The following is a 72089-nucleotide window of genomic DNA, read 5'->3' as shown; positions in this document are numbered from 1 at the left end:
CTAAAATGTAGTGGCTCGGTTTAATAGCCCACACATGCTGGGGTTGCTAGCACTGTCTGAGATGTAGAGTTGCAGCTGGAGTCCAGGTGGAATACTTCAGGTATTCCAAATGGCACTAAATACTTGTCTTTAGCCAGCTGACTACTGCATGTCTACTTCATATTAATTACCTAGGATATGATTCAGTTCAAGATTAACACACTTAAATTTAGGTGTTTGCAATGTAGGTTCTTGCATAGGTACTGCATGTCTGAGCTCCCATTGTTCATAACTTAGTCAATATAGTTCATCTGCCTAAAAATGTTCTTCTAGTGCCATTTGGGATGACGGAGTTTATCCCCCACGATCTTGTTTTTCCAGATCATGGCTTGCCTGTAGGTCCTGTACTACACCCATCATGAGCATGCAGATGGCTCAGATATCCTAGGGCAACTCTGATGTGGTTATGCTTCACCCTGAAGTGGAGAAATCTTCAAGAGGTTCTTGGGAGCTTTTCTGCTGGTTAAATGGAGATGGTTACTGACTAAAAGGGGAGCTTAGTCATGTAGGGAGTAATTCATGTCACTAGCGTCATTTGATATAACACAGAATTTATGGGACTTGTAATTTTCTAATGCTAGACCTCAATTTCTTCATACGTGATGATTTCCTGGCCTCTGTTTATCCCTGCCTCAGTTCCCATGACCAGGATTATTAAAAAAGAGTATAATTGTATTTTTTCTTCTTTTTTTTTTTCCAGAGAATTCCAAACGTATGTTTTCATCAATGTTTGCAGACAACAACATGTGCTCTTCTTTCGCTAAGTGTGTCATAAATAATCAGGTCCTAAAAGCTGTTTAGTAGCATTCCCATGTCACTGCTTTTGAGTGAGAAAACCTCAGGAATCTGTTTAGCCATCCCTCAAACTTAAACAGGACGATTCAATCAAGATATGTGTTTTATTAATATTCCTTGTAAACTCATCTACTGCAGATCCTCCTTCAATATCTAGTCTAAAAATGTCAGGAAAAAAAATCTGTAAGATAGCGTTCTGAGTAGAACCATGCAAGAAAGGAAAAGGAAAATTGCAAACAGAGGTAAGATGGCTGAAATGGGGATAGGAAGAAGCTCAAGTATTCAGGAGGGAAAAAGACAGCATAGAACAGCATAAAATGATAAAAGAAAAGATGGAAAACCTCTCAGGAACATCAAGAAGGCTAACTGACACCCTCTGACTGATCAGATTGGGTGTCTTACTGGTGATGGTGAGCATACCAATGCTTAGAAGAGCAACTAATTCATCTCAGCTATCTTCTGTGCTTATTTACGCAATGGATAACTGCTTTTTACTTTTGAGCTGTGTATCTTCTGTGTATTTACACACTTTACACACAGGTAAAAGTGGCAAAAAAAGTGGCCAACAAAAGGAGGGTTACAACAGAGACAAAATTAATGCTTCACTAAGAAGTTGCATAGGCTGTCACCTTCTCTTCCTTCCTCTCCTTGTTTTGCTCATGTATCTGTGTTTAAGTACTGGCATGGGTCCAAACACCTATGGTGCTTGGTGAATTGGGGCCCAAATAGTTACAACCAATTGAACCGCTAAAGGGGAAAGAAGCAAATCAATAAATGCAGTCTTCTAACCCTCTGGCTGTCAGTACAATTCCAGTGCATTTAAGGCAGATATTCAAAGAAAGGATTTCAACTGTGGTCTGTGCTGCTCCCTACATTTTTCAATCAGAGTCACTCTGCTCTTTCAAGAAGCTCATTTTCAAAGTTTGGGATCTTCCTAGGGAAGGCAGTATGCAGGAGAAGTTGTTTTCTAGAGGCAGCAGACAGGAAACGCTAAAGGGAAGGATATGTTACAATTCCAACCCTCACAGACAAATACTGAAACTTTTAACATATGTTTTGGTATTTTATGAGATGTTTCTTTGGACTGTCTTCAATTCTCTCTACTGAAGACTGGATCCAAGATATTTCTTTTATAATGTGTATTCAAAACACAGCTGAAAGAAGTTACATCACTGCTTTATTAGGTATTTACATCTACCTAGAAGGTGAAATATTGTGTCCAAAAAATAAGAGATCCATTTTTGTTTCCTCTTTGCCCATTTTTCTCACTTTGTCTAAGTAAGTAATGACTAATAGCTTCTTTTGGAGGTGATTCCTCAGCTTTCCTGGTAAAGCCATTCTCCCTGTCACTAAAGAATTAAAGAATAACTGAGACAAAGAGAAGGCTTAAGAAAGATGCTAGCTTTCTATATTTGTTCAGGCACTTGGCTGGAATGGGGAGAGGAAAAAGTGTTTAAATTAACCCCTCTCATTTTGCTTGAAGTTCATTAGAGAGTTTTGAGATGATTGCACAAAAAGTCTGAACTCCTGCAAGTGGTTAGGGACAGTAAATTTGCATTTGTTATACTGTAAGAGAGTACATTTGCTGCTGTGTTTTACCAAAAGCCTGATCCAATAAACATTCTTGGATTTCCTCGTTGGCTTTAAGTTTCTTGATAGCAATGAATGAACACCATTTTGTGATCCCGGAGGATGCTGGGTGCCCAAGGAGATCTGGTGTGTTGAGACTGAAGCCCTTCAGAGCAGTTGCATATCCTAAGTGCCAAGCACCAGAGAAACTTCAATAAATGGAGAGAGGATCTGATAATGACAGATTTAGATTTAGGTGCACAAATTTTGTCAGTATCCTGCCATAGGCATCTGTGGTTTACTCGCAGACCAGGTCATTGTCTGTGCCTATCTACTGTGGAAGTGGAGTAAAATAATAGAACAATCAGAGAAAAAAAAAGGACCGGATAAGCAATTCAGAGTAAAAAGTGTATTCAGCATAATAATCTGTGTGTGGGTATGTGTGCATGCTCATAGGTTATTCACTAACAAACTTAAATTTTCAGGAAATCTTTGTGCTTTGTTATTTGTGTGGTATGGTGGATCAGCTAAGTCATGAGATACTTACTGAGATTAATTGATGTTTGTAGAATGTTTCTGTTTCATCCAAGCATTTTGCTTTTTAGTGTCATGATTAAACACCCCCAGGTTCAAAATTGACATTTTAGCATGTTCTCAGTCCAGAGGATAATCTGTGTTGAGAGAAAGGATCTGTGCCTTCTTATGGACTACGCAGAAGGGGTCTGAATATCTTATTGATTTGGATAACCGTGATCACGTTTTCCAGACCAAGAAGTAAACAAGAGTTTTTTTAACTCAGGAACTGCTAAATTCATTTTTCATAGGTAATTCTAAGAAGGGCTAACTACAGATACTTAACCATAGATGGTCAATCATAGATTGACCAACTGCAAATCATAAATGTTTCTCTTGCTCATTGGATCAGCTCTCCCAAGAACAAGACATTGATGATCAAGTCCAGCTCCTTGCTATCACAGTCCATCATTGTCATACTTGGCCACGGTTCCACCTAGAAAGCAGCAGTAATTTTGTTATCATTTAATCTCATTTTTTCTCTCTTTTCAAATGCTTTTCCTGAATCTCCTTGGCATATTAATTATTAGAACCTGCCAATAAGTTCAGATCTTGGTCAGCTTCCACATTTGGGGTTTAAATCTGGTTCAGTCCTAGAAGAATCAATTCACTGAAGTGCAAGGGTACAAGTACTGCTTTATTATATCAGGTACTTACTGATCCCCTGATGTTCCGTACTACATTGCCTCTGAACACAAGCTAAGAGATTGTGTTAAAAACTTTAATGCCCCTAAAGTTAGATTCAGAATCTCCACTGATTCATATATGCAAAAATTGCTAATTACTTTAAGCCTAAAGCCAAGACCAGAGTTTCCTAAATCTTTCATAATGCACTTAACTATAACATGACCACTCATATCCAGTCATGTGTTGATATAAATTTATCCCCTACCTTTTCTGCTTCCTTTTTTCCTTGGCTTGATTCAGACTATATCCCAAGCCTGTCCAAAATATTAAAGCTAACTCTACACAACATTTTAATGTATTTAAAAAATTAATAAAAGGTAAGTTATGCCAATTTATAAATTATTAATTACTGTATATCTGTAATTAAAAGAATATTTTGGTTAGGATTTATGTAGTTAGGGGTTGGGTTTTTTTTGTTATTGATTTTTTTTTGCCATGTTAGCTTTGAGAAAACAGGTCACCTCTGCAGATAGATTGCAGCAAATCTGATTTATGGTCAAACCCTACAGAAAAGGAATCCCTATGAAATATTCACTTTGATTCAACTGCAGTGGGAAAATGTAAAAATAGAGAAAGCTCATGACATGATATATGAAAATAATTCATTCTGCTGTATATGAAAAATGAGGAGATCCGGCAGCATCAATGATTCATCCTCTGCTAATACAAATTCAAAGTAGAGGAAATGCTGGATTTTGTAAAACAACAGTCTGACAAGAGTTAAGCTGCCAACTATTGTTTCAGATCATTATTTCCTGAAAAATGGGAAGATGATTATTGTGTTTTCACCTGCTGCAGCTTCCTAGCACACTATTAGCCTGCACAAAGGGGTTTCTATCTAGTTTGCACCATCCACAGACATATTAAGATTGCGGACAGCTGGTGACTGTTTTGTTACTGTTTTCAGTGCATGTCACTCCTTTTTTTTTCAAAGAATATCCTGTCCTATTACGCTGATGACATTTTCTTTGTCAACACTTTGGGTCAGCTACTCAGCTGATGTAAATCAGCATAGCTTCACTGAAGCCAGCAGAATGATGTGGACTTACACCAACTGAGAATCTGGCCTGCAGATCCTAAGACAAGCAAATAATTCAGTGAATTATTTATAGGGTGTTTCACATGTTTTTCTGTTTATGAAAATCTCTGATTTATTTTGCATTCTATGCAGAATTGCTTCACAATATTTCCTTTGGCAAAGAATCCCTTGGACTGCAGATATCTCAGTTTGCAGGTGACAGGTATTTTATCCACAGTAAGTTGGTGTAAGATTGGGTAAAGACACACGAGTTTCTCAGACTATTTCAGACCACTTCCTCTTGCTGATACAACCATTTCAAAAATATTTGCATGTTATTTATTATTTTATTTTGCTTTCTTGAATTCAAGATCTAGAATCATGGAGGAGGTTTTGTCATACATTCCATAGGTGATGATGTTTACTTGGCCAAAGTGGAAGATCCACTGAAATTTGTGATTGTGACCACGTGGAATTATATATGTCCCCGGACAGGTGGAAGAATGGTGCAGTGGACTGGATACAGGATCTAGGAGACTAATATAGATTTGGAATCCCTTCCAGACTTGCAAAGACCCTTCACACGTGCTCAAGCAAGTCAATTTAACTTCTCTATATCACATTTTCCGTATCTATATGTAAAATTTTTGAGTAATTCACATATTTTTAGGTTTCCAAAAGCTGTGAATTTAGTGTGAGAAAGCCAAGAGGATTTCTATACACTTCATGGATAATTTATCCCACCCACTCTAGTCTTGTCTTGGCATGGGATGGCATTACCTAACTCTTTCCATGATAACCTCCTCTTTCAGCTGCTCTGAAACATTCATATTCTTACACTGTTTGGGCTGCCAATCTTTATTTTTTCCCTGAAATATAAAAAAAAAATCATAATGGTTCGTTATAAGGGGTGCAAATAAATTAGCATTTCTGTGCTTTTAAGGTACTTCCCTTTTTCTTTGAGGACCAAGGACACTGCCACTTTTAAACTTCAGCTTAAATTGTTGAAAATTACTCTAGAGCTAAGCCCATTGTTTTGAGATGCTGCCTATTCTGTCCCAGTGACAATCCATCCCAGTTTAGTTGGGATGAAGCAACTTCACAGTGAATAATATTCTCAAGACCTTTTGCACAAAGCAACTCTAGACACAGGGTTGGATTCAGTTCCCTAAAATGAGATGTCTAGTGCCACTTCAAGTGCCCTGGGGCAACTGACTAGCCCCATGGGGCTGGCAGGTATTACACAGAACACACATGAGACTCTGGACAGTAGCTGAAAGTCAGGCACAGTATCTCAGGATGCCTTAAACTTAAGTAGAAACCTGTCTTTAGGCAAGTGAATCTAGCTGCTGTAGCGCGGCATTCAATCCTCTTAATGTCTAATGGCACTTTAGATTCTGTGAAGCATTTTACCTGATCTCCAGCTGCTGTTCTAGAAAGGTGTTAATCTCTTACATACCCTTTGGTTTCATGCAGACTTCTTGGATACTCTAGAGTATCTTACTCAGAATTAAATGTCATCATTTAAACAATGATCCTGCTTATGCATCAATATTCAGGTCCAGCTGAGGACAACTAAGTTTAGGTATATCCATGCAGGTATCTAGATGTACCCTAGGTACATCCTGTTATAGTAATTAAATAAGTGATGAATAGAGGTCTGTAGATAAACACATCTAGTGTTTGAAATACCCATGTCCACTAGTTTTCTAGCTCTTGCTCCAGAATAATGAGAACCACACAGTGTTGACATCACATTTGCCAGATCGGTGTAAATGTCTCTGATACTCTAATGTATTTCAGATCACGGTAAATTCTTACATTTAAGCAAACTGACAGTTAAACTGTCCTCCCTTGACTGTACTGACTAGGTTTCCATTAACTATAACAGACAATTATACATCTTTCATATCTATAAATATGCTTATGTAGACACCTGCCTTCAGTTGCCTTAAACTCAAACTGAATTCTACTCCATGGAGAAATAAATAGCAAGAGGTCAATCTGAAAGGCTCAGGAAGGGCACCAGCCATTCTATGATTCTATGATTGATTCTATGATTCTATGATTCAATACAATGTGTTTTATCCTAGAGGGAAGTGCACTGATCTAGGATTAGCATGATGATGTCATCAACCTACTCTCTTTGGACAAGACTGGGAAAGTTTGAGACATGTATTTATGTGCCATTCTTTGTGTGGGATTAATTCTTTGTGTGGGATTAATCTCATCCAACCTGAGATGTGCACAGCACAACAGTCTGCATCTGAGATGGGTGTCTGAATGACATTTATAATAAAGAGAGAGAAATGTCCACTTAACTTACATTTTAACTTCCAACATTAGATGAAACTTTTTTCACCATTATTTTCTCATTTTAAATGTCCAAGAGAAGCTGTTTCTTCAGTTGATGTATACTGGTTTATCACCAGTTACTCCTCCAATGCTGTACTGATTCCAATATTCTTACATATGTGAATTTCTTCTGAGTTTCAGTACATAGAGTACCATGAATCAAAATAATTCTTTTAGGATTATTTCCACACAAGATTTTTAAGATCATTCACAGCTCCATTTTCAAGATAAGATTCAGATGTTGCTTTGTGGTGGGACCAAAAAGACAAACACATGACTTTGAGAAAAACATTATAAAATGTCATTGTAACATTATCATATTTTTAGATGCTCTGTTGGAGTCACACCTCCATGGTAAATATACAAAACTCAAGAAATTCATTAGTGCTCCATGCGCAAGGGAGTTCTGAATCCAAAATCCATCCTCCACTGTCCCTTGTTCCACTGGAGCAGTGCTGTTACATATCACCAGTATAAGAAGTGATACACTTTTTATTTCAATGCAATGTGGTGTTTGCGAGCAGCTATTATTGTGGGAAGTGGGTTCAGAAGGTAATAATTGTTGTATGCACGGCACGCCAATCTGATCAATAGACTGCTGAAGCATGTGTGGCCAGCTCTGCCCAGCCCCACCATTTGCAACCTAATTAGCAGCTGCTCAGAGATGGGAAACAGGTGCAGATCCGGGCCCAGGCCAGGGAAGTCTGCCTATAATTAACAAGGAAAAAAGGGTCAGATATTGGGAAGAATATCAAATCTTGGTCCACTGGGGCTATCATGCTGGCCTCAAAGGCATAGTCACCTGAGATCTTAGGCATGCTAATGTAAATTATGCAAGCTTTCAAACAACATGGCTGTATAATCAGTTGGCAGGGAAGAAATGACTGGCTGTTTTTGTGTAGTTTAGTCTGAGCGGTTAAAAAAAAAGAGAAAGGATTTCAATGTTCTCACTGTGTTGTTTTTTTGTTTTGCAAATAACAGTGGTTTGCTGTTGAATAAACAGAGGAAAGAATGCCTGACTACTGGTAGTATTAAAATGCAGGAGTATTATTTAGCTCTGAGATTTTATTTAATCATTGAACTGAGTGAGCACTCATATATGCAGAAAAATTGATTCTGAATTAAAACAGATTACCCTGGTTAATGCTTGTATGGGCGCTGGAAGGTGAAGCCTTCCTAATATCATCACTATTTTCTAGCTATATTCGTATAACTTATGCAGAGCCAAATTACATCTTTGGGATATTAAAAAGAAAATGTTTGATGATCAGTTGATTCTGGCTGTGGTGACGGTAGTCATGGTATCAACTGGGTTTCCAGGTCTCATTGGGCTAAGCAGAATATTTACATGAGAGAAAAAGGAAGGCTTTTTACAACAGAGGAAAAAGGTAAGAAACTCCCCCAAAGTAGTTAAAATGTATTGATGACTTGACAGAACTTTCTGGATGCCAACAGGTACTTCAAAGGAAGGATTGTTTCCTCATGAGGTAAGGCATAATCCTTCAGTTTGCCCTTTGAAGTTTATCTGATTAACTTCAGGTCTGTAGCAGAATAGAGGCCAATCACTTGCATTTATAGTAATGAGCCCATTACAATACATATCTAATTGAGACGTTATTAATATGTCATTATGTACAGACACACACACATACACAAACTTGGGGCCACCTTTTAAACAGTGGGATATGGGGAAACCAAACTAAAAAGAAAAAGGAGAAGGAAGGCAAAAGACTTAGTCTCTTCCACTGTGAAAGCTCTGCACAGGTCTTTAAATGCATACTTTTAGGAAAAGAGCAGGCAGAGAGTAATGTTTGTACCTGTTTTTCACTAATCTTTGCAGAATAGATCTTTTCCTGCCTCCTAACATCTTATTTCTTTACCTAAAAATATATGTATTCTATGTAATTTCTCAAACAACCATGACAACTGAATCAAAGTGTCTAGTCAAAAGGTAGGACCCTTTTTTGAAAAAATCCTTGGGTTTTTTTTGGCAATAATAGCCCACTGAAAGTAGAAGTATTTTGTGACTGGAAAGGCTGTCATTCTAGCAATTTGGATTTTTTTGGTTACACCTATTTTGTAATTCAAAGTTCCAGTTCCCAAACATTTGCCAGATTCTAGTTTCTTGCTTTGCTTTAACATGGGAAATATTTCTAAGAATTATTATTCAGTATTATGTAGCATTATTAGGCAGAATGTGACAACAGAAATAATGAAAATAGTATAAGTTTTTGAAGAGGAAGGATGCTCCTGTGCTTACAAGGCTGACTAGGCTGGAATATTTCCCAAAGGAAACCTGTTTACAAGATCTCAAGGTCACTGTGGGAAGTGACTTCCTGGGAAGTGTAGGAGATGACTAACTGACCTGACTGTGCAGTAGGCAGCCAGTGAGAAGAACCACAAAAGTTGTTGGAATTCAATGCACCTCTGAGGATAAGCAACAGATCCAATGTCTACACAATAAGTATTCTTGCAGAGACTGGAAATCTGCCCACACCACGTAAGCAAAGCTGGAGCAAGGGCCCTGGAAGGACATGTGAGTTTATTAATCTGAATTTTTACATATGTGATTAGTTGTAAAAGTGGTCAGTCTGTAAAAAGTGTCTTATCCCAGAGATTTGGAGCATATACTGCCAAGAGACCAGCTTCAACAACGGGGTACCGCTTGACATCAGGGTGCACATCCTGTCCTTATGGTTTCTGTGTCAAAAACTTCAGTGGAATAGACAGGTTTCTTCAATTTTTTTTTAGTTCTGGTGAATCTGGTAGAAAACTATTTTACTTGGAAATCATTAACTGACTGTACTCGGTCTAGACAAAAGAAACAGTGGAAGGTCAGGGGAAAGGGAATATTATTAGCTTTGATAACAGATGGGGAATAGAGACACTGTGGATTTAAAACAATTACCCAAGATTATGCAAGAAATTGAGGCTGAGCTGGAAATGTATGCCAGGGGTTTATCTAGTATATTTTTCCCTTTCACTAAAGGCAAAATCCATGAAGTTCCAGCTTAAAATCAAAAGGTAGCAAATAAAATATTACTATTTTTTGACTCAATCACATTGGTGATCATAGAAGAGGCAAGCTTTCTATACCATTTAAGAAGCTAAACCCCTTAGTTTATAGCAAAAAATAAAAGACCTTACAGCATTTTATTCACATTTCATTTGTTTCTTTTTCTTACTCTAAGAAGAAATGTAGGAATAAATTTGCAGAACTGCCTCATTTTTCCACGCTGGTCTTATGATTATACATATAGGTCCAGAAAACAGCTGATCAGATTATTAGTAATCATTTGCCCAATCTTGTCTGTGGTACTACAGAGTACTGAAGATTAGTGATGCTGTTTAAGAAGCCCGAATACATCCATATTTATTTCTTCTTAAAATAAAACTTTTTTTTCTTTATTTCTCTCTTTGTCTTGCCCTCATAGCAACAATGGCAGGAGCTATGTTGTACCTCTCAGTGGCCCAGACTACAGTATAATATACAAAGTCTGACAATGTCCCATAAAGTCGAATACAAATAACCCCATATCATCCTGGAAAAGGAAAGTTATGTCAATTTTTTCAGTATCAATAACCTCAGCTTCTTGAGTCTTCTGAGGGAAATGATTTCAAGAAAAGAGAGAGAACTTTATATCTGGAGATAATTTGGAGCAGGGAAGTATGACTGTCATTTGAATTTGACAGCCTGAATTCCCAAGACAGGGTTTTTTGATTATTCTTGTTAAAAAATTTCAGGCTGATTCTAGAACGATACCCTTTATACCTAACATAAAAAGTAAAGGAAATATTTATATATATTCTGCATATGTGAAAGTTACATATACACACACGCACACCTTTTCAAATCCCGAGTGACTTGAAGTGATTAATTAATCATTACAATACCCTTGGGACAGGAATATTATCTCCAATTTAGAAGCAGCAAAGTGGATGAAAACAGTTCAAGTGATTTATTCAAAGAGTAAGAAGCCAGCAGAGTAAAGGAACTAATTATGACTCATTTCTAACTCCTTGTGTGATCTACATATTCTTGTAAGTTATGGAACACAATATTGGAACCCTGTGTGCAAACACCTCTGAATTTTGTGATAATTCATTTTGAACTGACCTCTAACTCTGTAAGGGCTTATATAAAAAATCCTGGCTGTGCTATCCCATTTTGTAGCATCAGCTCTTTTAGGGTATAAAAAACTTCAGCATTTATCATTGGGTTATAATTATAATTGTACGTTTCAGTGTCCCAGTAGGTATGTAACACATAGATAATTATTTGTTGGTCTTATGACAGACATCACCACCCCTTGCTAGCCTTATTTAATTTCTATCCTGAGAGCATCATAGCTAAATTAACCGTACTCTTGTAATGTAAGGCAGAAAATATAATCAGAATCATTGGAGTTATGATGATCAAAGGAGATAAGGGAAATCTTGACATTTTAAATGTGATTAAACTGAAGGTACCTTTCTAAAATAAACTTCTATTGCTACAGACTATAGCTCATGGTTCTTAGGAACAGAGATTTTCAGTAGAGTGTCTGTCTCATGAAGGAGCTACTTGTTTCTCTGACAATGTGCCCTTACAGGTTTTTTTCTTTTTATTATTTCTTTCCCTGCTACTGTCATTAACCCTGTCTAGTCACCATTACAAGCACCAGACAAGGCAATCCAACGCCAAGGCACTAAATTATTGCCAACCCATTTGTACCATCTGCTGCACAAGTGTCTGTTGATGGAAGGGGTGGTGGGGCACCTGGTGACTGTGATGTCAAAACAACATTTGTAGGGGAGGCAGGGAACAGCAAAAGGACTGCATAAACAAAGCATTGGAGCAGTCAAGAAACAGATTAGCAGAGACTCCAAAGCAAGGAAAACTGATGCTCTTCTGCTTGGCTATTTTGAGAATCCCAACTGCATACCTTGTGATGTCCATCTCAGAAGTGGGAGCAAAGTTGAATTTTGCTGCTTATAGGTTACAGAAGTAAGGTTATGCCATTGCTGCTACAGGGAATCACAGAGAAAAAGAGGAGAAAAAGTACAGAAATAAGGAAAGTTGCTGTGGGGCATCAGGCTTGCTCAGCATCCGGCTGGAGGAATGGGGAAGGAAGGGAGAATTGCCCATTGGTGCTAGGAGGGGTGTCCTTTTCCTCCTTCAGAGGCAGGTTGTTTTTCTAGGTCTTGTTGTAGAAATAGCTGGCAATGCAATTAAGGATGTTTTCCCGTCACCTGTATGTAGCCTGTTTTCCTCTTTTGCTTATATAAAGTAATGTGACACCACCTATACCATTTCTTTTTCATAAACCACTAGTAGAACAAAGCACAAAATGCTCACCCTAAAATCTGTCCGATTTTACCCTTACTGAATATCCTCTCCTTGTACTTTTGCCTGTGCAATAGACCATGCTAAGCTCTTAAACGTCCTCCCATCTCTAGAAAAGCCAAGTTTTTTTATTTATCAGGTGTTGTAACCAAATTCTCCAACCATTCTCGGTGTAACTGTTAGTTACCTGGTCAGTTTTTTTCTCCAGACAACTTCCAATCTCTCATATCATGTTCTAGCATTCATGACTGATATCACTAAATGAAATTGATTCTTTGATGACTTCTAAACATGTTTTAAAATAATTTATTGTAAAATCTGTATGAGGTGTACTTTCTTTTTCTGTTTCTCTTCCTTGCTTGGTCTCTCTCTGAAGAGACGTGGATTTGTAGCACAAAATTTAAGTTGATTTGATTCGGTGAGGTTCATTGCTGGAAGCAAGGTTGTGCAATAGATGAAAATCTTACAAATTTCAGATGGTGAACATTGTTTAGTGACCTTTAAGGCCTTTTTGTATATCTGCATCTATGAATTCCAAGATGGAAGTTTAAGATTCTGCAATTGGCTTCCTAAAAAGTAGTTTATTTTTTTTTCTTTTCCTAGTTGTTCCTTTCCAAGTAACATTCAGAACACAAACAACAAATACAGATGTGTTACTTATTTTAAGTGTGACTGTCTTCATTATTTTCAGGTCTGCTCCACGTGTTCAGTTGTAATAATAATTTGCATCTATAGGTCTAAAATACTGGACAAGAATTGACCAGCACAAATTTTCACACTTTTTATTAGAAAACAAAAAGCCTAATACAAAGTGAAGTGTCTGCTAAGGTATTCATCCCTCCTGCAGGAAGGAGAGTTTCTCAGGACCACTAGTCCAGCTAGTTAGAAAATTCAAGGTTTACAGTTTCCATGAGGCAGGGTATCAGGTTTTTTTTTCCCCCTAATGGTATCTCAAAAGTCTCTGCAAACATTTTCTCTGTCATTGTCTTTTAATCTTTTTAAAGAGTTCTGTGAACATTTATACTTCTTGGACCAGCTTCAGAAGTCTTTCAGGAACAGCTGCATTTCTTGCCTTCAATTTAATTGAATCTTTCTCATCTTTTCAATCTTTCCCCATTATTACGTTTTCTGTATCTCTAAGGATCTCTTCTACTTCCCACTAGAACCACTTGCTATCTTTATTGACATACATTGTCCAGCTGAAGCCTCAAATCACAGTCAAATTATGTGACTTGTTTTGGAAATCTTCCAAATACATCCTAACCTGACAGTTAACTCTCTGAAACAGAATGACAGAGACAAGTTAGTGTTCCTGTAGTATGTAGGTAATTTTTTGCAAAGTGCTGACTACTCAAACATCTCCCATTCTGCAACAGCGCAATTCATTTTTACTGTGTAATGTAGAACTTTGCACTTGGGCTTATTGAATGAAATCTGTGATGATGATTTTGACTTCTAATTCTTTCCTCTGTCACACTTGCAGCCCTCTCATCTGGAGTCACTCACAAAAATTAATAACTCTACTCTCCATTTTATAATTGAAGTCCCTAATAACAACATTAAACCGTACCTGATTCACTTCAGGTCCCTGTCCTGTTGTGTTCAAGATGTTATGCTAGTGGACCTTGTCCATCAAGTATCTGTGCTGCTCCACATATCACAATACAGCCTGTCTCAGCCCTGATTGTATCAGTGGGAAACTCAAATAAGAATGTAGCTGTGAGTCATACTCTTTCACGTAGGTTAAAAAGGATGTGCATGATCTGGAGGAGCCCTTTGGTCTCTATCATGTCTTCTAAGCTTCTCTACTATGTGTGCACAACTGGCACCATTATTTGGACCAGGAATCTGAGTATACTTCTGGGACATAGCCTAAAAGATTTTACATGAGGGGAGTATTGCAAAATGATCCTTTATTACATTTTGCCCTGATCCGACCTTAGCACATTTAAATAGTAGGATTATGAAACTGGAGAGAAATGATATCAACTGAGTATTTCCCAGAAGAAAATTCACTTTCTCTGGTTGAATTTTCTTCTGCTCACTCCTTATAAGAGTCCAGAATGTGCAAAAATAAAACCTCATGAATGATTATTGAATGAATTTATCATTAGAGATGGAACCATGCTACAGTAAAAAAAGGGCAAATGTTCATGCCTGAATTGAAAAGCTGTTACGAATTGGTGATAATTAAGTCAACAGACTGATAAGGATTGGGATTGAAATTTCAGCGTGGCTGAGAGTTTTAACTCATTCTTTGCCATTGTCAGGTTGGCTTTAGAGGTTTAGGCTTATGAATGTGGAATGGATAGCTCTTTGTTCCAAGTGTGTTTGCAACATCTTCCCAAAACTTGTGGTTTTTTGTTTGTTTTGTTTTTGGATTTTTAATAAAAGACCAAAAATGTATTGGCAGAACTCAGAAGAGGAATCAGATTTTGAAAGCTTACTTTTCTGTGCTATTTGACTGTGTTATTCTGGCTTTTAGAACTATTTTATTACAACAGATCATTATTCATTATTCAGACTTTCCTAAGCTTCTAGTTTCTGTGATATACAAAGAGTTGCTTTTTTATTTTCTCAAATTCTTCTGTTGAAAATTTAACACAAAACAAATGGAAGTTTTAGTTGATCTCACAATAAATTTCTTCTCATAATCAGAAGATGCAATTTCACAATGTTTCCAAATACATCTAGACCCAGGCCTGAAGTAGAAGAAAATAGCTGAATAACTGTGACAGATAGAACATTTTCAGATACTGATTTACTGCCTTGGGAGAGAGTCCGTAATGTTCCATAGCAGAAAAAATTGACAGCCTTATTTTATGAAGCAAAGCAAGTATGAAATTTTCTGTGATAATGAAGAGCTGTTAAGCCTTTTCCTATATCTTTTGGATAAGAGAGAAAATTAAGATTCTGACCATATCTGCCATTAGACATTCTTTATCTAGCTGTGTACCTCTCTACCTGCCTTCCTACTTGTGTGATTTTCAGCCCTTCAGTGCTAGAATTCATTTAGCTGTCCCAGCGTTTGCAATCTGTTGAAATGTGTGACTCTAATTTGCCTACACAATGTCCTACTTTAGTTTCTTCTGGAAAAAAGCAGTTTTTGTTTCTCAAGCTGAGCCATGGTGTTTCAGCTCTGTTTGTCAAACAGAGGTTGTTTTCTGTCCAAGAGGGAGCTGCAAATGTAATCCAAGATTTACATACACTGCACAGTAAGGCTGGCCTTCCACTTTTATGGTAAAGTACCGATTAGCCACTGACTAGGAAAAGAATACGAGCTCCAAATAACTTTCTGCAAAATCAGAAAACTTTATACTAGTGCTTGAAAATGTCTGAGAGCTAATTAAAATATTGGTTTATCCCTAGGTCATTTCTATAGTGTCTAAGAGGGACAAAAGTAATTCATCTGAACATGAAATTCATAAAATAATAACTGTCTTTGTATCTATGACAAATCTTTGTTGATTTCAGAGCATCTGGGTAACTTTGTCATATAGGCAGCCACTCATGTAATCTGGAATATTGTCTTATTTTCATAATAGCAAAGTTTGCCTTAGGGTTTACTGTTAATTAATCATGTCCAAATATTAACTGACATCCATTCTTGGGTGTGAGCAAAACTCCCCCCCAGGGCACCTCCTCTGCGGAAAATTTAGCATTTCCATTTAGAAAGTGAAAAGGATGAAATGCTCTAAGTATTAGGGCAGTTGTATACAAGGGAAAAAACACCTCACATTAGCTGGGGGAAGACAGGGAAAGACCAGTTGGCTCCTGGGAGCCAGTTGAGGAAGAAGTCATCAGTTTTGGCAGAGTTTGAGTGAAAGAAGGGAAAAAGGAAGAAGAAGTAAGGAGCTGCCATCTTCCCCTGGGATCACACTGGTGTACATTCAAATGGACTCTAATGTGAGTAGACAACCTGATCTTTGATCAGTATTGCATTAATTTTACATTCTTGGTGATCTATGTAGCTTTAATGGAGTTATTACAGACTTAAAGCAGGGCGAATGAGGATAGACCTAAACCTACTGAGAAAATACCTTTTGTTAGGAGAATAGTTTGGATGAGCATGTCCATATGGGATCTTAACATAAAAAATCAGGCCTTGCTGAACTTTTTTGGAAACTTTAAAATGGCATGAAAATGAACAGTGAGTGTTCGAACTATTTTTCTTTTATTTATGGAAATATTTTTATTTTATTTTATTTTTGAAAATAAAATGACAATCCTATGGAAAGAGATTATAACGTACATGTACAAAGAACGTGCATTGAGACTTGAAGTCTGTGCCCAGACAGATTTCGTTCCTACAATTTCTTCATCCCATTGTACATATATATTGAAAAAAATCACCCTAAAGTGTTCATTTCTTTCCATCAAGTATTAGAGAGTGGTAGTCACCAATACTTTTCGAAAGCCTTCTATGTAGATACCTATTTCAGCATCCTGTTCTCGGAGGACTATCTCTGCTCCCCCTGGCCATGACTATTTACCTGCCTAAGTGATAAAATGTCTCAACAGTGTGGGCTAATAGATGTTTTGAAAGGTCTTACAATTTTGAGTGTTTTGTTATCACAAGACATGTTTCTGATGCAATAGGCAATTCCCTATCCGATTTCAAATCGCAACTACTAACTAAATATGGGCCTTCTGAAGAATTCTTTAATGCTAAAAAAAAAAGTCATTCACTTTCTCTATTTATAAAAAGTTCAGTAATGAAATGGCTTGGAAGCTATGGTGGTAATTAATTGAATTAGCTTTATATAGAATCATAAAATGGTTAGAGGTGGAAGAAACCTTAAAGATCATCTATTTCCAATCCCCCTGCCATGGGCAGGGACATCTCCCACTGGACCAGGTTGCTCAAAGCCCCATCCAATCTGGCCTTGAACACCTCCAGGGATGGGGCATCCACAACTTCTCTGGTCAACCTGTTCCAGTGCCTCACCACCTTCACAGGTAAGAATTTCTTCCTAATACCTAATCTAAATCTCCCCTCTTTCAGTTTAAAACCGTTACCCCTTGTCCTATTGCTCCCCTCCCTGATAAAAGAGTCCCTCCTCATCTTTTCTGTAGCCCCCTTTAGGTACTGAAAGGGTGCTATAAAGTCTCTCTAGAGCCTTCTCTTCTCCAGGCTGGGGAAGCTGTTTTTTTGGGGTTTTTTTTGTGTCAAAAGAGGTATGTGATTGAAAGAAACTAAGATGGGCTGATATAATATATTTTCAAGAAGTTTAGTTCAATACTACTGTTGCAGCAGGACTTGTACTTTCAAGCAACATCTACTACACCGTCCCCTTACAATCTTTGCACTGAGTTCTCTGTGTCTGAAATGACTGTATTACTAATATAAAAATGCCTAATAAAGGAGACTATCAAAGAGATTAAAGTCCCTACTGCAGCATTACACATATATAAAGACAGCCTGACAGAGTCAGAGCTCCAAGGATGTCAGAGCCTCGCTTTCAGAACAAATCTGAATTTTTCAGAGATTTCTGGTCACTAAATGTACAAGTAGACAATAAGTTAAAAATATACATCTCATTGAAAGCTGTAGTAAAAAGTAGAATCCGTTCACTCGCAGGTAAGATGGTCTGGATAAACATATGTTACTCTATGTTTCCTGCTTGAAAACTTTCCTGTTCAAGCCCATTTTACTTTGATGCACAGATGGGTAGCAACTTGCTTACATTTCCATACTTGGCCATTGAATGAGCCAGGAATAGAATGAGCATCACCATTTCCAGCTCCCAATTTAAATTTCCCTTCCATATAATTCCCAATGGTAATTACAGTAGGTTTGGGAGGGTCTTTTTTCTGAAAGGTATATTGACAGTGGTTTGAGATTGTCTTTGTTTTTTTCTTTTGCCTCTGCAATGTTCTTGTTTAAATCCTTCATTACTATTAGATCACTTCTGGTAAACTATGCCCAGTTCTGAGTCCTGCAATATAGGAAAGACTTGGATAAAGCACCCTGACTTCAATGGAGGGCCACCAAGACGATCATCACTGGAGCACTTGCTGTATAAGGACAGCTTGGGGTAATGGTCTTGTTTAACTGGGAGAAGAGACGGCTTTGGGTAGCTGGGGGAATGGGGAGACCTAACAACTGCCCTTCAGTAAGTACGGAGAGGTTATCAAGGAGACAGAGCCAGGCTCCTCCTAGTGCTGTGTGACAGGAGGATGAGGAGCAAAGGATATAAGCTGAAACAGAGATGTTCAGACAAGATGTAAGGAGAAACTTCCACCGTGAGGACAGTAAAACAATGGAAGTTGCTCAAAGTGGTTGTACAGTCTCCTTCCTGAGGGGTTTTGAACCACCACCTGGGTCACGTCCTGAGCTACAGCTGTCCGTGCTTTGAGCTGGAGGTTTGACTAGAGACTTCCGGAGACCCCTTCCAACCTGCATGAGTCTGTGATCCTATACAGCTGTGCATTTGTTCTATGATTCTTCAACCTCATTACAGAAATATTTTGTATCCTTCTGGGTTGTTTGTACACACATTTTTTCTTCTTTCTTAAAGAATTCCTTGCCTTGCACTTACACAAAGCTGCTTTTATCTCACATTAAAAACTGCTGATGTTTCTCATGTTTTCTTGTATTATATTGGTACGTTCTCCCATGACCCATGGCTAAGAAGTCATTCCTAGATGACACTTCAGTCTCTCTTGCAATCTTTGCTGAATCGCTTTCTTGCTCTTGTAAAATGTATTCAACATCACAGATACATGACAGATAAGTGAACGTTCTGGCAGATTCCAACCTCAGGAAAATAAACCATTTTAAGTCTAAATTTGTATCAAGCTATCCCTCCCTGTATGTACATATTTTGACACCTTCGTCAACACAATTTCACTGTGCTTTTATGTAGTTTCTATATATTTCTTGAAGCCCCTTAAAGTAGATAATCAAAATTCAGGCACTTCTGCCAGTTTATTGAGTTTTCAAAGCTCCATTTATAGTTTAGTTACTTTAAAGGGTTCTAGAACGAAAGCTGGAGGTAAGAACTGAGTGCTTTGAAAAAGTTGCAAGAGAAGCAAATGTACTTTTGTTTTCAGATATGAATGTAACTACATATATGCGTGCATGTTTCTGTTACACAGTTGTCTTCTCCTTCTCTTTTACAGACCTTAGAATTTTTTATATTTTCAAGTTTTGTTCTCTAAACCCAAGTTTGGCCTGAGTTACTGCAACTCAGATTGAGAGCTCAGTTCTACTCCTTGGAGTCTGACTGAACAAACAAGGCGTCGCTTCCATAAAATATGCTAGGGACTCAGGTTATGATCAGCATAGGCAAAAGATGATGTCCCAAAGCATAATTATTCAACTCATTTTACCAAGGTATACTGGAAATTATACTGACTGGTACTGATATGCTTTCAACAGAAAAGAGTGCATTTTTTGCAGCTCTCCTATGCCAACAGGGCATTCAGTGCAGCATTCATGGCTAAGATCAGTTGCTGCTGATCTTATATGCTGCTGAAACATATAAGAATATGCTTCTTATTTATAAGAAGAATATAAATAAATATGGGATTTCACATAGGAATTCAGGAGGCAACACAACTACATCTGTGTCGGTAAACTAAACAGACAGTTACAGTTTTCTGGCCCATAGGACAAATGACTGGATATGTCCATACTATAAAATTCTTTTGTCCTTTAAAATATAATAGCAACACTCAAAATTCCTCTTGGAAATGGTCCCTGTCCTGTGTTGATTCAGAAACTGTGCTTAAATATTGCATAGCACTGTGCTAGTTTTACCTGAGTGAAAAATGTCCAGGCATTATACTGATAACTCAGTATTAAGTTCCAGTGCCTGTATCCAGGATCTGATGGTGTTCAAACTACTAAAAGTGACAAAATTAAAGTGCCTGAGATCCGAGCAAAAAATGGGAAAAGCTGTCTTAATGGTAGGACTAATGAGGAATACGCTACTGGAGAATTATTCCTCTTAAATTGTATCTGTGGGTGTAAAAGCTCATACCTTTATTTTGTTAGTCTCTTGTTTGATCACTGGGTGTATATCAGAAAATCATGTCTGGAAGTAAATTGATATGAAATTAGACAGGCTTCCACTACCACCGTAACATATTTCTGAAGGTAATGAGGACTTAGGAGCCAGGTGATTGCCAGGTGATTAAGTGATTGCCATTTATATGTGTTAATTCACTGTGCATTGTGTAAATTTGAAAAGAAGGGGAAAAAAAAGGAATTTTTGAAAAATTAAACCTTTTAGAAGCAAGAGCAGAAAATTAGGGAAAAACTGGAAGAATAAAATTTGGTGATTCTCAGGTTCCATAGAAGTATAGGGTCTCCTAAAATTATCTTTGAAAAGCTCTAAATATATATATATCTTTTTTTTTTCCATTTAGTTTTGCGTTTTTTTACTACTGCCAGCAACGTTGTTTGCAACATAAAATATTAAATTTTGTCACAGGGGTTAAGTCAATCATTTTGCTAGTTAGCTTGTTTGGAAGAAACAGACTCTTGTTTAGAAACTATAAAGTTGTTCCTAAATCAATTTGGGTCCCTGTCCTGCATTTCTTCTGTGTGGGCAGAGTCCTGTCCTAATGGTACATACCAAGGATCTCCCCAGGCACAGAAAATTTCAGCAGCTTGTAGAAATTTCTGTCTTGGATGGTACAAAATAAATGAAGCATCGCACAGCTTTTGAGAAGGGGGAATTTTTATCGGTCTGGTTTGTTTTACATGCCATCCTCCTCTGATAAATTGTTGCAGACTATCAGCAGCTTATGTTGTCGGAGTCGCAGTATAGGCTAGTTATAATCATGTTTATTAAATGCCACAACAGGGGAATAAGCCAGCTTAACATGTCGTGTCATATGTGACTACTGATTGCTACGCACACCTAAGTAAAAACGAGAGGATAATGAAGAATCCAACAGCAGAGCCGTGATAAGTAATGATCCATGGGTAAGTCAATTATTTGCTAACCTGCGGTGCATTTCCTCCACTTCATGTCTCTGCTCCTTTTTCCTGTTCTTCCACACGTATAGGTTGGGACATGTATGAAAATTTGAGTGCCTACTGAGGCCAAAAAACAAACCTTTGCAAATAATGATAATTGGAATCAAAAAACTTTGTTTGAGCTTCTTTATACCAAAGGGGAGCATGACTGTTGACGCTAAAAGAAAGAATCGGTGATGGGAACAATAGAAGAAGTGTTTCTCTGGCAAAGTAACAAGCCACAATTCTTGTTAGTGTAGGACCAAAAACTGTTGCCTTTATCAAAACAAAGAGCAAAGCAGTTGGGATGGAGTGCAACTGAATTTACTGTGTGGATAAGGATGGTAGGTAGGAAAAATGGAGACTAAAGCAATAACAATAATAATCATATGTCACAGTGAAAACTACAAGAAAGTAACAGCGAAGAACTGTGTGTAGAGGTACTATATGAATTAATGCAGGCTTCCAAAACACTGTATGGATTTTAAAAAGGGGTTGAGATAAGAATAATTAGCAGGAAAAGGGGAAAAGGAAAAAAAAATCAAGTTATAAATCTACTTTTTCAAACCTGGGGCAGATATTTTCAAAGGTGCTGAAATTAATGTGATCTCAGTAGCTAAATTCCCTAGCTAGTTTTGAACGTTTTCATATTAATGCTTACTATTGGGCTGCTAGATCCATAATGAGGCCCTTAAATCAAAGAAAAATAGTTTTCAGAGAAGTTGACCTCTTCTTAAAGTTCAATGCTTTAGAAGACCAGGTCACTTTTTGATTTAGGTCTTGGGTATGTAGCCTGGGTATTTTGACTGCCAGGGACAACTTGAACAAGTGTCACAGGGTTACAACCTTCATGTCCACTCAGCGTTGCAAAATGAAAAGAAGGTACTGCAAAGGCCTTTCTGTAGAAGAGGCAGCCTGGTACAATAGGAATATTGAGAGCCAAGTTATGGTCTTACTGGCTTGATGTGAGATAGTTGCAGGAAGGACAACCTATTCCCTGCAAGCTGCACAGTTCTGCTCAGATGCTTTTCTCCATGTCAGTCCAGGTGGGAAGGTGCACATGAGTAGAATAAGAGCCAGTCATGAGCCTGAACTTATGGATAGGTGACTAGCCCACAATTCAAACGATTTGGTTCATTTCCTTATGCCAAGATTCCTGGGTCATGGCTGGCCTAGAATATCTCCTTTCCTTACTTCAAATCAGGACAAGGAACACTGCTGAAAACTGATGGGCTATTCTGGCCACCCTGGAGAGGAATCCATGATATGACCCTACTTGAGGGTTCAATTTCTTGGTTGTGCAGAGAATAAATAAATAAAAAAAAATAGAAAAGAATTCCTCTACTCCAAATGGTTGTGATCCTCAGAGGACTTCCTTTATCTCAGTTACTGCAAGGCAGGCAAAATACTGGTTTTAGTTCTCATGACAGACAAGGAGCCCTTATCCACCTCTTTAGTTCTAACCTGGTCTAGCCTAGTCTCTTCCACAGTCATGTTTACAAAATGAAGTCCAAGGAGATATATAAGAAGCTCAGATCAGTTACTGAGGTACTGAAGAGGCATTATAAATATATATAGGTTGGTTCTGTGCTTATCTAACTGATATAATTCAAAATCTCAAGACACGCATTTTACAACTGTTGATGCTTGTGTGATTTTCAGGTAGTGACAATACAGTGCTGGAACCAGGGAGAAAATTAACATCATCTTTAAGCTCCCTCAAAGCCATTTTACCACAATTTTTGTTCCTAGTACAATTGCAATGCGTTTGTGTAATGATCCCATGTATTAAACCTTCCATTTCTCTCTTCCTTTCTGTTCTTATTTCCCCTTTCCTCTCATAATTTCCTTTTTCCTTCACTCTTTCTTTTTTAGCCACCACCCTTCACTGAGCTCGCACAGCTACCGATTTTGCACTACCAGAGTGAGTCAATAGGAAGAACAACTGTCTTCTTCTGTGGCTTTGACACTGCATCCTAAGATTAGGAGGGCTGAGCTGGAAAAAAAATCAATTATATTACGTCATTGTTCATTACCTGAACAGACTAATGCTGTTCTTCCTAGCTAAGAGTGATTCTCCAGTTTAGATAAGTACAAAATATATGACATGGCTCAAATCCATAATGCGTGAAAGAAGTGATGGAGTGAGAGCCAGGAACCTACCTATCAGAAACCAATGGAAAGTAGAATTCAGTTTCAATAATTTTTGCATTAATGTCTTCACACGTAAACTCTTAAGGGCTGCAGGGAACGTTGTGACTGTCTCCTCTGACCTCTTGCATTACACAGGCCACTGAACTGAGCAAACTGATCTCTGCAGCAGGCCCATAACTTGGGTTGAGCTTGTATGAGATTCTAACAGCATCAGTACTGGGTCAGAACACCACTCCAGCCTCTTCTCTGATACAAGATAAAAAAATAATAGAGCAAGTTTATTCCACACCTTTTGGGAGACATCTAGGCTAGTGCTGATCTTAGCTCAAGGAAGAAAATCTTAGTGTTTCTCTGTAATCAGGGGAGAGAAACACGTTGGCTCTTCTAGCAGGCTAGTCAGGACACTCAGTTTGGCCCTTGTCATGAATTTTACCCCTAAGTGTACATTTTTTTCTTCCTGTTACTGACTACTGAGGGGGTTTATGGAGATAAAAATTCTAGAAAGGAGTCAGCCTGATTGAATCACACCCTCTGTGTCCTAATGATAGAGGATTCACTTTCAAATTAAGCCTTTTTTATTCTTTTTTTAAGCAGATGATAAGGGAAGATCTGAAATGCTTTTGAGTGAAGGCATCATTTTCAAATTAAAATATTAATGTTGTCTATAACAGTGACATAACAGCAAGAAAAAATATTAACAGAGTGAACATTATCCCTTGGAATTACTCATTAAACAACCATGTGGTTCCTAGTGGATAATCATTACAACAGACTTCAAGTAGATAAAGCAACAGTGGGGCATTCACATGCTTACAGCTAAGTGTTTGTATAAGAATTTGAGGTTCATTATCATGGTTGTTGGAATTCTTTAAAGAACGCACGAGTGATCTGTCCAGGCAATGGACAACACAGGACAAGTTCATGAGCAGATTATAATAGAGACACCACTAACACCCTTGTGCACCCAGTAGCTAGTATAGACAATATATTACTCAAGTCTTTGGCTCTAATTTTTTAATGGCATAAAAATAAACTATGCATAGGATAGCATAGCATAGCATAGCATAGAATAGATTAGATTTCAGTTGGAAGGATTTACAATGATCATCTAGTCCAACTGCCTGACTAATTCAGGGGTGACCAAAAGTTAAAGCATGCTAAGGGCATTGTCCAAATGTCTCTTAAACACTGACAGGCTTGGGACGTCAACCACATCATTAGTTTTCAAATATAAAAAAAGTCAAAGGACTGCAATTTTTCCCCATCATTCACCCGTCTTTTGTATTCACCTTCCTACAATTAACCAAAGATGTAAAATAGAGGTCCTGACCCATTCTGACTGTAGTAAAATTGTCTGGACCCCTTATTATTAATAAAGGAGTTTAATTCTAGGATCACACTCAAATTCCAGTGCAGGTAATTGCATTTTGCATGTCTTAATGTCCCTCAGCTCCTTCAGCTGCCTTCAGTTCCTGTTCAGATTGTTGCAGTGTATTGTCAAGGCTATTTAATAGCTGACACGTTCATGTCTGAAGTGGTTCCATTTTCTGTTGGATGAGAAGGTGATTTCCTAGTTTTGTCCTGCTGACATACCTGACAAAGGGGAGGGGCTCTGCTGAGGGTTTGCACTGAGACGTGCTTAGTTAATATTTATAAACTTTACTTGAAACGTGCTAGGAAAAGAAGACAAATTCTTGCTGTTAGAACAATAGTGTCATCCACCTATTTCCATAAGCTCTTCCTTTCAATAATTAGCATCAAGTGCTCACAAAACAAAATACAACCTCTTGACCAAAAGAAAAAAGTATCTGAAGGTATTAAAAGAAAACCCTTCATACCTATTTTTCATGTGTGTGTGCCTGTTTAGCTCTATTTGGTTTTTGTTTGAATTGTATAAAACTGTTGAAACAAAATAATTTATTAGCTCAGTTTTATTTGCAAGGAAGGTTCAGTTGCCCTTTATATTATTGTTATATCTCAAGACAATGTTTCTTTACTTACGAGCAGATGTTTGAAATCCTCCAGGAGATTTTTATAAGACTATGGAAATGAACTTGGCATGAGTACCGGTCTCCCAGGTGGAGCGGGTGAACACAAGCCTTCTTAGAAGTCTCAGATCAAGGCTAGTCAGAAAGAGCAACAGAGCCCAGCCACCAAAAGCCTAGTGCTTTGGTGACTGACAGGTACAGGCTCTTTCTGAAGCATAAAAAGGAATGCTAAATGATCTCACTGACAGAATAAATCTTCTATTTGTTTGGTCTGGACCAGATGTGCTACAGGCTGATGTGGAAATGTCTGCTGATGCCAATCTCAGTTTAAATCACAATTTGGCAGCAGGGTTTTTTTTCCCCCCTCTCTGCTTTCCCCCCACCCTCTTTTCCTTTTTTTTTTTTTTTTAAAGTTGCAAGCCCATACAGGGCTCCTAAAAAAGTTCCAGCAATGATCAAAATTAATTGGAAAGGGCCTCACTTGCCTTCTCTAGGACTGTGAGGAGCTTTGCTGCCTGCATAGCAGAGAAGCCACTGTGAAGTCAGGAGGAACTCCTCAAGGTGTCATGCACTGAGGCCTCTGCCCCATCCTAATACCATCCGGCCACATCTCATTACACAGACTTGGATGCCCTTCTAAAACATGGTCCAACAGAAATGGCTGAGATAATTTTAAGTCTGGTAGTTTGACAGACCTCCATGGGCTGGAGTTCTTGTTTTCCGTAGTAATAAAAAAAAATCAATCTGGTTTCATCACTTTAAAACAATGAAGCACTTTAAAACCTTAATACCTTTGCACTCATGACAGCACCCTGCCATGTCTGGTTCCATCTTCTTCTGTAAAAAGAAGACAAACATTTTTTTAATTGAAAAACTAACATTTTTTTTGTTTGTTTTGACATGGAACATGCAGTCAAAATGCTCCAATTTTTCCCTATAAATTATATTTTCCTAGAGGTATATTGGAGGGCATTAAAACTTCAGCCAAAGGAAAAAAAAAAGTAAAAAAAAGAGTGGAAGCATTAGTGTTAGGATTAGATATTATTATCTATTGTGTAATAAATAATCACACAAGAAACCTCTGGTTTCATTGAGAGCCTTGCCAAGATTAAACAAGTTTGACATACCTGAGCAGAAAGTCTCTGGCTCGGAGAAATTACGTTTTCCTGTTAGAACTGAAAACGTGGAGAAAACAACACTAAGGCATTGAAAGGGAAGGACGCATGTTGTCAAGCTTTGCTGTTTGTAAGACCCAATAAAACACATTATTCCATCATCCAACACTTTCAGGTATTTCAGAAAGCCAGATACATATTAATGCAGAAGTGTTGCCTATGTACTGAATGATAGAACTATTAAAAAATCGATTTATCACATACCTCCTCACATGACCTCCTCACAAACCTTTTGCTCATGGATCTGTTTTCACAGAACTCAGTCTAGAGCTTCAGCCCTCTGGTGCCTTTGTTTTTGCTTTAATTCATTCAGCCACAATAAAGTCTTCTCCTTCCTGAAAGGTAAAGTTTGTTCCAAAGGCAAGATTCAGTCCTTCGGCAAATGAAAGATTTTCTGCATCAGACATGTTACACCTTTCAAATACATTAGAGTCACTGGAGGGTTAGAAATGGGAATTTTGCTTCACTCTGTGGAATAAATTTTCTGTTTCACAGTGGAATTCAACATTTAATTCTGACATTATAAATAACAGACTTCTTATTTGTTATAATATGAAGATTTGAATGTTATTGTGGTCTTTAAGTTGTTCTTTAGTAAGTGGGGTGAGAGAGTGAGCAGTGCATGACTCAGAGTACTGAATAATAAATTAGCATGTCAAGGGGAGGTCCAAAGAGGTGTGGGAAGAACATTTGTCCCCATTTAAATAATCTCTGAAACTGAATCTAAAAGTGGCCCTTTGTGGTCCAGAACCCCAACAGGAAAATAAGTTTCCTTAAGGCTTTCTGACATCTTTGCTTCAACCCCCAAATTAAAAAGGCAGTGAGGTTCAAAGAGAAAGGGAATATTTTCCTAGCTTAAGTTTGTTTCCTGAATCGAGCAAGAGCTGAAAGGCTGTCAGAGGTATGCTGCAGTTGCTGCCTGCATCTCATTTCAGCTTCTGATACTCTAGGTCAAGAAAATAACTGAATTTGGAAAGCAAGGTATGACAGAGGTTTAAAAATAGCAAAGGAATCATTACTAGTTTGGCAGACATTAACATGATCAAATCTGCTAGTACATCTGATTATGATGGATTCCATGTATATTATATGCAGCCACAGTTAAATTCTACATCCAAGAAAAAGGATATTTGCATTGCTTTAATTCCAAAGCAAATTTATTTCAGATGATGAAGCTGACTTGAAGGTGCTAAGAATTATCATCAGAGTTCACAAACTTTGTCAACATATGTATGGAAGAATTTCCAAATTGTGCTTTTTTTTTGTCAGGAAAAAAGCCACTGCATTTCATGGCAAAGCAGACATGTACGCTGACTGTTTGAGCATCCAAGGAATTTGTTGTTCTGTGCCAGTGTGTTACAGTAGACTGCATAACCAAGGCTTCAAATTATTTCCATTGACAGAAAAAGGTGGGCAACCTTCCCAGATAAATCCAGTTTTTCATTCTCAATGGCCAAACTGTTTGCACTGCAGTCAAATGAAGCCAGTTCTTTGATCAAAATGTGATGCAAGTCTTGGGAACTTAACTAAAAAAATAAAACCGAGGCCAGTGCACCAGGGATGGAGGATACAGCACTAGCATGGACTTTCTCGCACTGTGGGTTAGTCATGTGAAGAGAGGATTTGAAAATTGTATGGGATGTAGAGGATTCCTTTAGCTGGTGAACATAATGCCAACGATAAGGATCTTGACTGAGCAGCTGCTGTCAACGTCTAGTTCTGAGAAGCCCGTTTACACATATATTTTAGGAGCACCCAGTAGCCTAAATAATTTTCAGTGTGCCAGGATGGAGGCACTCATAGTCCTAACAACCATTTCAGAATAAATACAGGGTCCCCTGTATTTATTCCCCCCCCACTTCCTTCACCTCTATTTTGCTGTCCCTACCAGACTTCTACCCTAGGTTGCAACATGAAGCTGGCTCTGGACCATCTTAGATACCATCTAGAGACCATCCAGAGAAAAGGAGGCTGAGAGGAGACCTTATTGCTCTCTACAACTACCTGAAAGGGTGTAGCCAGGGGGACGTTGGTCTCTTCTCCCAAGTAATAAGCAATAGGACAAGAGGAAATGGCCTCAAGTTGCACCAGGGGAGTTTTAGATTGGATATTAGGATAAATTTCTTCACTAGAAGGCTGTCAAGCATTGGAACAGGCTGCCCAGGGAAGTGGTTGGGTCACCATCCCTGGAGGTATTTAAAAGATGACTAGAAGTGGTGCTGAGGGACACGATTTAGTGGTAACTTGGAATGGATAATGGACTTAATGATCTTAAAGGTTGCTTAGACCTTTAGACATTAGGAAGAAGTTCTTTACAGTGAGGGTGGTGAGACACTGGCCCGGGTTGCCCAGAGAGGTGGTGGAGGCCCCATCCCTGGAGACATTAAAGGTCAGGCTTAATGAGGCTCTGAGCAACCTGATAGAGTTAAAGATGTCCCTGCTTACTGCAGGGGGGTTGGACTAGATGACCTTTAAAGGTCCCTTCCAACCCAACACATTCTATGATTCTATGATTCTCTTCCAACCATAATGATTCTACAAATCTGTGATTCTATTCTCAGTTCCTTTTTTCTATGGAAACTCTTCAGCGGTGACCACAGTCCATCAGCTTTTACACACAGTCAAGTGAGCTATTTCTGTGGGCACTACAGTCCCCCAGTAGTTACAGACTCCAAAGCTCATGTTGCGTACCTGCTGATGGGACTTCATCAGCCAAGGACTGAACATGCATTAGAAATGTTTGTTAGCTCTTAGTATTCTTCTCAAAACAGACCTTGGAGGAAAACTTATAGATGGTTTCCTTGTTCACATGGACCCTCAGATGCAGAATCCAAAAATCATCAATTCTTTATTCTCTCCTTTTCTGCACCTACAGGGGACACTAGGCCAGGTCATGAGGCACTGGCATGCTACCAGTAGTGATCTGTACATCTTCATACTTGGTATAACAGAGGGAAACAGAGGCGATCTTGCGAAATTACCTAGACTTTACACATAGACTTTTCTTCAAAGGCATCTGCACTCTGACTGCTGAAGCAGTCTATTGTTTTGTGGTTCTGTTAGAAGTGTCCTTGCTCCAGGAAAACTTGACAGCAACAATAGCAAAAAATGTGAGTGAATATCAAGTATATACTGTAATACATATTTCATCAGAGCTCAGCAGCTCTTTCTCTGACTCAAAATAAATACTCTTCTTTTACTGTGACTCCCAAAATATAAACACAACACAAAGCCCTTCCAAAAAACAATAATCAAAACTGTGAGTCCATCTTCTCAGGAGTGCTGTAACTTCAGTGTACTGTTTACTTCACTGGAACTCCCAAATTACATCAACAATTAATAGAGAAGCTGCAACTTTAAATATCTAGTTTCATTTCCCTGAACACCGAGATCGGCTTTTTCTCCAATTAATGTGGTGAATACACGCTTTCTGTTCTTATTTAAGATGTCAAAGTGTCAAATTTTTTCTTCACAGTTCAAACAGGAGACACGTGTTTACAAAAAAATAAAATAGAATAGTTCAGTCATAGCTGTAGTTAATCATTTCAGAAATGATACAACAAGATAGAAATACTATTGTATTATGGTATAACACGACATAATTATGTCAGGCCTTGACATGTGCTGGGCATGATTGCCTGTCATGCAACACTGTTGCTGAATCTTCATGAAATCAGTCTTAATGCAAGCAATACAAAATATAATTTCAGCTGGACAAATTCAGGCTGAGCAAAAGACTCATGTGTTTTAATAGCAAGAAGAATTAACCTTTGCAGCAAGGATTTTGATGCATATTCTACCTCAGGCAAATTTAGAAGAAGGTTTTAAATTTTTACTTTATTTTCCTAGAAGAGAAGAGTTAGTTTAAGCACAGAGGTATTCGATGCTACCCAAACTAGATGAACAGCAGTAACCTTTTCTAATTGGCAGAAAATCTACTGTTAACGCTTCTACCACAAAACTGTCAAGTATATTTCTTAAAGGAAGATAGTTATTATCAGTCCTCCTTTAGAATAATTAACCAGTGTTTTACAGCTCCTATCTGCATGTGATTTAAAGAGGCCTGCTTTTCAGTGAGTGATGACACAGTCATGACATCTCACCCAAGTTTAACTGTCTAATTATTAAATGTGCTGTCTCCTTTATCCATTTCCGTGGCTAGCAAATTAAGTTCTGCGCTATAAACAGCATGGGAACTGTGGAGAGCCATTTAACAAGCTGTTTTTAAAACTAGATGGCCCCCCAAAAATGGATTTTAATTAGCTGACTGACTTTGCATTGATAAACCCTCAGACATTCCATAATAGTATCTCCTGAGCTTTCTCAAATAAAATTAATTAAAAATAGCACTTGAACAAATTTTTTCCAAGCTTGGCAGGAGTATTTCCAGTGCTCTGATATTACAGCATGAACAATCCTACATGTAAAGTCTTTTCCTCCTTCATAGTTAATCTAGAAACTTTAAGGCTAAGTGCATTTTCGAATTCTATGGTATTGGAGGAAAAGTATGAGGCTTTATAGCCAAAGGGGCTATAAGTCAGAGTTATTTGAAGGATTAATATGCCAGAGGCCATCACCTTTCAATATTGCAAAATGAGTTAATGGCTTTCATTGCATAGAGTATAAAACCACAAGGGATCCTACTAAATTTTGACCTTCTGTCTATCATTGGGCACTCAGTGCTACCCAATATCATACCTCGGATCTGAGTTAGTCAAAGCATTTAAATTTCAGGGTTTGTCAGTTGTGTGTCATTGGCACAGAAAAAGAGAAGCCAAGATGTGACCAAAACCTAAGGTTGCAAAGCATGGAAATCAGTTGGATGTGTTTTTCCCACTTTACATTTGAAGATAAATTGCACCCTAATTGCAGCCTAGCAGTGGAAGGTAACCTACTACACCCACAAAATCCAGATCTTTGCTCCTGTTGGACCTAAGTGGAAAATTCTTTCCTGAATCCAGTGAGTGCTCTGACTCTGAAAGAACACGAATTTTCTGTGCCACCTTTGAGCACTGAGCAACATCATCACTGATGTCTCTGAGGAAGGCTGAGAAAAATCAACCAGGCAACTCCAAATATATCTGGTTAATGGTGTACTCAGGGAAAAAAAGTTCTTTGAGCCCTTCAGGCAACTGAAGCATGACATAGAATTGTTATTTTTCTTAATGAAGGCATTTTGAACATGTCAGGAGCATTTCATCTGTTTAGCAGAAAACAAGTCTGTCTGTGAAAGAGAAACCTGAGAGTATACATGAATAGGGTATGAACTATCTTTCCCATTCTTCTCCAAGATCCTCCCAGGTCTTTGCTGAGTTTCATTTTGCAGGACACTGTAATTAAAGACTGTGCTTAAATCCACAGGGCCAAGTTTGTTTCCAGACAAATGGAGCTTTGCTTTTCAGAGGTGGGGAAACAAAAAAGGAGAAATGAGCAATACATTGGTCGCAGGGCTGCTCTTCAGAAAGATCTCAGTGATAGGATCATGAGGGCAGGATCTTAATGGCCCAGACCAGCCTAACCTGGAACCCCCACCCCTGTTCCCCATGGACCTAGCATCCCCATTTAAATTCAGACCTGTGTTTCAGTCCCTGCTTGAGCTAAGTTGTGGGTATGCTGGTCTCTAGTCCTGCCTCTGACCTTGCATCCTGGATGGACTTTAGACCTATATTGTAACTTTCTCTTCAGTTCTGTCTCTTGCCTTGTCCCATTTGGCACCTTGGAGTGGGGATGGGCCTGGTTCATTCACTTGCTTTGTCTGAGGCTTTTCCCAGATCCCATTTCCAACACAGAACACTACCTGCACTACCTGGAATGTTCAGAATTACACTCTGTCAGTGGGGATACTGTCTGCACTGGGGTCACCCTTAAGTCCTGGGTTGTCCTCTTTCATGGAAAAGTTGGTCTTTCCTACTTGAGTATGAGTCCACATGAGCATCTTCTTTCAGTGACCTGCGTGGGGAGCTATATCAGCTCCAATGAAGAGAAAAATGAAAATACTTTAGATGTGGACTCACAGGAAAAGGTATCCATCTCTGTGCTCCTCAGTGCAAGACAGGCATTGATATACTGGAGCAAGTGCAAGACAGATCCACAAGGATTGTTAGAGGATTAGAGCACATGATATACAAGGACAACAAGGTTTGTTCAACAATAAGAAGAGAGGGTTAAAGGGAGACCTTCTTGTTGCCTCCAAAGGGGACAGAGGAGATCACCTAGACATTTTGGACATGCACAGTTGATAGGGTGAGAGGCAACAGACATGAGCTGCGACAAGAGAAACTCCAGCTAGAAGTCAGGAAATTTTTTCAACTATGCAGGTGGTCAAACATTGGAACAAGGGCCCAGAGAGACTGTGAAATCTTCATCCTTGGAGACAGTCAAACCTCACTGCGCAGGGACCTGAGCTACCTGATCTAATTTAGCTCTGCCCTGCTGAGGGGACAAACAAGACCAGGTTGGATGGGGATTTGAGCAACCTGGTCTAGCGGGAGGTGTCCCTGCCCATGGCAGGGGGGGTGGAACTGGATGATCTTTAAGGTCTCTTCTAACCCAAACCATTCTATGATTCTATGATGCTATGAAGTGAGTTGCTGCAAAGGTTATTTCTAACCTGTCTTATTCTATGGTTCTACTGAAATCCTTTAAAAAGTATTTAGTTACAGAAACTGCACAAGCAAACAGCACAAATGAACAGCTGATGTCTGAAACTACAACAGAGTGGCAATTCTCCCTGTCCTATTTCTTCTCTCTGCCTTTATTAACAGGGGCTGGTCTCTCAAAATGGAATTATTTCTCAGGAGCTCATCTGTTCCTTCTGTGCCAAGAACAAAGGAAAAGAAATACTTAAAATGAGTGTGATGTGAACAGGATCATTGCAAAGTAAGATGTTTTTCAAAGTTTCCCAGGAGGTTATCACTAGTTTTTTAGTTCCATCTGGAATTCAATCATTGTTACTTGCCAGCTGCTTCTGGGACCTTTCAGTTGTTTCTCCTCTTCTGGACACAACATGTAGTGGGAGCAGTTATTGCTGCTGATATAACTCTGAAGGACAGGCACATAAACTGGGAATACAGGCAGCATTTTTTTGTTGTTGTTGCGTTTTGAACTGGGCCAAATTTATTTTGTACTGCCTTGGCTGCTTACAGCTGAGATTATTGGAGGGTACAACTTCCGAAAGCCCATACAGAATAGAGCCTCTCTGCTACCCCCAACATGAGAATCTGTTCACTGCACAATCCTGACAGTTTTATTTAATGTTACAGGCATTACCAAAAGCTCAGTTTTGGAGGATATATACGATAGAATTTATATTTTATATTTTATTCCCTGAAAAACAACGCATGAAGGGAAGTAATTCTCTCTCAAAAGTATCACATTTAATTTACAGAAGAATTAATAAGAACCTATGGCCTCTAGGTATTAGTCCTCATTATACAGCAAATTACTTGACCCCAATGTAAAACCAGCAAGAATCAAAAAAACCCCCATTTCTATTCACACGTTTAAACACCACAAAATCTTTTTCTGCCCCTTATGGTGTCTCAGTTTGGATTGCTGACAGGCTCTGAATCCCCCACTGTCAACAGTGAAGAGCTGCATGATAACCTACTGCAGGTGCTGAACTTATGCACTGCATTGACTCCCCGCTGACTGTGATCAATTGTATTCCTGAACAGTAGATAGTTTGACTAACACATCACACTCCAACAAAGGTGCCTTACTCTTTCTTAAGTTTCCTGGAAAGTGGTCTGAATAGCATTTCACAGATGTTTGAAGAGTTTTGTGAACAGTGTTCAGCTTAGTTGCCTTAGACACCTGCAAGCTTAAGGTAAAAGAAAAAAAATAATCCAACTTAAAGCAACTGCTTGGGAAAAAAACTGTTAAAATGCTTGTCCTTGACAGGGTTGGAAAGTTAGGAGGTATAAATTTTTAGAAGAAAAATCAATGAAGCCCTAAGGTGTGTTTTCCTGGGTGTCTTAGGGCTAGTCCTGCTTTGCACCCTATATTGATGCCTTGGAGGTTCGGCCTTTTAGTATCACACAAATCTAAAAGAAATGTGATAATACTGAACATGACAACATGTTGCTAAAAACAAGCTGCCAGGGAGCTTAAAAAAGCTGTCAGACTACCTGTCAATAAATGTGCATTGTGTGGTGAAGTGGATCCCAGCTGCAAATTCTAGGAGATAAGAGGGTATTGAACACCCCACAAAGTTTCTCTTAAGATCTTCTCTCCTCCCTGAGATCCTGCACGGGCAGGATCTTAGGCCAGCAAGGATGCAAACAGACTGATGGCACCAAAAGAAATCTCTCAGTAACATTATTGGCCTTTCTGGTTCATATTCAACCAGGCAGCATCTCAAAACTTCTACTCTGCCAAATAATGAATCAAGACATTAGTAACAGGATGAAGCCTTTTGCCCCCAGGTTGTTGGTCTGAACATAGACAAGTAACAAAATTTGAGATGGAGGCCTATTAGGTGGTTGTAATTTGGCGAAAACAATCAAAATTAAAGCATGGTCAGATCCAGGGTTCAATCTATGACATTCCTAAACCAAGTATTGACTTCAGGGAGCTAAGGCAGGGTTTGCCAAAGATGTACATCACAGTGTGGTTCAAAACCAAGGTCATATTCCCAAGGTAGTTTGCATATTGCCATTAATTCTGGGTAGATTTCTCATACAGTGCTTTCTCTTCACAGCCTGGTCTAATGGGAGGTGTCCCTGCCCATGGCAGGGGGGTTGGAACTAGATGATCTTTAAGGTCCCTTCCAACCCGAACCGTTCTGTGGGATTCTGCGTGATTCTACTGCCAGGTTTATAATATTATTGCTCCCCATCCTAGCAGACATTGTTAGCGCAATTAGATCTACAGTGAATAGTTTACTGTAGTGCAGGCAAATGCAGCTAGTCTTTTCCATACTCACATCAGCCTCAAACCTCATGTAATTCAGTGAAAAAACCATATCCGTTGTATTCACAGAGTAACATATTAATGAGGGTGGGTAATAGAATGGAACTGGGCAGAACTGTGGAAAGAGACCAGACCTGGGAGTCCTGGTGGACAACAGGATGACCATGAGCCAGCAATGTGCCCTTGTGGCCAAGAAGGTCAATGGCATCCTGGGCTGCATCAAGAAGAGTGTGGCCAGCAGGTTGAGGGAGGTCATCCTCCCCCTCTACTCTGCCCTGGTAAGGCCGCACCTGGAGTGTCCAGTTCTGGGCTCCCCAGTTCAAGACGGACAGGGAACTGCTGGAGAGGGTGCAGCAAAGGGCTACCAAGATGATTAGGGGACTGGAACAGCTCTCTGATGAAGAAAGGCTGAGGGATTTGGGTCTCTTCAGTCTGGAAAAAAGATGGCTGAGGGGGGATCTGATCAACGCTTATAAATACTGAAAGGGTGGGTGTCAGGAGGATGGGGCCAGGCTCTTCTCAGTGGTGCCCAGGGACAGGACAAGAGGTAATGGGCACAAACTTGAACATAGGAAGCTCCACCTAAACATGAGAAGAAACTTCTTTCCCTTGAGAGTGGCAGAGCCCTGGCACAGGCTGCCCAGAGAGGTGGTGGAGTCTCCGACTCTGGAGACATTCCAGACCCACCTGGGTGCGTTCCTGTGCAACCTGCTCTAGGTGATCCTGCTCTGGCAGGGGGTTGGACTAGATGATCTCCAGAGGTCCCTTCCAACACCTACCATTCTCTGATTAATCTTACAAAGGAAATCCTACAAATGTCAACCATCTCCTAGTCAGATAACAGTATAGAAAACTGGAAGAAGTTTAAATAATGTGGTTTTCATATCTAAAATTGGAAGAAAGACAGACTGGCCATAAAGCATTTGAAAATCTTAGTAGTTTCTACACATAAATATGTTCAAAATATTTTCAGTGAGTTGACAGAATTTGCATCTGATTGATATCAAAAAGCATCACTTTTCTTTTCTTAACAGTACAAAGAAAAGAAACATCTAACCCAAAGCATATTGGGCCTGTAAGTTTTTGGTGAAGATGTGAGAATCTTGAGATTTGTCTAAAACAGTCGGAATCAAATGGAAAAATGTATGTCCCTCCAAAGCAGACAGAGCCATACTTCAGAGGCTACTCCAGTGGCAAGGTCTGGCTTGAGAATGGTTTGATCTGCCCTCGCTGAGAGGAAGACACAAACAAGAAAACAAACAGCAGAACAGAAATGACTCCAGGGATAAATGCTGTGGATAAACATCTGAATAAGAAGATGTGTGAGATCATAAATATTTTGAGTTAGAAAAATGCATGAACTGGGAAGAAATGTTCTGTATCTTGGAGTCGCTTCTCCTTTGTCTCCAAATCTTTTGTCCCTTAATCTTTCTGTTACATTTTCTGCCATTGGTATGATTTTACCATTTTGCAGAGAAAAAGCTAAGGAGAGGGATGTTTCCAAAACAAAGTGAATTTCTTTCTGTATTTGTCATTGAACAGAGACTTGAGGTGGTGAGACACATATTATGGGGATGTACTTGTGGAGCCACACCTCAGCACACAGGAGGGAGGAGAGACCACAGAGAGCACTGAGCCAGTCATGGGTATTCCAGGTCATGGTCAAGAAGGCAGCAAATATACAGAACAAAACTCACCATAGCTAGAACTTCCTTAACTTCTGGTCTATGGAGCTGAATCATGTTGGCTCCATAATGTTTGCAAGAGAGGAAAAAGGGAAACCCAAAGCCCAAGTGAAGACAGGCACTATGGAAACTCAGTAATAACGTAGTAGAGAAGTAAAAATAGCAAAGCTGAGGCCAGAACAAAAGTTTAAAATTTGGATTTTAAAAAAATGCAGATGCAAATGGTTCCGAGCGTTACGAATTATATTTTGAATTATTTTGAATCGGTGGCCAGGATTTTTTGGGAGGATGTGGGACACCCAGAAAAAAACCTGTGTCTGGGCCCTGTTTTTAACTCACAAAGATAGATGAGTTACAGAGTACCATCTGGAAAAAAAAAGCTACACCAGAAACTGATCTCAGTTAAGCAGTAGGAGTGCGCAAGCAATACAGGCACAGCCAGATTTTCTTAATTTTTATCTTTGCCTGGCACTGTTCTCTTCTGTGTGAGTATCAACAAACTGCCTTGTAGTGCCTGGTCAGTGTCTAATTAAATTGAAGAGCAATCATTGCTAGGAATGAAACTGGCTTACTTAGGGATTGCTGATGATGTTGTCCCAAGCTGTCCTCACTACCCATAGTGTCCAAATGCTGAGCTTTTGTGGGTTACAGCATAATATTTCAGAAGAAATCATCACATTTTTTAGGAAAATAGAACAATTAGAAGTGAGTTACTGTGTGGACCAGCATCAGGCTGGTGCAAATAACAGGGGGTTTTGACAGCCATGATGAAATAGGACTTTTCCACCAACCCAGTGTTCCCTCTCACCTCTTGCCATGATGGCACTGTATGGACTGAGTGGTGTCACTTTCAATAATACACTTTCCACTGGAGTTTGAGAGAGTAGGAGGGAAAGAGTGAGTAGGAAAGAGAAATGAGGATCACAATGCATGATGTTACCCAGCCACAATGTCACACTGAAGGGGCATCTGGACGTGGTGGGCTTTTTATTTCCTGAATGCTCCTCTGTGAGCTGACGACTGAACCTCTGTCTAAACACAACACATGGCAAATGGTGGCGCGGAGAAGTGACAGCTCAGTATGAAGTCTCAGTGCTCAGATTTTTCATTTTCTATTCAAATCATTGTTTACAAGCTTCCTGAACAACAGTTCCAGGATGCAAAATTGCATTCAATGTCCTCCCTCTCATTTGGCTTGGCAGAATAAAGGTCATGAGTGAGTCTGTCAGACTGAACACCACGTCTTTTGCTCGCTGTGACAAATAAAGAGCTAATCTGATGCTGTAGGCTCTGTCACCTCTATCGAATCTCATTTTGTCTTCAGTTTGTTGGCAGTTTCAAATGGTTGTTTTTCAAAAGGTTCCCTCCTGAATATGTGAATTTGGGGCTTTACATCTTTTTCTCATGAGATGTTGACATCCCACTTAGAGCATGGACTAATGATTGAATCTTCTTTGCAAGTATATCATGTTTTGCACTAGTTTGGTTTGGAGAGGGCTTTTCACATATGCACTTGCTTAAACATACTCAGTTCAATGCGAGTGGTACAATCTAAAATGGGCTGCAGGGTTTTTGGTTTTTTGGGTTTTTTTTTTCTTTTTCTTTGTAGCGCAAAGAATGTGAAATTAAAAGAGTCAGCTTTAACTTTAGTGTTGCAACACAGTTCCTTTTAACTTGCCTCAGTCCCGCGAGTACCCTGTCACCTTAATTTCTGTTTAGAGTAAGACAGGTTTGTAGCACTCTTCTTAGTAATTCATCTCTGAAATAATGTTGACTTGGGGCCTCATGTCTATCTTGAAGTATAATAGTGTCATTTACTGTTAAAAGTGGCATCAAGAGATCCTTTTTTTGTCACATTTGCAGTGTCTCCACAGAACTAGTTATTTTTCGAAAGGTTGTGAAGACCGGGCCCTGATCCTGCTAGTGATTTCTGCAAGGGAAATATTTTGAACCTGCAGTCTTTTAGACCATGACCCTTATAGGAAAGGGGATGTTGTTCACAGCAGCCTGTGGCTTACGATACCTAATAAAACCAGTGCTTACCTGGGAAATTGGACTTTTCCCTTTTTGTTTTATTTGTTTTTCCTGTCTCCAGATTGTTAGGGTTTTTTAATTTTTACTTTATTTTACTTCTGTTTATTAACATTTTTTAACCCAGGTGTTTTAATTTCTGTGGGACTGATACTTCCTTGATGAAGTCAACAGCATTGTCATCCTCCAAATCACAATGTTACCAATCATATTTGTATTGCAAATTTGATTGCAACAACTCTCTTCGCTGAAACAGGATATTGTAGGTTATATGTAGGATATATGTGAGGCTATACCCGCCTCACTCCCTAACTAAATTCCTATGCTTTATTGTACAGGTGAATCCAAGATGACTCCCCTTGTTCAGTGGCTCTTCGACATTTTTACTGAGGAAAACCACCACGGGAAATAACACTAAAAATGTTGGATCTTCACTCTTACCCACGTCGCATGCAGACATTCCCAGTGTTAAAACACATCTTTCTCATTACTGGTACACAGCTGACAGTTCACAGTTGAGCTTGTTGCAGGAACATTGTCTTATTTCCCCGCATCTTTGTCATAATTACCAACATTCAGAATCAGGACTGTCAGACTTTACAAAACCAGGCATTTCCTGTCATTTATCTTCTCTCTCAGAATTTGTATAGAAATTACATTTTTGCCATCAATGTTTCTGTCATACAATGAGAGCCGTTTTTTCAGGATTCCTGATTGTTTGTTGCCTTGAACTAAAGAGGCAGATTTTTCTTCTGGATTTCCTCACCCTTTCTTTCAAGGATTTCCTAAGATACATAAGGACAATTTTTTTCCTGCTTTACCTGTGGTCTACTGCTCTGAAATAGTCCCTGAGAAACTCAATACATTTGGTATAGAGGATATTATCTTCCTTGCCCTTCCTTACCTACTTTTCCTTCCAAGGGGAAGGAAATAACGTATGCACTTTAGAAGCCTCAGTGTTATTTCTAAACATAATAAAAGACTTTCCCTTTACTTTTGTGTCTGTTTTTTTCTCTGGAGAGATGGAATCTGTCTCGTCTAGTGTCACATGCAGGTAGGAAGCAATGTCCCTTTTACTTCTTCTCTTTCTTCTTTGCTAGGTGCTTATCACATCTTCCATCCTTCTCTAGCTTTTCTCTGGCCTTGCTGCTTATTCAGTCCTTTCCAGTTTACCCTATTTACGCTAAAATTAAACTAGGTAAACAGCGTGGCTATCCTTTGTTTGTATACAACCTTATGCTCCTTTGCCATTCCTTCCCTTCCCATTTTTTTTGACAGTTCAGATTGCAATAATTTGAACCACAGCTGTCTCCTCCTCTACTATAATGGAAATTTGCTCTTGAATGATCGTAATTGGTACTGTATAATAATGAGGATGTTTATGTGTGCATATGCACAGACGTACAAAACCACAGGGAAATAAGTTAGACTTTGTATAACCAGATACAGCTCTGATCATTAAAAAAATTCTTGCACCTATTTATTTCAGACTATTTTAATTCTCATTTACACTATGGATACTTCATATAACCCTGTCACTGTGAACATAAATTATTTTCAGGTACCAATCGCTACACTGCAATTGATGAACAATAATAGAAATTGCTCAACTATGCTTCCAGCATGGGATGAAGTGAGTGTAGTGGAAATGGCAAGCATGGCCATTTATTTTTCTTTATAGCCAAGCTGGCTCACTCATCCTTAGTTTAAGTGATAGTTCAAGCTGTGAAAGAGTTGTTATCACACTCATCATTTTTATTACATAGGAAATGGTCCCTTTGGTTAATTGGATTTGGAAAATTTGCTGATCATTCAGGTGAACCTCCATGAATCCTAGTAATATTGTGATAACCCACAAATCTCCATCAGCTGTCCGCATTCTAACTAAACCTTCCATTTTCTGGAGTTTTGAGCCCAGAATTGCAAAAAAACCCCCAACCATCCATGAAGTCCATTTGGACTTGATTACTGTAATATATTTTACAGAGAGAATGCTGAGATACTGTAGGCCATGTCTCCAATGCATGTTCATAAAATACATAATGAGATTGATTTACTTTTCAGATTAACAGACTAAAAGTCCCTTCCTTAATACTCTGTAGCTGAATGGAAGACTTGTAGACGTCTCAGCCACACACCTAATAATCAACTTTCACTAGTCTTATTTAAGACCTGCCACACTCATTGTGGGAGGGTGTTTCTGAATTTGTCCCTTTGAATCCTCTTTGCCGTTTAGAAATAAAACCATGGGGAGAGTGTGAGTGGGGGGACATAATAAAAAAAAAAGAAAAGGAGGAACCGCTCAAGAACTCGATTTTCCAGTTTGTCCTTCTAAGGTTTGATCTGAAAGTCTCCAGAAGCGTTAGGATACTTCCAATTGACTTCAGTGGGTTTTGGATGAAGTCTTTAGGGAACAGTGTTTCACAAAACTGCAGACAGGAGTCTTTCTTTCCCTCTCTCTCACAATAATGAAAAATAACCCTAGCAAACTATAAAAAGCTTCTGTGACTTCCCAACTATTCTCACTTTGGGAAACTGGGGAAAAGAAGCTGTAGTATCCTAATGAGAGAAATAAAAACAAAAGAAAGAAGCAAGTTAAATTGTTTTCTCCTTTTTAACATACCTAATTGCTAGTGTACGATTGAGATCTACATCCTATAAAAATGACATCCTCCACAATACAACAGGGATAGTTTAAGCTACCTTAAATCACTCAACCTGCAATACATCTGAAATGTTAATTAAGCAAGTTTTTTATCCTCACCTCTGCTCTGCTGGCTTTAGTGAAAGCTTGTCTGCCAGAGAAAACTCTCTACAGGTACCGCCAATTCTGTTTGAAGTTGGTGATCTGGGTTTGGCTCATAACATTCACAGTAGATTTACCTGAAAGATCAATAAAAGCATGTTCAAAGCAAGATTGGCTTCATAGAGCCTAGGATTTTATTAATTTATATAAACTTCCTAAAACTTTTGCTTTAAAGAAAAAGGGAAAAGCTTGAAAATATTCACATTGTACAGCAGAGTAATGAAAATGGTATAGAAAAGTTCAGGAATCACTTTCTCTTTTTCCAAAAAAAACCCTCAAAATAGTGCACATATCAGAATGACAGGATCCTACAGACACAGATGAGATTTTTCAAATACAGATGGAACTTTCAGATGTTTCCAATTATGACATCTCAAGAGGTCCTCTTTTTCAGGGGATTGTAAGCACTCTGTCTTGGAAACATGTCTTTAAAGAATCTCATACAAAGTACCCCAAAATACCACTCAGAATGTCTCCCCTTGAAAATTTTTATTGTGGCAAATCCTTCATTCAAAACTGTGTTTTCTGTCATTGATGTCAAGAGACAGATCATTGTAATGGAAGAAATCTAAAGGCAATGCTCATACCCTACTGCTAAATGAAACGGTATCCCTCAGTGTGGCACATGCTGATTTCTTTTTTTTTTTTTCTATGGTGTATAGTTTAGTAGAATATAAAATCAGAATTTAAAAACCAATCAAGCAGCCAGCAAGGCTTTGATCTTTAAAATGCTGGAATTATCTTTAATCAGAGGAGATTTATAAGTAGTAGTTGAATTAAAGGTGGAATTACTGTCTGGCTTTGTTCGTTTAAGTTTCTCTGCTCTTCCCACTAACAAAAATTTTGTCTCAAATATCTCCTATATTCTTTGAGAGGGATTTGTAATAGGCAGTCTTCAACTTCAGAATTGGGTTAATCTTCCAGATCTTTAGTGGCAGCACTATAAGTAGATCTGTGAGCTCGGAGACCCTTATCAGTGAAAGAGTATTTGAAGCTCTGGGAATGTGTGTTCCCAAGCCCACAGTGAACTGCCTCAAAGAACAGGAGAAAATAGAGTAAGTTGGGATGGAGAAATCCTTGTTTTTCATGTATGCTCCTAGGGAAAAGCAGGCTATTTTCTTTTGAAATCCTGCTTCTTTGGGTTTACTTATTTGTTCTCACACACTTAATGATTCTTATAACGGAGGAGGGGTTGGGTTTTTTCATTGGAATAAATGGGAAAATATGTTGAAATGCCCAAATTGGGTTAAAAGTTTCATAGAAAATGATACTTTCTCTACAGACCTGGTAAGCAATATGAAATTTGTGACAGAGAGGTCCCATTCAGGAGAGGAAAATGTGTGTACCAAAGCCCAAGGACTCATGCAACACCAGACCCTTCAGATACAGCTGAGCACACTGTCACCTTCCTTCACTTCCTACCTAGTTTAGGTTTGACACTTCAGAAGGAGATATTTGGTCAGAAAGGAGGTCCTTCTGTCAACAAAGCAAGAAAGCCTTCTTTTTTGTGTGGTCAGCTTCACTACCCAGCCATCCCCACGCTAAAACGTGGTCAGAAATGTTTTGATGACCCTTTTGAAATAATAACATTTCCTACTCCCCCCAATCTGAGAAATATAAGATAGTTTAACCAAAAAGACCAAAGAAAATGTCAAAATGATGGAGTGACACATGTAAATAGAGCCTCCCTGCCCCTGTTCCTTCTCAAGATTTTTCACAGAGCGATACCGATAGACTGTGCCTCCTTCATTCCTCACAATCTTATCGGTTTAGTATTTTTTATTGTGGTATTTGCTGGCATGGTTGATATACCATTTTCTAGTCTGTGAGTTCAAACCTAACAGAACAAAGGTTGGAAGTCATGTTTTCCTCATTTTTATTGATACCACCATGACGTGAAAGGCCACTAAAGACAAAGTGAGGTTGCCTGCCTGGCTGAGTAGCTGGAGGACCGTCTCCGATGCCCTTCATTGTCTTTATAGTTTCTGCATCATGTCACTTTCCTCCCATTCCATCCCAAAAGCAAAAAAAGTGAGTGACTGTGTGGGGTGACACTATACAAAGGGGAACTGCTTTAATGGAGTTTTCAGGAAAAACAAATAGTCTGTGGAGGGAAAGGTGTGATGTGGAGAAAGAAACTTTTAGAGAGGAGGTTACTTTTTCTTTTCCATTCTTTTTTTTTTTTTTTGAGTTTCCAAACTATGTGCCAGGTGTTTGTTCACTTTCCAACCCCTGTGAACCAAGCATCGAACCTAATCCACTGAGCCGTTTTCTAACTGAACCCTACTGGATTTATCCTGCTTTACTTAGAGTATACTGTTTGGATACTTTGACTGCTTTAGATGATTATGGCTCTAATTCTTTGGGGGGCTTTACTGCATGACACCAGGACATAACAAGACCTTAAATACAAATTAAAAAAAAAAAAAAAAAAAAAAGGAGAAAGGAAAAAAAAGAAGGAAAAAAATGGAAAATAACCCCACACCAAAACCCCTTATCTGTGAATAAAGTCTTCTATAAGCAGCATAGCATTGTATTCTGCCTGAGTGTTCCTTCTGACAGTGTAACACTGGAAAAATAAGTATTCCCATTGCCCCTTTGCAAGGAAAGGTCTATCTGAGGCACAGTGAACAGCAGTTTAACATTTCTTGTTTTTCCTTTTATTTATGGGTAACTGGGATTGCTGCTCTTGTAGCGGCGAAGTAGGGCAAAGTAACCCACAGATGCAATTTCCACAAAGACAGACCCAGGAAGAACACTCTTAATAGACATCCAAAGAGAAGGGATAGCTAGAGCTCCCTTAAGAAAACACAGAGACACATTATGACTGAGTTCTGTTAAAGGTGTAAGTCAGTCAAATTCCTGCTTCTGTACAAGAAAAGAAGCAAAATCACTATGAGGTTCTCATGCCCGCTCCTTGGGATGAGAAAGAATCTTTATAACTTACTTAAATACACTGTTTGACTCTTAATATACCTATTCATTGTACAACATGCTGAAAGATGGGGCTGAGAATACAAGAATGTCAATATAGGAAAAGATAGGTGAGGACAGAAGAGTGACATTTTTCAATTCACTGTTTTTTGGGGTCAGGAAAAGGGAACAGGCTGGAGGGAACATTTACCAACCACCAACCACGTAATGCGACAGAGTTTACTTGAGAGGATGTATTCGCTACACTGAGCTTTGTAGTTCAGAGTAAGGGTTGCTGCCATGGTTCATCTCTAATTCTTGTGCCATGATGTTGGCATGTATATGATGTATATTTCTCTGCATACTGGCTTAAGGAAGGTGACAAGGAAAAATTACATATCCCACTTCTAGAATTTTGTACACAACAGAGTATTGAAGAAGGCATTTGTGAGCTAGAAAGTTTTTCAGGGCTCTAGTGTCCACTCTGGGATCTCTGGTGACCCTATCTTCTCTCTCAAACATGCCTTTTCTCCGTCCTGCTTAGCTGAGATTCATGTTTCTACAGTGACTTCCTCAGTTCTCTGTACATACAAACAGCTCTTTCTGAACTGATCCTTCCGTCCAGTTCTTTCCTCCCAAGCCCTATTTATCTACCAGCATTTCTCACCGGAAGGAACAAGGAAAGGGGCTTGGGTATCATCTTCCAGTCACCCCGACTTGTCTAAATGCTCCCAGCCATGGTTTTGGTCCTGGTTAGCTAGCACCCAACACAGACAGTGTCTGAATACTGTTCAGGGGTTAACACAATATAGGAGACCTTTCCAAGCAGCAGGTGGGATGCAGCCACTCTATTTTCAGGAGGAGGAGAGTCTAAGCATATGGATGCAAGCTGTCTCCTCCCAGCTGGTCTCAAGGACAGACAACGAGCCCTGGCCTTTTTTGTTTAGGAATATACAGGAGGGGAGAATTCTAGCAGCAAACAATAACTTGGGGAGCAGATGTGATTTCTTAACGTTTAACTCATTGTTACAGTTTCTAATTATGTGTTTACAATTACAATTATGTATGCTTATAGTTGACTGTATTCCTTTCTTAAAATGAAAATAAATGACTCATTTTACATAGAAAATATTCACAGGGGCATTTTCAGATGCTTCGTTATCTATGATTATGTTTCCGTGGCTGTGCGTCACTGTCTTCTTAAATGCATCTTTCTTACAAGCATGTTAGACTTTAATATATTTGTATCTTTTTATTGTACCTATATGTATCACAAATTATTGAATAAATATCTGATAGTCTTTTAACCTTTTCTAGTAACTTAACTTATTTTCCTCATTTTCACACTTTTGTGTGATCCTCCCACCCTTCTATAAATCTTCCTGTGTGACACAACGGTTAACGTAAATAAAACTGCTATGTATAATTGATGTGGTCTCTGTTTAATAAATAAGGTATCTGTCATATAGGGGACAAGATTTCTGGTTGTTAAACTGGCTGGATGAGTGGTCAGAGTATTTTTAGCTTCTGTCCAAAAGAACAGATAAGGTAAATCTGTTCTTGATAAGAAATTATTTCTTTGGAACATAAATTCTGATTGAAGATATATCTGAATGATACCTTCAAAAAAAAATATTTACAAATCTGCTATTCATCAAATTTTCAGAATTGTGAGACTTAATCCACTGTTCGTTTCACAGTAGCAAAAAATGCCAGTGAAAAAAAAAATAAAAAAGAGAAAGTTTTCCTGCTGTTAATGAGACAGAGGTGACTGTAAACAATAGATGCCTTATAGCTATTCTCAAACAGGAATCAAAGCTGTAATTAAATATAAAACACTGTCAGTGATAGGCTCTTTAATGTAACATATCTCAGTTGCTTTTCTCTCTCTATCAAATATCTTCACTTAGACAAAAGCAGAGAGTGAGAGAAAAGAATACGAGAAGAAAGACTTGTGCTGAACACTGACTTCTTGTTGCTTATGATGTCCTGTAGCTTGAGTAGTAAATATTCTTGGCTAAGAGTCAGAACAGAGTTAATTACACAATTTTGGTGGCATCTGTCCAACTAAATGGTGCCATGTGTTCATAGATGAATGCAGGGTTCAGCTGAACCCCAGGAAAAGGCAGATCCAAGCAATGTTTGCAACTGCTACCTTCTCTCTTCAGACCTTGGGTTGTCTTCTCCCTGAGCTCAAGTAGGCAAGGAAAAGAGAAAATAACTTGGGCAAAACTAGTGAAGAGCTGAAGCTTCTTTACCTTTGTAATTTCAAGTTTTATAACACAAATTTGTAGGTGCTGGATGGATGGCAGCAGTCTCACAAAGCCACAGGTCCAAAGTGTGTTGCTTCATGAATACACACGAATGAGAACAATGTAAAGGGAGTTCTGGAAGTCAGAGGCAACTCTCATGCAACACCTGCCTGAGCTAATCAAAAGGATAGACGACTTCTGCACAGTCCTTGATCAGCTGTACGATGCCTCCAGCCAGAATCCAGCCTATATATGTAAACAAAGAGGAAGCCCTGAGCAAGTACTAGGAAATAGGCCAGAGGATTTCGTATAAAGAACCACAGCTCTTGCATGGTACAGGTTAATTCTCTTCTCGCATAATTTTCTACTTGCAAATCAAAAGAAAGTTCTTCAGAATCTGAGCCATTACCCTGTTAAAAGGCTATAAAATAAAGTAAAAATCTACACCACTGAAGGAAATGTAGGTAAATAAACACAGTACAACAAATCCATCAGTTTTGGGGTAGCATAGCAGCTAAACCCAAGGTATTTCAATATATAAGAGAAACAATATTTCATCTATTTTACAAGAGGAAATAGAAGGAAAAAAATTCTATTCCCAGTTAACTCAGAACAACTCTACTCCAGAGTGTGACCCTGGAGAAGCTCTTCCACAGGAGAAGATATTTGCCAAATATTTTTACTTTCAAGAGCAGTGGAAATAATGAAACTTGGTTTCTTACTGTTTGAAGTGATAAGGTTGGACTTTCTGATGTCTAATAACCTGCACCTTCTGCTGGGGTGCAGAATGCCCCTTCTCTGCAGATTTGCTAATATCACATGTTAAGTTTGTACTGCAGCTGTCTCTCAATGGCACGACAAAAAAAGGTTTTTCTCCTTTACTGAGTTAGCCAGTGATATTTCTGGGAATTTGATGTCATTGAAAAAGTTGACAATCTCCCAAATTATGTTGACAATGAAAAATATGTTAAAAAGTCAGTAGGGAGAAACTGATAGACTTGTGACAGCATACACACATGCACAGTCTCAGCTAAACTCCATAAGACACAGACCCTTATAAGAACCAGGCTTGGAATACTGGCAATTTAAGGCCTTAGAAATGCTTCAGGGCAGAAAGAACAGCACACAAATCTCCTGTTTTATTGCACCCAGGGCAGAAACATCCCTGAGGGCTGGTGGTCTATGAAGGACCCACACTGGAGCAGAGGAAAATGAATAAGAAACAAAGATTTAGACTCTGCTGCTCTGAAAAGGCAGTCAAGCATTGGAACGGGCTGCCCAGGGAAGTGGTGGAGTCACCATCCCTGGAGGCATTTAGAAGATGTGCAGATGTGGTGCTGAGGGATGTGATTTAGAGGTGGACTTGGCAGTGTTAGATTAATGGTTGGACTCAATGATCTTAAAGGTCTTTTCCAACCTAAACAATTCTATGATCCTGTGATTCTATGATCATTCCTCCTGCTTTATTGCTGGCATGTTCTCTGTCATAGTTGTGGTCTGTAGCAACAACAAATCTTCCAGACAGAGCCTAAGTATGGCTTGGGGATAGGACATGGCATCTCACACCTCGTGAGGCACGTGGACCAAAATGCTTCAGGTTTGAATTCCATCCTTACATGGTACTCCGATATATCATGGTAGGCTTTGTAACACCAGAGATTGCTGCATGCCTTTCTTTTGCACACACAAAGCTTTTCGTAGTTTCTTGCCTGGAAAACACCATTCTGGTGGTGAACACTTTTGACTGAAAAAAGAAAAATTAATACTGAAGATAACTCTATGCCTTGGAGCCATAGGTGCTCCACACAGATCCCCACAGAGGTACAGAGGCAAGCGCAAGTTAGAGTGAACATTGCCAACCTTGGCTTAAGGGCCAAGAAAAAGAGGGACTCTAGAGAGGAACAGAATTACCATCCCAGATAATATTTTTTTCCCTAATTCCTTGGGGTAGTTATGCACGCAGTCCCTCTCATCGCTACCTGGGAGGTATCTCACCAGCATTTATGTATGTAACTTTACAGCTCTGCTCATGTTAACAATTCAGGTAAGGATCTGGCACTTAGAGCTTTGTCTTGAACTCACGTCAAATCAGTTCTTACTTCTACTTGATCATTTTGATGGCCAGAGATTATATTGATGTCTTATTCCTTGGCATGTTATTGTCTACAGAATTCAGTATGTCTCAGTAATCTTGGTTTGACAGGCTGCTTATAGTCCACTGACTTGCAACCTCTTAACCAATATGTAAGGTGAATGGCTATTCTAAAAATTGTTTGGGGAATTTGACTTCTAGACAGCATAGAAAATATATCCAAGTTATGTTACATACAGTTCAGTGGAGAAGAGGTTGGATATTATATCAATTCAATTCCTTTGGCACAGGAATTTAGAGTAACTTGTGATGCTATGCAGTGTCTTACCCAACCTTTAGATGCTCCTCTGGAATGGAGCACGTTTTATGCATCCCCTGTGTCATACCCGGCAGCTCCAAGCAAAAGCCTTCGATATTCCAATGCAACTCAAAAGGTAAAATTTGCCTTTTATTAGACAACCAATATGAACCGGAGTCTATTATAATAATGAGAGTTTTGACCCTCAGTGCACTTTCGGACAGTTAGGTTTGGAGCTGAGTCTCACTTAGTTTTCTTGAACCTTAGATTAATAATCTACTGGGGACATTTTGAAGTCTAGCAACTAATTTTAATTGTATAATGATAAAAATAATATTTGGCATAGTGTTTTGCGTACTAAATTCCCTCCATAGAGTTATGCTCTAACTTTTTTAGCTCTACATTTCTTTCTTCTTCTTCTCAAAGCTGAAGGACTGACTTGAACAACAGTCAAGGCCTTCAGATTCCTCAAGGACCCTTCAATCTCCAAGCTTCACAAAAACAAATCAACTGCTTCAGCTAACAAAAAAGCTGCTCCACAGTCGGAATCTACCTGATAATATTTTCCCAGTGCACAATGGCACCGGTCACCTTCTTCCTAATTACCGCCCCAGTAGACCTGTATCAATGTGTTTTGAAAAGTTCTCAACAACAGTCTCTTCTGTGAAGTAGCTTAAAACTTGCACGCTGCACTCTGTTTTGATTGATTGATGAACCTCATTGCAGTGTACACAATAATGTGCTAAATGTTACATATGCCCTTAGTGGGTAATTTCAGGAAATTATTAAAATGTGCTTCTTTTAAAAGGTTTGGTAATGTTAGTCAAAGAGACACTTAACAGACTCAATGCTGATTAGTGTGGGTGACCACAGTATACTGGAGTCTTTGATATTTCTTGGCTTTTTCTTGGTTTCCCGGAGGCCCTTTGGACAAAGCAAGAAAGGTGGCTGAGACACCCTTGGCCTTCTGGGAAACTCAGTGACATTTAAAGACTGCTGGGGCCTATTCTGCTAATATCTAAACTAATTAAAATCAAATCATAATTGTAGAAGCTTGTTCACCAGAATTCTAATAAGCCTCGGAGCAGTACATGCTGCGTGCTGCTGTGCTAAAGGCTGTCTCAGCTATGTGAGAAGTGTTTTACTATACAGCGAATTGTTCTTGGTGATTTTTCTCGATCTTAACCAGCTCCTTATATCAGAAATGTCACTTCAAATGTAGGATGAAGGCTTGCTTCAACATGTCTCCTTCCATATACACTGAACACATTTTGCTGTATCATGTGATGGGGTATTTGTCAGGGTGTGTCTGGCTTGTATATACCAACCGTGTTCTTATTTGGACAGAGTGTGATAGCCTGCACTGAATTTCCACCTTTTAGAGCCCCAAAAGGATTTCTGGAATTATATTTGACACCTGAGGAGACAGAGCAGTTGAGGAATAAGAGCCCTTGCCAAACAGCCATGACTGGTTCCCTTTTTCTTACTTCACTCCCTGCATGGTCATGGTCAGTTCCTTCAAAAATGTAGGAATTATTTGGGAAATAAAAATTAAAGACAGCATATGATTGTATAAATCCCTATTTTCTCTCAACTAAAATCTGTCACCCGCAGAAATGATACAAAGGAAGGTGCTCAAAGATGATCAGAGGTAGAGGAAACCTTCAGTTTTCCTTGGTTAGGACTCCTCAACATGGAAAAAGTTATTGAGGAGGGATGCAATAAATAAGGTGAACAGAGAGTGTTTATTCATTGCTATAATAAATGAAGGAAGGGATGTACAAGGAGATAACCAGGCGGCAAGTTTAAAACAAATAAATATTGTCTTTTTCTCACTGCACAGTTAAGGAGCTTAAAAGTTGAGGAGCTTAAAACCATAGGCTGTAGTAAACAGGTTCAAAGAGGAATGAAGCAAATTAATGGTACTTCAGTTGAAAACCTGAGTTAAAAATTCCTCCACACCAATAACAGCTGGAGGCTGCAAGAATGTATCATGGGAAGGATCACTCTTATATTTTCTTTCTCATATTTCTTGGTAAACATCTCCACTGCTGGACACTGCTGAAGACGGATTGGTGGATATTTTCTCTGATCTGAATTATTCAGATTAATTTCTTAGGAAGTCAGTGTCACGTTAGGGTATGTAAGTCCTATTCATTTCCACAAAATAACTAAATATATTAAGTGTTTAATCAGCTAAATTCTTTAAGTACAAAACAAAGGAAATTACAAAAAGAAAGAAAACTTGGACCACACCCCAAAATAGGCAAATACCGCAGAGCAAAGAGTAATAAGCACTGGGGATCTCACTGAGTAAAAATTTCATCTCTCATTACACACTTCTTGTTGAAGGCAATGAGGACTTCATTACAGACTTTACTGGAAGCAGAGGAAGGTCTACAATGAAGTTTTGTTTAATAAGTCTCTAGTTCCCTTAAAATTATTCTCTCTCCCATCTGCACTCATATCAGACTGTGAGAAGGATGGTAAGGGTATAAGTGTCACAATTAAAGGTAATTAACCCATGAGGAAATGTGTTCTCAGGTAATTATTGGCATGATGGGGTGTTGGGGAGCTAAAGGACAGGAGAGGATAGGCTTCATGTATTCCAGCAGAACTTTCAAACGAGCGTGGCAAAGGCCTAATTCTGCTCCCTCAGAGTCAATATACAGGTAGTGTCTTCAGTCATGTTGAGACTGGAGAAGATCATGGACAATATTTTAGCACATCTCAGTGCAATATTGTAAATGATAGGGTCCTACGGCTGAGCTGAATGAGAGCTATGTCTGATGGAGTACACGCTGCTGATGAAGCATATGTCTGTCAACTTAGCTCTGAGTCTGGCAGGTCTTATTTTTAACATCTGTGTGTTCAGTGTCAGTATGACTGTAGAGTGAAATACCTGTGTCAGATCAATAAGACACTCTAACTGCTAAGGAAAACAGCATGAGAATATAACAAGTATTAAAGCATATAGGAAAGGCTTATTAATATTTAGCAAAACTAATCTGTTTCTCACTAGCCAAAACATGCACATCCAGCCCTTTTGGGAAGACAGCTTTGAAGATTCACTAAGTTGAAATGAGTTTTTCTTCACTATATGTAACCATTCGTATTCTCTGTGGGCTAAATCCTATTCCATAATTTTGAAATCAACCTTTGAGATTTGGGAGATCATTAGAGGGTTTGTGTATGTTTTCTTCATTCTGTTTTTCCAGATAGACCAAATGTAGTCACTTTATAGATGGGAATGTGATTTAAATAATATGACTTTGCTAACATTACATTTTGAATTTATCTTTATTAAGGCTGCATTTTAATTTCATTCCATGTATCCTCATTAAGCAACTGTTTGCTCCCTCAGGCATTTTTCCAAGCTATCTTTTAATCTACCTATTGGTACTCAAAGCTGTAAAAGTTAAAGCCTATTTGAATTTTTATTTGGAAATCTGCTAGATTTTTTCCCCTTTATAGAACTGCAGGCGTTCCACTTTTGCTGGAGATGGTCTATTTTCCCTGTATAATCTGATAAATATTAAATTAAATAACACATATTCATATCAATGTTTTGTATGCAAAGCCTTGATCTCCAGAAAAAGTATATGTTAAGTACAATAGCACTTTATTTTATATTACTACTGCAGAAGCTCTGTCTAATTAGCTGTCTGAAATCCTGTCACTGCAGCATTCAGATGCTGGAAAGCCATTTAAATTATCAGCAAGTTGGCCTAAAGGTCATATATTTTCCTTGTTTCTATTGATTCTGACTTGTTGCACAACACAAGTTGCACACGCTACTTTAAGATGAAGGTGTGAAAAGTGGAGAGGGACTGTAGTCAGGGGATGTAGTGATAGGACGAGGGGTAACTGTTTTAAACTGAAACAGGGGAGATTTAGATGAGATATCACAAAGAAATTCTTTGTTGTGAGGGTGGTGAGACACTGGCCCAGGTTGCCCAGAGAAGCTGTGGATGCCCCATCCCTGTAGGTGTTCAAGGCCAGGCTGGATGGGGTTTTGAGCAACCTGGTCTGGTGGAGGGTGTCCCTGTCCAGGGCAGGGGGGTTGGAACTGAATGATTTTCAAAGTTCCTTCTGACCCAAACCATTCTATGATTTTATGTAAGAAATGCAAACTTTAGATATCATTATTTGACTAAACAGCATGGGAAAGACAGACGCATCTCAGGAAGGTAATAAAAGTACCCAGCATTAGTTAAGATTGCAAAGCAAGTTAATGGTGTTTTGGGACATGGATTTGGATTTCATGCTTTCTCTTCTTGTGCCCTCATCATCCACCCTTTGTCTTTGATTAGCTGCAGTGGCCATTCTGGAAATGGCGTCCTGTATCTGCGTTGGCACCACACAAGCCAGTCCTGTTCAACATATTCATCAATGACCTGGATGAGGGGATAGAGTGCACCCTCAGCAAGTTTGCTGATGACACCAAGCTGGGTGGGGTGGCTGACACACTGGAAGGCTGTGCCGCCATACAGAGAGACCTGGACAGGTTGGAGATCTGGGCAGAGAGAAACCTTATGAAGTTCAACAAGGGCAAGTGTAGGGTGCTGCACCTGGGGAGGAACAACCCCATGCACCAGTACAGGTTGGGTGCTGACCTGCTGGAGAGCAGCTCTGTGGAAAGAGACCTGGGAGTCCTGGTGGACAACAGGATGACCATGAGCCAGCAATGTGCCCTTGTGGCCAAGAAGGCCAATGGCATCCTGGGGTGCATCAAGAGGGGCGTGGCCAGCAGGTCAAGGGAGGTCATCCTCCCCCTCTACTCTGCCTTGGTGAGGCCGCACCTGGAGTACTGTGTCCAGTTCTGGGCTCCCCGGTTCAAGAGGGACAGGGAACTGCTGGAAAGGGTGCAGCGGAGGGCTACGAGGATGATTAGGGGACTGGAACACCTCTCTTATGAGGAAAGGCTGAGGGATTTGGGTCTCTTCAGTCTGGAAAAAAGACGGCTGAGGGGGGACCTTATCAACGCTTATAAATACTTAAAGGGTGGGTGTCAGGAGGATGGGGCGAGGCTCTTTTCAGTGGTGCCCGGGGACAGGACAAGAGGCAATGGGCACAAACTGGAACATAGGAAGTTCCACCTAAACATGAGGAGGAACTTCTTTACCCTGAGGGTGGCAGAGCACTGGAACAGGCTGCCCAGAGAGGTGGTGGAGTCTCCAACTCTGGAGACATTCAAAACCCACCTGGACGTGTTCCTGTGTAACCTGCTCTAGGTGACCCTGCTCTGGCAGGGGGGTTGGACTAGATGATCTCCAGAGGTCCCTTCCAACCCTATGATTCTATGATTCTATGATTCTATGATTCTATGAAGCCGGGACATATATACGGCAATGTGCGGTAATAGTGGGTGAGCTACTGCTCTCCTCATATCATCCTTTCCTTCCTCCTCCTTTGCCTGCATTTCTCCTCATACAATCCAGTTCAAGCCACCGTATATTTACCTAGAGGGACAAAGTTGTTGTTCCTTGATTTGATATAATCCTTCATTCCCAGAACTTACATAGTTTACAGTTACTGACTGCTGTCAAACAAAGTTATTGTATAGAAATATTTTTCCAGCTCAGCATTTCTTGTTTTGAAAAACTGGGTGCTACCTTCAGCAAAAAAAATAAATAAAACCTCCAAAGTAGGTCAGGAATCAGAACCAAAAAGGCTGCTCAAGGCAGGCTCAGATCTGTAGGTATTTGCAATTTTAACTCACCGGTTGTTCAAAAAATAAGTAAAGCTCATGAGCATACAGCACAAAGAGTTAGTAAGTAAAACTTGTTTGTATTATAGGTGTCTGCATGTGTCCTAATTGCTACCTGCTTGGAGACATATACATAAAAATATGTAAAACTACAATTAGATATAAATAGATACAAATTGCACAAACATTGCTAGATTTTTTTTTCCCTTTATGGTACTCACTGATTTAATTGATTAAGTTTTCATTTCATATACCCTTTCAGTTATGACTGGATTTCCTTGTAAGTGACTCTCAAAGTTCACCGCTGCAAATGATTGTTCAGAATAAAAATAATTCTGCTGACAGCAGTGGGATAACCTGTGCATTTGCGGACTCCTGCACTGAGACACACTGCAGGCACGTAGCAGGAGGAACAATAGAGAAGGAAAACTTTCAGAAAAGGAAAATGCCCATTTTGGTGCTATTACAAAGGGTAGTGGCCGTATGAATTTACTGCACCATCTTTAACAGTAAATACTACTCCTTCATTGCTGGGTGTTTCCAAACTTGATTCCTCAGCCTCATAATAAACAAGCCAATCTCAACAGTAAAAATAGTTTAAGTACAACTGGTTGGAAGTCACTGGTGGAAGATGTATCAAGGTGAAAATTTGCCTTTGTGCAAAAGTTTTCTCCTTGGGCTAGGTGGCAACGTGTTTCCTCAGAGGCCATCTCAGACTCCATTTTGCGGTTTGTTGAATGTCCACAATTTGCAGGTGTGAAGAAGGAAAAAACTTCAGTACAGCAAAGACAGCACTTCAAGTATGATCCAACAAAGGTTTCTCTTCCTAGTTGAGCCAGTGAGTCCTCATGTTTTGGGCCAAGTTGAGCTCTTTCAAGGGTGAAGACATTGTATCACCCCTATGAACATGCTCAAAAAGGTGACCATTTTCTGAGACTGACTTGTCACCAGTCTCAGTAAAGAGTGGAAAACAACAGAATGAGTGTGGCCAAGACAGCAAAAACACAAGCATGAAAAAAAAAAACCCAAAACATTTACAACCTTCCTTCCAGTATCACACAAGATATGACTAGTATCAGATATATATTGAGCACAGGAAACCACAAGTGATCCAGGAAATGCGATTGATATACCTAATAAATACAACCAAGCAGCAGAAGCAGATTCAGAGAAATGTCCCCATCTGACCTTGAAGTCACATGGTTTTAAACCAAATGTAGCTAGCAAATTACTCCAACTGACCTGTACTCTGCAGGAAGGTAAGCGTTTGCCCTGACTCCCTCTTGGGCTGGCAGTTTACATATCCAGCATAATTACTTCTATTAGAAATAATTAACTTCTAATGGAAAACTTCTACAGACTTCTGCTAGACAAGGTCCCTGAGATCCTGTGCCGTGCTGTCAAAGTGCTGCCTGCAATACCCAGGCTGAAGGCAAGACCTTATGGGCTGCCAGTGGGAACCTAATGAGGGACCTCTTCATTCATCCCATTTTGGCTTCTTGACAGATCTCAACAAATGCATGTAATTGCTGGAACTAAAGTCAGAAACTTCCACTATATTCAGGTGTGAATCTTGAGCTGGAATCTATGTTTTTTTCTCAATTCCTTCTAAAAACACATATATTGTTATTTTATAAGTACGTGTAATTTGTGTGTGTAATTATTATTTTTTCTCTGCATAATTCTGATCCTGCTTCTAAGATGCTGAGGTGCAAAATAAAAAGAAAACCTGATCTCTGATTTAAGAGTTCAAGCTTGCCAAACTCTTGGCAAACTCTTGGCCTTGCCAAATAAAGACCAGATGCAGAAACATTGCTGACCTCACAATTTATCCCAAATTGCTACCAAATAAAAACCGGATTTTTAATTGTCTGAGCTAAAAGATTCTTTAGCTATAGGTAGTTGCAAGTTTATACGCCTCTTTGAGTCAGCCAGTGGATATGAACAAGTGGGTTATAAATTGCACCTTGAGCGACATTCAACCTCATTCGGTGATACGTATTTTAGCTCAGATGGGACAAGGAGGAAAATAGAAGTTTGGTCAGGTGCTTTTGACTAGCTTCCCTTCAACATCTGCTCTTGATTAAAAATCCAAGTCATGCCATGAAAAAGTGATCTCAATTTGTGGGTAAATTTCCAAAAACACAGGGCTGTTTTTATAAACTGAGAATAATTTTCACACAAAACATTTCTTCCTTCTTTTTTCATTCCTTCTAGAAACACAAAATTAATTAATGCTATCCTGATTTATACTGTATGAGGACTCAGCCCTGCTCCTTCATAACATCTATGTGGATTTCTTACATGCAAATGGTAAGGGACTTCAGTCTCTTTTGGTGTGTTTTTGTTTTTAACATATTGAATATTTATTCCTATATAGACCTTGTTCAGAAGATTATCCATTTGATTACTCCCCAGTATTCTTAGCACTGCACTGACTTGAATTCTGCTTTTAGTGGTCTCGGTCATTTTATCTTACCAAAAATTTGAGGGAAGTCACTTCCTTTCAATGCTGTAAGCATTAGAAAGTTTTTGTTGGAGGAGGAAATTCAGGTGTTTCTTTGGTGGCTTCCATTCTACTGGTGTAACACGCCGTTAAGTGAGCTAATGCTGCGGTGGGTGGTCACTGCTGACTGTTCACTGCAACACGTTCATCAATTCCTGAAATAAAGGTGTCTGTAATTTCACCAGCTTGGTGTTCCTTGACAGTTACCAGGAAAGTCTCTAAATGTGCTCCTAATTGCATAAAACACAAGTAGGATCAGGAATATGTGATATCATTGTATGAAGCCCAACATGGAGAGCTATAATTTGGGTTTTAATAGAAGGTCATATTTGGAACTCAGTAGTGAAGAACACTCCTGCAAAAATATAGAAAAGAAATAAAATAGGTGAAAAATTGCTTCTAGAATGACGTTTTCAATTTTACTATATTGGAAGAACCCTTAATCAGGGCAAGCTTGTAGAACTTAACCAAAAAATTATTCAAACTGTAGCTCTGCAGTTTCTGCCATGTTGAATAGTGTCATTCTTTTATGTGGCAAATTTGCTTGTACCTCACATGAATTTGACAGCACTATCATTTTTCCAATCATATACAATTACTTAGATCAGAAATGTTGAATTAGTATATAGAAGTTATCTCCAAAGCTCAAATTATCCCTTGGAACAGGCTTTCTGTTATTTTAAGTTTCCTGCTGTAAATATTTTTTAATATCTTATATTACAATGAAGTTGTGAGAACTACAGTTAGTACTACCAAAAGGTCTTATGAATTTAATCCACTTTCACAGATTTATTTTGTGCAGAAAGAAAAAAAAAAGTGTTTGGAAAACCAATGATACATTTCATGTCATCATCTCCAAAAGGAAACTTCCAGATTTTTCACTTGGGATGACTTTGTTTTAAACAAAAACTGCTTAACATTTTAATTTTGTTATGGTGCATTTTTAAAGTATCAGGTAACTAAAATATCAATGAGAGGCGAATGCTTCTTATTTCCCTTCCTTCTAATTATGGCTGAAAATGTAATAAGAATAGACTTACAAAATTTCAAGACCTTCTTGTATAGAATTAGGCTAGAAACTTACTTGCAACATTGAGATGTGCCCATTGGGGGCGTTGTTGACATCAGAAGATGTGAAGACACATAATAATAAGCAAGAAAAAGAAGTTTCCAGGTCATTACATATTTTTTTACTGGAACTGAAAAACAAAACTGGGCTAAGTGTCACAGTCTGAGGTCAGGTTTTGCTTTACCTTGATGTTTCATTTCTCTTCAGATTGTTGCAATATCTTTGCTTCAGCCTTCTCCAGATCTGCTTTCCTATCTTGCCCTTTCCTGTTGTTAGGAAGGCTAATACATCCGAAGTATTAGCATTAAAGGCTAATACATCCAAACCTGCAAAGTCCTGTATATTTCCATCTTGCTTTAACCTTCTGAATCTTAATTCTGAAGTAATTCTAATCTTGAAAATGATCAAGACATGTTATGACAACATCTCTTAGTGCCTGCCGTAAGCAAGGATCCAGCTGGCATAATATAAAACCATGGCTACAGGTTGCTGACTCCTCTCCCCTACTACCAAATTTGCTTACCACATCAAGAAGAACAATGTTAGTAAAGGAACCAGCAGGCTGGACAAAGAAAGGAGGTTGTGTTCAAATCTCCCACTGATACTGAGTTTCACAGGTAATAAGCAGGACTGGCCTAAGGCCAAAAATAAACTTTTTATTTGGCTGTCTCAGGATGTCAGCAAACTTTCCCTGAAGCTAATGAAATTTCATTCTACTCAGGACTGTTAAAAGTGATTCTAGAAGATAGTATAACTCGGGTCCCTCATATTGGTTTTCTTTCCAAAGTCCTATCAGAAGCTAAAGAGTTATTTGACCATATATCAGAAAATGTTTTAAAAGGTCTAGATGTATCTGATGTTCACATTCTGCACCATGAGGGAAAAAACCCACAATAATCCGGTTCTACTTTTTCTTTACAGATTTTTCTATAACTGCAGGAATAAACCTGGTTGTGTACATGCCTATGTACCTTCTTTAATCAACAGGAACCGTCTTTAAGGAGTCCCATAACTGGGATGGACTGTGTAGCTAAAAAAAAAAATAAGAAAAAAATTAGAGAATTCTTAAATTAAAAATGTGTGCCTCCAGAAATGTGAGGGCATTTTGCATCTGAATAAACAACAGTCATTATCACAAGATTCTTTTCCCCTACCAGAAAACTTTGTTGCCTCTCAGAGAAAAAAAGAAAAAAAAAAGAAACAAAACACAAAATTCTGGGAAGTGCAGACCAAAATTTTTATTTTATTTTTCAGGCAAAAAATGTCATTTCCTCCTACATTTATCCTTGGTTTCTCATCCTCAGTACTATACTTGTTCTTTTGCATTCTGTGACATTAAGAAAAGAAGTACTTGTGGAATCTTCTTTTCTGACATCACTTTTTTAAATGTGTCTCTCACTAAAAAAAACCTCCCACAAACTGATTAACTATTCTAGAACCATTTGGCCATACTCCAAAGCCCAAGTGGTGCTTGAAGAACAATTTTTAAGTTCTATATTTTAAAAATAATTGAATATTTCTAATCCTAGGTGTTCCAACCCTATATGTTAGTTGCAGAACTAAGTAAATAACCTTCTTATGTATTTTGCATTTTAGTTTTAACAACTTGCAATATAGATTTTCATACAGAAAATGCTTCTCTCTTTTTTTTTTTTATAAACAGATGCCACTCTAGCTGTCATTTCAAAGATGTGTGACAATTTCTGAAAGTCTAAGAGAAATGTTAAAAGTGACATGAAGTAAAGCAAATGGTTTTTCAGGTGTTCCTTTTTAAAAAAAAAAAATAAATGTAAAAAAACCCCTGAAGGTATTATTCAGTAATAATAACAATGATCTTTCTATAATGCTTTAAATTGTACAATACCTGTGTAAACACTAATTAATTCAAATAGTCCTCACAACTTTTAGATGCTAATACTAACCTTGCAGAAGTAAGTGGATTTGCGTGCGTATGTGGGCATAAGGGCTACAGTCCCTCCATGTATTCACATGCACAGACTATACCATCATTTATCAGTCTCTAATAAGAAACAGAAGTGACATCTGTCATGCATTCCAGTAAACACATTAAGCAAACACAATAGGACCCCAAAATGTTTACTCATGTACTCTAATTAATTGTGACTTGCTGTAACAGAGTTTTCTATGAATTAAACAGAAAGATCCATGCTTTCTCCTCCCCCTGCTGTAGCTTTTTGTGCAGTGGGAAAAGATTTAAACTAAAGACTTCCCTTCTGGCCCTGCCAAGGTGCATTTTTTCCTCATAGACTTGACTTGCAGTAGAAGTTGATGTGAGAGTTTGTCATGGCTGTTTTGACAGTCCGGTCATCCTAATCCAGGGATCTGGTCCCTGTGGTTTGTCAATTATCCTACTAACCCTACAGCGAGAAGAACACTCAAGGCACTGAACTGTCATCCAATAAGCAAGAAATAATGTCAGAAGCCAGTGAGTAGGGATTGTGAGAGATGGGGATGCTTTTGACAACAGAGAAGTGTGGATCATTTCAGCATTTATTTTATTTATAGGCATTCATAACAAATTAATTGTATCTCACTGCAAGGCTTCGCTAAAACTAGCTGGATCCAGACCTGCATGCACACACAGGATGACGAGTGCAATTGAGTGCAGAGATTGCAGCACGGCAGATCCAGGCGTGGAGGTTCGATTCCCAGTTTCTTTCACCCCCCTCCTGTGACCTTGAGCTTGTTACTTGACTTGGATATGTTTCAATATCCCCCTGGATAAACTGAGGATAAAAGCATCCACTCTTAAGAGCAGACCAAGCCTTAATCAATTAATTCCTGTAAAGAACATTAAGATCATTTAGCAAAAGGTAGAATTAAAGTGCAAATTATGCTAAGGTCCTACTGAAATGAAAGGCAAGTGTATTTAAAAGGGGATTTAGATGCAGAAGGCTAGACAGCAAAGAAAATCTAGGTGGAGGATCACAGGAGGTTTGATTCTGATCCAACGTGTATCAGGATAATTTGGCTTAACTCCCCACTTAATACTAACAAAGCGGGCTCTGCCCTGGATTCTCACTTGGTGTAAAGTTACCCTGATCTATGATTGCACCAATTAAACCAACTGACAGTCTAAATGTTTGACTCTTAAAGTTCTTATAATTAGAACTATAATTTTGTGGCTTTTTGTTTCCTGAGTCTGTTTTTTCTGATTGTTTTCTCAATCACAGTTTTACTCTAACCGTGTTGAAGTGAGAAAATAATGTCAGAAGAAATTAAATAATAGAGACAAACTAAATCTCTGGAGTTATTCTTTTTCCAAGTAAGCCACAGCATGACCAGCAAGATTGGATGATGGCCTGGGTACCAATGAGAGTCTCTTACACCTTTAGTTTCTCTAGTTGAGATGTGGTACAGTACCAGCAGTAAATGGTTCAAGTTTTCTACCACCTGACAGCTCTTCAGAAAAGCACGGGGTGTGAGATGAGTGAATTCACTCAGCAGGCATTAGCCACCATTGAGGTAACTTCTTTTGAACTGATACACTGAGTTTCCTCATTTCCAGAAAAATGGTGTGGGAACAGGCCAGCAAACACAGTATGGGGGTGAACTCTGATAAAACAGAGCTGATACGAAATTTAAAATTTTAAGGCATTGTTTTAAAACTTCTTCTAGTAGACTGAACAATTAAGAGCACCGGTGTTTGTGGTGGTTGGGAAGGTTTATTCTGGATACCAGCCAAGAAATGGAAAGGAAAAATTTATGGTGTTCCTTAGAAGGAAAACCACTTTCAGTTGTAGGTATTACAAAACTGTGGGTGATACCATTAGAACAAATGAATGTAGTGGATCATAGTAGATCATGCTATTCATCAAATAATTTTGTTTCCTACATATTCCCTACATGACTGAAATATGCACATCCACTGCTAACATTTAGGAAAATTCTGGGAAAACAGAGATGCCTCAAAGTATCTGTTTACAATCACCACCTTCATTCTTAGCTATATTGGTGGGGAGATAAAATCCGGAGTCTAGGACTTTTCATGGTCATGTCTGATATTAGACCCTAGCTATTTCAATTGCAGTATTGTCATCAAATTTGGAAAACAACTGGAAGCCAGCCCAGGAAAATATTGTACTTAGCAATGTGTTGCTATGTGAATGTCACTTCATTGTGCAAAATTTAAACCATCTTATTCCTGAAAACCTTGAAAGTATTTGCCCTACATAGAAAAAAAACCAAAACATCAGACCTTTGGAATAGCCCAAATCAGAAACAACTGATCCAGCTGAAACCGGCTGAAACAGCTGCTTCTTGTCATTCTCCATAGCATTTGGGTAGTTTAGGGTAACTTTTTATACATAAAAACATTATCTTGCCATCAAACAGTAAAAAAAGTCTGTGCTGGGGATGAATATTTTCAAAGCTTAAGACAGAAGGCATAGTCTGATGTAGAAATATACATTGTATAACAAAAAAACACTCAGTTCCTGAGAGCCAAAGCCATGGAGTGAACCTGTGTCCCCAAACAAAGGCCACCAAACTTTTTTCTCCATGTACCTCACCATTTTATGATCTGGATATCAGCCCAGCTGTTGTTGAAATGTCGGTCAAGAAAATCTTTTTCTGCTAATTTATGAACTTACCTGCTTGTAAATGTAAGATTTACATCGACCCTCGCCACCCTGATGGGAGTTGTTTTCATATAATCATAGAACGGTAGTAGTTGGAAGAGACCTTAAAGATCATCTAGTTCCAATGCCCTGCCCTGGACAGGGACACCTTCCACTAGACCAGGATGATCCAAGCCCCATCCAGCCTGGCCTTGAACATCTCCCGGGATGAGGCACCAACAGCTTCTCTGGGCAACCTGCTCCAGTGCCTCACCACCCTCATATCACCTAATATCTAAAAATACGCAAACAAACTGCATCAAAATCACGACAGATCTCACGCCCAGGTGCCTAAACCATGGAATATACTTATTTTCTACCAGTGACTTGGGGAACAGCAATACGCATCTCAGGCTACAAGCCAGTCTCTTCATCCCACCCTCAGTGGGAAAGGACATACATTTTTCAGGTCCGTTGTTCTGTTTTTTTAAAAGATGGGCATGCTGATAATACAAGCGTGTCTGAAGATATTCAGACATGTTTGGACTTGTGTCTGGGAGGTGGGTATTACAGTCAGACTGCTAGCGAGGTGGTCAAGGGAAGATGGTAAACACAGCCGATCCCCTGACTCTCCCCACACCGATGAGTCTAATACCTCAGAAGGTTTATTCCATAAACATTGAATCCTTTAAAACAATTTGCAGGAAAGTTAGATTATCAATGAGAAACTTTAAACCTCTAAGACTGCTACTTGACAATTTGTCACTCAACTTCAGCAAAACTATAGGGGAAAAGCACAATGAATTAATGAATAGCAACAAATCCCCATGACAACATGTTACTTCATTAAAATTTTATCAGCATTCTTCCTAAGGAAAGCATGCCTTCTGTTCTATGCTGAGTTTCTTCTACAGTGTTTTACAGACAATTCACAGCATTCTGGTGCTTCAAAATTAGTTCCTGTGGAGAGTGAGCTACACACAGACTCTAGATTGTGTCACACAGCGGTCTCCTGGGTGCCATGATGAAGTTTTGCCTACATTTTTTCTGTGTATCTTATGCCTTAAACATTAATCAAGCATTTCCCAACTGCTTTCTTTGAGAATAGGTTAATTAGCTGCAAATGCATCTCTCTGTTAATTTTCAGCAAATGCATTAAACTGCATTTCATAAATATTTTCCTAGCAACAAAATAAAAGCTTTGAAAGGAAAATGTTTTCATTGCTTTCGCTGGGGCTCTATCTTATGCTTTTTTTTTTCCTTTTTTTTTTTTTTGTGTGTGTGTGGAGATCCATAAAACATACCCATTGCTGTTCAGTGTATTTCTCAGTTCTGGATGTAAGTACAAAAAAAGAATAATAATAAAAATGTTTGCTAGATATTGTAAGCTTGCCAATATAATCTTAGGATTTGATACAAAAAATTCTCCTGCTCAGAAATACTTAAAGTATCTGCTTGGAAATTCAAATTATTTTAAAGAGGAGAAAAGCATAGATCAGGAGAAAAAAGCCAAAATTACTGTTAAAAATAAATAATAGCTTATATGCATATTAGTAACCTGCTTATTTTAATAAACATTACTCTCAGAGAATTACAGTCCATTTATTTACTGCGTGCGTTTGGCTCTAACAACACCTAACAAGAGAATATCTGTTCCTGAACACTTTGTAAACCAAAGAGCTTTGGGATGCAAAGGCTGCAGGGAAGGAAATTCATTCCTCGTTTTTCACCTGTGAACTAAAGTGTCTGACACAGAGATTAGGGTGGTGAAATGAGCAGCTAAAATCCTGTTTTTTCATTTTCTTAGTTAGGTAGGAGGAGGCAGAATTAAGTGGGCATCCAGAGATTCACTACTTCTGATGTAAGATTTGAAGTTTCTTTAGCATTTGATAGTTAGTTTCTACAAACCAAAAAAGTGGCAAAAGGAAGAAACCAAAGCCTCCTACTTCCAGCCAAGTGCCTGAACTGCACGTCTCTGTCTTTTCTCCTTATGGCTTCATGAATCTTGCCAGTCTTGAGCTGTGGTGCTGTAGAAAGCATGTAGAGATCTATCTACAGAGTATTACAATGATGAAAAAATTCTGCTTGGATGAGGAAATTTGTCATAACCACCCTGCAAACCAAGGAAAGTCTAAAAACAAGGTTTTCTGCCTTCTGCATGACCAACCTAGCCACTGGGCTATTATGCTAATTATTTTTACCCTTTACTTATTTTAGTTGAATTTATTGCAATCTTAGTAAGTTAGGCTTGATTCTGAGCAAGCTTACCAATGTGAGTCCCTCAAGTGACTGAGTGGAATAGATAAATTCATCTTGAACCTAAACCTTTTTCTGGAAAACTAGTCTAGCTGGTCATGGTCAGTTCAGAAAAGCCAAGGTCCTACTAGGCACTTCCAATGGCATTGCTTGATTACACAATGAAGCATATTATGTGAAATGCAAGTGCCAACAGCACCTTTTCTTAGGTTGCAGCACTGAAGTAAGGACCTGGCTGGATCTAAATGTCACATAAGCTAGCGTGACATGTCCAGATAACATAAACAATAGGTACCAGAGATCACAATGGTTAGTAGATGTCTGCATCTCAATGTTCGATATCAGTGTTCATTGGGAAATGTTTTCTCTTCACCCATTGTTTAACTTTCTATTTTTTTGAACTTTTTTTTTTCCCAACCACCTGCAATCCAGCTAAAACAACGTATGTATATAGTGACCACCTTCCTATGCAGAGTATTTAACAGAAGAAATACAGTGCAGTCCTGCTTTTTTCAATGGGAGGTTTACATTGACATCAGCGAGCTCTGGTTCAGGTTCTGTAGAAGTCTGTTATATGATCTCGGTAGGATAAACATTGACAGAAGCATTGAATCAGTTAATTAAGGAAACTGAGATATGTCTTATCTGAAATCTTATTTTAAAAGACCTTTAGTAGTAGTGTTTCCTCAATTACAGCTTTGTACACTTTTTGGTTATTACAATTCATGAGATGTCATCCCATGACTCATTTTAAAGTAACAAATCCAGGCCCAGCACCTTACAGATCCATTTATAACTACTCTAATCTTAACAAACCAAACACAGGATGCCACTACACTTCTGCAAAAAGAGATTTCTTTGTCCTTTTCCTGCAATTCTATTTCCTTCTCAGCTTGTCTTATTTCCCTTTCTGCTCAAGAAAAGATGAGTGTTGGATATTATAGGATAGGTGGTAGTTGTACACTCTTGTGACACCATCATGAAGAAGCTCTAGAGTTCCAATATCTATTTGTTACTTCCTGGACTTGTTTACTGGGACCCCCAAGTTTATTTTGTCACAGTTGGATAAAGATTCAAGCATCTCATCATTATGGATTTCAGCAGTTAGTAGACAGTATGAGGATCATCTGCAGATGCATTTTTCTACATTAGTTATGCAACAACTTGACCTTATGAGAACTTTTATCAAAACCTCTTTACTTTGTCAGTAACTCCTGTTCTTTTCAGTTTCAGCAATCCCAGTACAGATGCACCATCCCTTTACTTCATTATTTGCATCAGAGCTAGGAATGTAAAAATAGCTACTGTTAGGTGGCAGCAGTTTTCAGAAATACAGATAATGCCAGGTTGCGGCCAGTAGGAAATTGAATATGATGTGCTTGATACACTTACTGCCATGCATGCATTTAATGATATTTCAGGGTTCAGCAAGCTGTGGCATAAGTGTCAATGATACATTGTGAGCAGATTTCAAATGTCATGAAGCGGGGTCAGGAGCTGGGAGTCATGGTGCTCTGAGAAAGGGCTCAGTGGGAGGCAGGTGATATCAGGCTGCAAGTTACCTTGTTACCTTGCTCTCTTGCAGATGACAAAATACAGCACAAGGGAAGTGGTAGCTGCTGTTGTATTGAAAGACAGAATTTCCTGTTGTGTTTCTTTTGGCAGAAACATCTTCAAACTTGGGGAAAAATTCTAGTCAAGGCCATGAACCTCCACAAGACCGTCGGACAACTAAATACAACATATTTTTCTAGACATTTCAACCCAAGCCTCTGTTTGTGTGAAATGTCTAACAATATTTGGCCAGATGATAGAAATAAATCATGATTCTGAAATTACAGCTATCATTACCCATAACCAAAGCCAAATAGACAGTGTGTTATTCTTGGAGAAAGCAGAGGGAAAACTATTTCCTTTCTTCTCTTCCTTTCTTTTTCCACTTCTGAAGACATCAGCAACTTGTGAATTAAAAAGCAAGGGGAGGTGGCTTTGAGCAGGATTCAGATAAAGCTGTCGTGGGGAGCATGTGGTGCTATTTAAGTTCCTTCTGAACTCTGCCTGCCTGTCTCTGTCCTGTAGTCTTTTTGAGGCAGCTTTTGTTAAAGGCGAGTCATGCCAATCAATCCTGGCAGGTGGTCTTTTTAGTTCCAGGTGTTGACAACAGGTATTTACTTTGGTCTCCTATATCCTATATCACAAAGGGAGATGGTGAATTCATCATTTGTTGGCAGAAAGATGATAGATGACATTTGCTGGCTCAACATTCTTCATGCGACCATCCCCAACAGATGTTATTCCAGTTCATGTGCCTCTCAGTAAGGAGTAGCTGCAGATTCAGGACTTGAAAATTCATTGTCCTGTGCAGAGTGGTCTCTCCACCAGCATGCATACTTCAAAGGAACACAGTGCTCCCTGGTTCTTTGTATTTTGTTGTAACGGAGCTTTTCATTCAGGTTCTTTTAATTTACCCCTGAGTTTTAATGAGTTGCACTCTATTTTAATCTGAGTCATTTTTATAGAAATCTGATGGTGAATTAGAAACAGATGCATCCCTCCCAGACATTTCCTAAAAACTACAAGATGCTTAAAAAGAATCTGCTTGCTAGTGTCTAGGAAAGGGCCATTGGGGATTGATATATATTTGTCTACCTTTATTAAATTATATTAATTATCTGAGAGCATGAAATATTCTCAGTGCATGTTCTTTTTTATTTTTCTGTTTGCTTTTTGTATGCCATGTCATGTTTGCCAGATGTTTCTAGCCAAATCTCTGAATTAAAATTTTAGCAATCAGAACAATGCTTACAACATTCCTGTTCCCAAAACTGCTGGTTTGGACATAAGTTGCATTTATTTAGCTTATATTTATTTACTTATTTATTAATGTATTGTGGCTTTTTGTTGATGTTTTTAGTGTTGTTGTTGCTACAATTCTAACATGAGCAATGTGAACACGGGTCTCTGCCTTTATGCATTCCAAAGCAGTTTTGTTAAATAAGTGATACGGACAACTAACTTTGTAAACCACTAAAAGTAAGCCCAAAATTCATAGAATCATAGAAAATCCCCTAAGAACTTGACTGTTCACATCCTGTCTTTTGGAAGAAGCCTTCCCAAGGGAAAAGGGCAACAGAGAAAGACAACACTGCTGGGTGGTGAAACTAGAGAATTAGAGGAAAATGAATAAAGGAGAGGACTGCTCTCAGTGATCCCATCCAACCAGGACCTATAATAAAAAGAAGAGAAGAAAATAAATATTTTTTTAAAAAAAGATCATCTGGTCTCTGAAGTTCTTTTCTGTATTCAGCCTCAAAATTGCTAATACTGACCTTTGTTCACCTGAAGGAACAAAACACTTCTTCATCCTTGCCTGGATGATAGGACAACATGTAATTGCAGTGTCCCAGTAAAGACCAGAGCAAGCATTGTGACTCCAAGAACTACATCTCTAGACTTTGCTCAAGAGCAGGTATAGGCAGTTGATCCACATCTGTACTAGGAACCAGCTGCTCCCCAGAAGACACAGGTAATTCTCTGCCCTAAAAAAAGTGTAGTACCCAAACTGGCTGTTGGGTAGGGTGGCTGGAATAGACCCTCAATCCATGATTGTGAGCCGTTGGGTCAATGCCAACTGGCCAGTGGTAAAACTATGCCAGAGTCCATATTACAGTTTTAACAAAATACTTGCCGGTACTTGACTCTCTGCCTTACTTGTTAATTTTATTAATACAGAGGTAGCCAAAGCCTCTGTGTTGGCTTACAAAGCTTTCAGCATAGGTGATGGAGGAAAGAGCTACAGGGTATTTCCTCTTCCTCCACTCCCGCTCCTTGATCTTGACTAGGATAGAATAGAATAGAATAGAATAGAATAGAATAGAATAGAATAGAATAGAATAGAATAGAATAGAATAGAATAGAACAGAACAGAACAGGAGTAGTACAGTTGGAAGGGACCTACAATGATCATCTAGTCCAACTAGATGCAATGTTGTGGCACGGTGCACCAACCGCTTGAATGTGCTCAGCCTCACTTGGAAGAAAAAAATTGCAAGCCAGGTTCATATCTTTTCACGTTCTCCACGTTCAGTGGCATTGCTGTCTACAGGACCCTGCCATCTTGCCTTTGGCTTCTGCCTCTCCAAATATCTCCACATCATTGCCTCACAGACTTTATCTTAGTGTCTTTTAGCCTAACTTCGTCACGAAATTTGCAGCCTGTACACCAGCCCGAATAACATAACTTTTTTTGGGTTTTATCTTTTTTAAAATATGGTTAGCATTCCTATATTGATTATCTAGAGAGAGGAAGAAATGATTGAAATGGTGGCAAACGCTCTGAAAAGATTCCTCTAAAGCAGAAAACTGTTTTGACTTTTTGCATTTTATTCTCAAGGAGAGGTCTTTTATCGACGCCAGCTCAGCACCTTGGAGAGAAAGATGATATCTTGAAAAGGACTTTTAAACCCCGAGGTTGGCTGTGGGTGTATTTTTTTTTTCCTTTTTCCTAGACTTTGTAAACACTTTTCTCCGTGAAAGTAATGCACATAATTGTGGGATCTTCTGTCTTTTTCTAAGCAATAGTGTTCAAGTATTACAAATCCCCCCACCCAAAAAGCTTATTTTTCCTTTTTTCTTTTTTTCCGCTGTTTTTAGATGGAAGTTACCCGGTTAGGGAATAAAAGCAGAACACAAAGATGTCATTTTCTTTCTTAAACAAGGTCAGTATCCTGACAATAAGGGCACTTTAAAAGCTTGTCATTGTGCATGCGTTCATGGGGGAGAAGGAGCTGATCAATGTCCTTTCAGGTTTTCAGGTTTCTTTCTAGGACTTTTCCTTGGGTTCTTTTCTTTTTATTTTTTTCCCTTTAAAAATGAAATAAATATTTTATTTTGTAAGGAGGAAATAAAACATCAGTTACATTGCCATATTTTAGCAAGGAAAATCAATCTGGTCCAGGTCTGAGTTCAGGTTTTTATTTTTTACCTGCAATAGCTAAGAAACATCTCAGCAATATTTTAAGAAAGAAATATCTGGTTACTTGCTTTGCAGGCACAGATTGGCCTCCAGTCCTGCAAACTATGAGGCAAGGCTTCAGTTTTATCAAAGTACTACTTAGAGAAGCCATATCATGAGCACTGTCAGTCAGACTCTGGTTTGAAGCTCTTCTTGGCAGACAAGCAACAGAAAGACAGTCCTGGTTTTGCCAATGGTGGCATCACAAGATGAAATTCATCTTTCCTAGCTTGGTCTGTAGTGTGGATGCTTCCATTTTAGTCAACTATCCTCAAATTCCATAGGGGTCAACGGAAAGAAATTATTCCAACATCACATTTTATTTCTTACTTTTTCTGTCTCACCTTTACTCATGACCACATAGTGCTTTCTATTTGTGCTATACTGTTAGTATCTGATTATTAGAGTGATAGAAGGTACAAATAGCCAGATTAAGACGGTTATTGCTATATCACAAGATATAGCTAAAACGTATTTTGTGGTACTGTTTGTAGAAATATTGACTATTCTATCAAGGACCACGAGGAGTGTGTACGCTACAAATACCAAGATATGTTGAATGGATTTGAAAGGTAAAGCTTGAGAAAATAATATGACTTATGCAAAGAGGATAATAACAATGCAGATGTTAGTGTGATTTATCTTTTCCTAGATTTTTTTAAATATACATATCCTATAAGCAAAGTATTATAGGATACATATATTTACGTATCCTATACATAATTGCATTGTTAAGATGTGCAAGACTGTGAAATACTTCATACAGTTAAGTGGGGCATTTTTGGAACTGCCACAATTAGGAGAAAAAATGTCAGTTGTTTCCAAATGAACTTCTGCTCTTAATTCTGCTTGAAAATACCCTACTCCAGCAAAGCAATAATGGCAAGCTGTACGTGTTAGGTCTGGGTCTTATTCCTCAAAACACCTGTTTTCACACCTAGAACTAAACTGGTTCAAGAAAGTGTGAAGGAGTCCTCCATGGATCTGAATCAATGTCAAAATCAGTTTAAAAAAGCTTAAGAGAACTTAGCCCGGCTGAGCCACAGACACATCCAGGTGTAATACAGGGTCTCGTTGCAGTGTCACATGGGGCAATTCAAGGATGGAGCTGTACTTCTCCTGCTCCCATCTCTTTAAGGTAGATATAACATTACTTTAACATAATTTTGATGCTGATTTCATTACAGTGTTTAAAGGAAGATCAATGTAAATGTATGATATCAGCTACCTCTTATAAAAGTCTTTTATATAAGCAGGTGGTTTTGGACCTTGCCTCCAGCTATACCTTTTGATCATTTAGAAGGCTACTGATGT

The sequence above is a fragment of the Chroicocephalus ridibundus genome, chromosome 3, assembly GCF_963924245.1.
Source record: "Chroicocephalus ridibundus chromosome 3, bChrRid1.1, whole genome shotgun sequence".
Taxonomy (NCBI): Eukaryota; Metazoa; Chordata; class Aves; order Charadriiformes; family Laridae; genus Chroicocephalus; species Chroicocephalus ridibundus.
Note: the sequence above shows the minus strand (reverse complement) of the source record.